At 35.4% G+C, this 66804-nt stretch overlaps 2 protein-coding genes and 1 pseudogene across 3 annotated transcripts in view; 1 reads left to right on the top strand and 2 right to left on the bottom strand.

Moving 5' to 3' along the window:
• Positions 1–6327: 6327 nt before the first annotated feature.
• On the bottom strand, positions 6328–6444 carry LOC145265918 (5S ribosomal RNA; annotated as a pseudogene).
• Positions 6445–19096: 12652 nt separating this feature from the next.
• On the bottom strand, positions 19097–34752 carry LOC145265542 (uncharacterized). The gene is made up of 2 exons (XM_080121504.1): positions 34531–34752; positions 19097–26930 (listed from the first exon to the last, which is right to left on the bottom strand). The coding sequence occupies exon 2, from the start codon at positions 24962–24964 to the stop codon at positions 24098–24100; it is 867 nt and encodes a 288-aa protein (XP_079977630.1). The 5' UTR covers positions 24965–26930; positions 34531–34752; the 3' UTR covers positions 19097–24097.
• Positions 34753–41061: 6309 nt separating this feature from the next.
• The window catches only part of LOC145265541 (vesicle transport protein GOT1B-like), a 104999-nt gene continuing 79256 nt past the window's right edge, over positions 41062–66804 (top strand). For both annotated transcript variants that reach the window (XM_080121502.1, XM_080121503.1), the window contains exons 1-2: positions 41062–41594; positions 52482–52573. In XM_080121502.1, coding sequence (XP_079977628.1) covers positions 41570–41594; positions 52482–52573 — 117 coding nt within the window. In that variant the 5' untranslated portion in view covers positions 41062–41569. The remainder of the gene's footprint in view (positions 41595–52481; positions 52574–66804) is intronic.

Here is a 66804-nt window from a genome sequence, read left to right as displayed (position 1 = left end):
TTAAGGCTTAAGCTTAAGAGGTCTTAAGAAGAAACTGAAACTCATGGAATCTTTGTATTATTTGGATTCTTTGGACTACTGTTCTCATCTTGACTGTCATTTTCACAAAATTTCATCGATGTAACCTCCAACCTTTTTCAGGTGCATCTTGTTGAACACGGGAATGTTTCTGTCAAACTCCAGAATTTTGATGGAATTTTGAACGGAATTCTTTATTTACTTCACAGGGGTAGCATGCTCTTGTTCTGTCAGCCATGACTGGATAGAGGTCATAACCAAAACGTGAAAAAGACACTCTCAAACATTCAGATACGCCATGGAATCTTGTTTAATTAGTGTATAATGATTATGAATAAAATTTAATGTAAATCTGAAATATTGTAATTTTCGAAACGGAAGTTGCGTTCATATTAAAGCAACGTATTTTGTCTTTTAGTCCTCACATTCCATTGATTTTTTCCATTGGTTGTAAATAGAATAGTTAGCGGCAGACATTTTGCTTTTTAGGAAGTAAGATGCCAGAGCAGATCAGAAATGCGCCCCAGTCATATTAAAGAACCCACTATTAACTTGATGGTTTCAATTTAATGAAATGGATTAAAGTTATATCTGGCCCTTATTTCCAGTCAGGTCTGGAACCTTACTTCCTGAAAAAGTCAGGTGTGTTTTTTTTTAACTAGGGAGTCACCACTTATCAAGGCCTAGAGGCCACTCGAGTTAATGGCTGGACAACAGCACAGTAATTGTTCGAGATGGAAATTGGGTATAACTTTATTGTTTAAGCGGGTGGCTCAACAGAAACTTGTTCACATTGGATTTGAAGACGACTATGTTCTAGTCAACTGGAAAGCAGGCCAGTGGAACAGAGTTCCGCAGGCGGGAAATTTTAAGAAAGAAGCTTTGTTCATGCATTTAGATTTAGGCACAGATAGAGAGTGGGGGAAATTATTGATAGTGATTGTAGTTAGACGAGTGTTTTTTGTAAAAGTTTGGCCAGGCGCTCAGATGAATACTTGACATGGAAATAATGTCTGCCACTATTTACTTAACTCGCAACAAATATTTACAGCAAATAAACATTTTTTTTTTTTTTTTTTAATTCAATTTTCACCCCAAACAAGGCACAGTGCCACTTTGAAGCAGGGGGCTACTATCAGGGACTTAATTAGAGGGGTCATTATGAAGGGAGATGAGTAGAAAGATGTTTGTTGACATTACACTTGAACTTCTGCATATCGTTGCAGTTGGGAAAGCAGAATCCCGGAAGGGAGTTCCAAAGACCCGCAGTTCTGGGGAAGAAACTATTGGAGTAAAAGGCTTTCTTGCACCTAGGGATCTCTACTGTAAAGGGATGAGACTTAGTAGCTTGTCGGGTTTGTCGGGGGTAGTTACGTCGGGGAGGTACAAGTGTTTGCAGTTCGTCAGAGCATTCACCATTGAAATATTTGTAGAACAGGCAGAAGGATGCAACATCTCGTCGATGGGACAGAGGCTGAAGCCTAGATGACAGTTCAGGACCTATCAGGTTGGCGACTCTCTTTTGAACCCTGTCCAGGAGCGAGAGACAAGAAGCAGATGCACCAGCCCAGATGTGACAACAGTACTCCATACATGGGCGAATGGTTGCCTTATAGAGGTATAGGATACTGTCAGGCGTAAGTAGTTTTCTAGCACGGTAGAGGGAGCCAACCTTCCTTGCAGCAGCCTTGGCAATGCTCTCAATGTATCTATTCCAGTTCATATTCCCTGTAAACGTTAGGCCGAGGAGTTTAAAAGAAGTACTTTCAGGTAATGTGTTCTTGGCCATTGCTATTGATGGTAGAGAAGGTTTCTTGTAGTTATTGAAGGAAACAAGCTTAGTCTTAGCAGCATTGAATGTGACCAACCATTTTTGTCCCTATTCCACTACGGATTGGAGGTCATCCTCTAGTGTTTCTGCCATTTCCTTGGATATGTGTTCATTTGTTTTCCCCTCATATCTGTTATAGAGAGTGGTGTCATCGGCAAATATACCCATCTCCGAAACAATTTTATCAGGGAGGTCGTTTATGAATATCAGGAATAATAGAGGTCCAAGGATAGACCCCTGAGGTACTCCCGCATTTATGTCATATTGTTTGGATGTACGACCGTCAAGGACAACTTGGATTTTTCTATTACTTAAGAAGGATTTAATTACATTATGAATTCTTCCAGTGATTCCATATGATCTAATTTTCCTTTGAAGACCATCGTGCCATACCCTGTCAAAAGCCTTAGATATATCGAGGGCCACCGCTCTACCCTCCCCTGTTTTATCCAATGAACGGTATATACGTTCAGAAACTACAGTTAAGATATCTGCTGTTGAACGGGCTTGCCTGAATCCATATTGTTTGTCAGTCAGGAGTTTAGCAGCTGTTAGGTGCTGGACTAGGGCTTGATTAACTAAGGACTCAAATATTTTGGCGAAAAGCGGGAGGAGGCTAATGGGGCGATAATTTAGTGGGTCAGTTCTTTCACCAGAATTCTTGAAGACTGGTACCACAGAGGCAGTTTTCCAGCAGTCGGGAAAACATGCTTATATTTTATATTAAACTTATAATGCACGTTGCCCGGGTGTTTGGAGGTGTGTGTGGTTTTGGGTAAATCAAAACTCCGAAGGGGGAGGGGGGGTAAAATAAAAAAAAAGTTTTGGTAGGTGAGTATGAGGATCGAACCCAAGCCCTTGAGGCGAAGTTGGAAATTAAAGTGTGAAAAAAAAAATGTGTGATTTTAACCATTGCCCCACCGCGAGATACTAACGGAAACACGTTTGAATTTATTTAATTACTTAGATTTGGCAGGTGCACGTTTTAATGACTTAATGAGGTCAACTTTGACTGCGGGATAGTATTTTATTTACTGCGGCAACGCTTTTTTTATGTTTGTTTCCCCAAGATGTTGGGGGGGGGACTAGCTCCCCTTGTCCAATTTGAATAGCAATTGTTTGATATAAGGAAAATATTTCCACATTGATCAAGGAAAATACCGCCAGAATTAGTGTCGCTTTTATTATAGGAAAAAGACTAACCCACATGCGGCGAGCGACAAATGTTGAATATTTATCTTCCTGAAGTCGAGCAAATTAAATAGACAGGCGAGCTCCGTTGTTAACTCGGAGATATTATAATTTCTATGTGATATAAAACGTTTTAAGAAGTTGTGAGCCGACTGACCGCTTCTCTGAAAAAAGCCTTTCTTGGGCATACACAAAAAGCGAACATACATACACACATTTTCACTTTTATATATTTAGACTAGCAGGGGGGTACCCGGCGTTGCTCGGGTGTTTGGAGGTGTGTGTGGTTTTGGGTAAATAAAAAGAAAAATCGTTGGTTGTTTAAAAAAAAAAAACTAAGCCTTGACGCGCAGTTGGAAAATAGTAAAGTGTGAAAAAAAACAACAGGTGCCCGTTTTTGACGAGTTATTGACGTGAACTTTGAGTGCAGGACAGTGTTTTATTTAACGTGAGTCTGTTCGCTTCTTTTTTTATATGAAAAGGCTTAATGCACATGCAGCGATCGTAAGCAATAGCTATTCAGCAGTTAACGTTTTGTGCGGGACAGTTTTTAATGAGGTTAATAAAGTGGTTTGTTTGTTTTTAACTAACTTTGGGGAAAACCAGCTCCCTGTTTATTAGGGGGGAGTGTCTGGTCTCAAAATTAAAGCAACCGTCTGATATGACGAAGTCGACATTGACCAAACATTACCTAGCTTTCTAGAGATCACTGGCCATGGGCCCGTAATTCGAATCAAGTTTCACTTTTTTTTATACCGAAAAACGATCCGATCCGAAAATGTCGAATAATTAACGTTTCAAACTCAGGCAAATTAAATAGGGAGGCGACCACCATTGTTAAGTCGTAGATATTACCATTTAGACATGATATAAAAAGTTTTAAAAATGAGCGACGGCCTTGAGAATCCACCAGAAAAAAGCCTTTTGAAGACATACGCAAAAAGCGAACATACATACACACATTTTCGCTTTTATATATATAGAAGATGTTTTTAATACTAGTGTAGATATGGTCAATTGGGTTTATTTTTAGCAGCCTTGTTACATTTGCTTCCATTGTGTTGTCCTTTAGTCCTCACATTCCATGAGTGATGTTTCTGATAAAGGGGGAAGAATTGCTGTTTTCTGGGTCAGAATCTATTCCATCTAACAATTGTCGCTTTTACATCAAGTGACTTCATGCCTTGCCTGGTGTGATTTCCATAAAAATAAAGAAAGAAATTATTCATTTTTATTTATTGCGGACTATTATTCTCATCTTTATTAGTTGTTGTTTCATGACGTTTCAGCCAACTATTCCTCTGGCCTTCGTCAGGTGGTAACGTGGTGAGACAACGGATGGCAGTGATTGCTGAGAATGCAGTTAGGAGATTCGAAATTCCTAGCCGTCGCAGTTACCACCTGACGAAGGCCAGAGGAATAGTTGGCCAAAACGTCATGAAACAACATCTAATGAAGATGAGAATAATAGTCTGCAATAAATGAAAATTAATATAAATAATACTCATCTCAATAATGAATTCCAATTAAAATAAAGAAATTATTTTTGACAAATTTCTCAACTATATTTTCTTTAAAACATTTTTTTATCAAAATCGCTCCAGACAAGCCATGAAGCCATTTGATGTAAAGAGTGTAGGAAATATTCTGAAGAAGACTTTTTATGCAATTTGCCCACTATTGCTTGAAGAGAGGCTATATATAATCCTAAAAAAAAATAAAAAAAGGACCTTGGACGAGCAGAGTTCAAAAAAAGGAATTTACTGGAAGGACAAGAAGAGCTCCAAAAAGAATTCCCAAAAGAACGAGAAAAGCTCAAAAAGAATTTACTGAAAAGAATAAAAACACTTCTCCTCACCTCTGTTACCTAATTTTCTTAAAAAAAAAAAAAAGAACACTGTGTAAGAGAGAGGGACTAGCGATGGATGCATCAGCCCATGTGTATCAACAATACTGCATGCATTGGGCGAATGGTGACTTTGTAGAGGTACAGCATACTCTCAGATGTGAGTAATTTTCTAGCACGGTAGAGGGAGCCCAATTATTTTGCGAGGAGAATGTAACAAGCAATTTTGTTCTATTTCTGCTGTGTTTAAAAGAACGACGATACGTTGATGTATGAAAATATAACAATATATCTTTATTTTTTGGTGACGATGATAGATGGTTGGTTGTTGATGTGGTGGGGGATTCACGGGGATTCGATGAGTTGATTTTTTTCATGCCCAAATCGTCAACTAACAACGATATTCTTTTCGGTTGTTACTATATAATGTTGGAAATATTCTAAACACGACTTTTTAGGGCAATTTGCATAAGTGACTTTATGCAAATTGCCCACTATTACTTGAGGAGAGGCTACATGAACACTAAAAAAAACAACAACAAAAATAAAACAAAAAAAACATTTGACGAGAAAAACTAAAAAAGAATTTACTGAAAAGAATGAACACTTCTCACCTCTGTTGACTAATTTTCTTAAAAAAAAAAAAAAAAAAAAACATTCTCCAGAATAACCGTTTTTTGGAACATATCAAACTTCAAACTAACATAAATATTACCTTTTATTGTATTTGTAATTATAATTGAATACAATTCGTTTTTGAATGTGTGTTTTTAATTGGCTTCGTCCAAAACAACGGAAGGTTGTTCTGCTACAAAAGATCGTTCTTTTCTATAAACAAAAAAAAATGTGTTAGAAATAAATAACTCAAGAAAATTTCAAACAAAAATTTTAAAAATAAAGAAATAAATTATTTTTGACAAATTTTTCAACTACATTTTCTTTTAAAAAATTTTATGGAAATCGCTCCAGACAAGTTATAATGTAAAGAGCTAAAAAAAAAATTACTACTTCAAAGTCAAAAACTAACAAACAATATATGTCTGCTACGTACATCGACAGCAAATAAACATGCTTTGTAATTCTTGCTTTCCTTATTTTGTCCTTTAGTCCTCACATTCCATGAGCAGCGATATTTCTGACAAAGGGGGAAGAATTGCTGTTTTCTTGGTCAGAATCTATCCATCTAACACTTATAATTGGCTACTTCTGATCTTGAAGTAATTTTTTTTAGCTCCTTACATCAAGTCGTTTCATGTTTTACCTGGAGCAATTTCTATAAAAAAAAAAAAGATGAGTGCCCATTCGGAAATATCCCTCCCATAGCCCTTGAGCCCCTGGGGGAGGGGCATAGGCCATCTACAACTTTTGTAGATGTTTTTGTAGTGAGGAGTTCTTTTTACAGGGTGAGTGTGCTGACTCCATGCCCAACCTTCCCAGAAGGTACATACAGCACCTAGCCTTCCCAAATGGTCACCCATCTGGTACTGGCCAGGCTCAACGTTGCTTAACTTCGGTGATCTGGCAAGAACCGGTGTGTCAACGTGATTGTGCCGTACATATTCGGAAATATTGGGCGTTGTTTATTGGAGGACGGTGACACTTTTCTGCAAAAAAAAAATGTCCCCTGACCGTGATATGCATGCAACTGGAGACCGTTTTTTAATTTAAATTCCTTAGAAACTTCCTCTTTGTTCAACCTACCCAACATGGATGCTGTATTAGGTATTAGGTACAAAACTATGGAATCAAATGGACCTTCTATCACAACCAAACTAATCAATATCTCATATTACCATACCCAGGTCGATCATAACGCTCTGACTGGAATGATTATTTACTTCTTTCATATATATATATATATATATATATATATATATATATATAGCAGGGAGGCCCGACGTTGCCCGGGATCAAACGACGGTTTCACACTCCCATGTTTTTATTACCTTCAAAATCAGTGAAATCGGCCATTTTTCAATCAAATCAATTGTCTGCTCCAGTTGGAGATCAATCACATTCCTCCTCGCAGTAACTTAGTCCACAATACGTGGTAATTTACATTGCACTGTAGAGAACCTAATATTGATTTTATAAAATTATTTTTACACAGGCGGCAAAAAGAAAGCCCGCACTTCTAATTTTTTCAAAAACTGCAAATTTAAGCTAAATTTAATGTAACTGTTTAAACAAACTATACGTCATTTGATTCGCCTTTTATTCTTCTATAATTTTACCTGTTCATATTTGACATTTAATGGAAATATTATAGTGTTCACGTCAATTTAAAAAAATAACTTTAAATTAAAGAGGCAAAAAGAAAGTCCGCACAATGGAAAATTGTTATTTAAATGCAACACAAATACAACAGGAACACATAGAACTAGTTAATATTTAGTAGCATAGCTCTTCTGTAATTTGACAGCCTGCAATCTTTTGGGAATTCTTTGAATTAGACTACAGCAATACTCCGGGGAAAGGGCATCCCACTTTTCTTTAATTTTTGTCCCAAGTTCTCGCAAATTTGAAATTTTATTATTGCATAGCTGTTGCTTGATGTAATGTCATAACGTTTTCGATAGGATTGAGGTCTGGAGATTTTGCAGCCTAATCCAAACATGGAATATTATGCTCTTCCAGGAACCTCTGGACATTGCCAGCTCTGTGAATGGGAGCATTATCCTGCATAAAGATGGGATTATCATCCAAATTCCAACCAAAATAGGGTAGAAAATGGTCAGTCAACATATTAATGTACTTGGTCGAATTAATTCGACCTTGCAAGCGAACTATAGGCCCTGGACCATTGGTACTAATAATGCCCCGCACCAAAACTGAATCTCCACCACCTTGCAGCATTGAAACTGAGCACCTAGGATTAAATTCTTCGTCTTTCCTCCGACGGATGTACTGCCTACCATCACTGACTAGCCTATTGAACTTGCTTTCATCGCTAAAAAGAACTTTTACTAATATGAAAAGTCATGATCTTCATTGAATCTGACGAAATCCAGACGGCGCTTTCTGTTCTTTGCAGAAATCATTGGCTTGCTTGTTGCAACATATCCTCGCAAATTAAATTCCTTTAATCTGTTCTTGACAGAAGAAAGAGAGCACTTTTTAACAAGATTGCACTGTTGTTGGATTTGGGGAGGCGTTTCAAATCTGTTTCTTAGGCTACGGATTTTGATAGCATTGTCTTCCCTGTTAGAAGTAACTATACTACAACCAGATTTAAGGGCATCACAAACACTGCCGGTGTTTTGGTGCTTTTGCACAGTCTTTCGTACTGTTTTCTCATCACATTTCAATCTGCGTCCGATTTCTCAATTCGATAAACCAGAAAGGTGGAGATTAATGAGCTCCTGACGATCACTAAGAGAAAGTCGTGGCATATGGACTAAATGTTATGTTATATAACCTGGAACAACACCAATTATGGTTAGAGATGCTATATTACCTGTTGGTGGATATTTTTAACTGATTTAGGGGCGATAATTTAAGCTAGTTTTAAGCGAATTTGTTGCTGCGGACTTTCTTTTTGCCTCCTTAATTTGAAGTTATTCTTTTAAATTGACATGAACACTATAATATTTCAATTAAAAGTCAAATATGAACAGGTGAAATTACAGAGGAATAAAAGGTGAATCAAATGAGGTATAGGTTGTTTAAACAGTTACATTAAATTTAGCTTAAATTTGCAGTTTTTAAAAAAATTACAAGTGCGGACTTTCTTTTTGCCGGCACTGTATATAACGGCTAGAATTAAAGTTTAAAATGCAGAAGTCAACTGTCATGGTTCCATTGTGCTCTAAACAAAGACATTCATTCCAAACACGGCCCTGTCACATCAAAGAACCTACTGTTGATTTTATATGGCTGGATTTCCTGCTTGTGCAGGGATAATGGCTTGAATTTAAGTTTAAAATGAGAGAGTTAAGTATCATGGTTCAATTGTGCTAAAACAGAAACATTCATTTTGAACGCACCCCTGTCATATCAAAGAACTGATCGTTGATTTTATATGCCGGGGCCTTTCTGCTGGTGAGATAATGAAACTTCTCAAATGCACTTGTCATGTTAGGCGGCATAAGGTGTTAATTTTGGTCAAAAATCGCCTGTTTCTTTTTTTCATTGGATTTTTCCGACTTTCAATACTTATCGAAGACATTCTGATACAGAACCTATTTAAGAACACTGCCAGATACGTAAAGTCCATTTTTGTGAAATTTCATAAAACTCAGCGCAGCCGTTTCTGAGTCCATAGGGAATGAACTCACACATACGCACACAAAGATAAAGTTCCTTTTTGTATAATAGTGAAGAAAGAGATTTTGTAACTGATAGGCTTAAATCTAAACACTGGACCCTAATTTTCGAACCAATTAATTAATTTTTTTTTTAATTGTATTTAGTTTTTATTAAACTGCTAATAAACAAATGTGAGAAATATGGTATAAATAAGAATAAATAAATAAATGGCTGAAAACTATTCCATATAGATTATTCACCCTTGTCCGTTCGTCTGTCCTCAGTTTTCTCAATAACTACGCCTTGGAATTTTTTGAAATTTTGCACAAACATTAAACATGATATGAGAAAAAAGTAACAGAACGGATTTTCTGGGAAAACTCCAGTTGCCCCCCACCCCCCAGGGTGCCTTTCGGGTTAAAATGGCTAAAGAGTTAACAAGAGTCGTGCATTCCATTCTTCTTTTGCAGTCTAGTAAAACCAAGGGCAGATAATTCGTGCTTCTAAATGATTTTATGTATTTTGTTTCTTAAAATCTACGATCACAAAGAAGGTTTGAAATAAAGATGAAACATTGATAGAAATAATTTTGGCTTTTCTATTTTCATTTTTCCATAACCATTTAAATATGACATGACATAAAAAAAATTTTTAAAAATTAGCATACTCAAAGTAAACAACACTACAGCTTTATCTTAAAACTTTTATTAAAAAAATAAATTCAGGTAACTTGATTATGTAGTAGAGCCGACATCTATTCAATGTAGCCGCCTTCACCCTCAATCACAGCCTCGATACGGGCCAGGAACTGGGAGTATGCCTTTTCCACAAGCGCCGAGAGCTCGCCGAATTCTCAGCAGATGGTGGCAATCAGGCTGGCTTTGGTGTTATGGGAGATCATGTTAGTGATGTTCATAATGTATGACCAAACAAAGCAGTTCAACAGGTTCAAGTTGGGGTAGGAGGGGGCTAGTGAGAGATTGGTACAAAGTCATAGCACTCCTTCTGAAGGCTGGGTATCTTTGGACGTGTGCTGGTGCGGAGTCCTGCTGCCACACCCAGGATCTGCCAACGGCCAATAGATTGCACCAGGGGATCACCGCATTCTTCAGCATGTGCAGGTACACTTTGGTGTTGCCTTCCAAGCCAACTTTGAAGATGTGAGGTGACATAACGTGACCTTCACTTGCAGCGAAACCAAATATCATAACCGTAGCCGGAAACTTGTTTTCATCACCCTGGGCATGTCCCTGTTATTTGTGGCAATCCAGCGATACATTTTGAGAGTGATGGCAATGGTCCCGTTGTCATAACTTTGATTGGTAGGGAGCATGAGTTGTAAAGTGGCGCATCTCCGATCATTGTTGTCACTTTCAGACATGGTAGAAGGCTTCTATCACTGTTGGGATTTGTACACAACTGGCCAACTAGTCGATGATTTGCAACAAAAAAAGAAAATCAGTTTTCATCAAACGGAAATGGAATCATGTCGTCTTTTCTGGGGCGACAATTTTATCGTTCCATCCTGTAGTTGAGGCACGCCACATGTGTCACCCAGAACTCTTGATTTCATTGATTAGGTCACTATGTTTTTGTAAATTTCTCCTTCTCAAGTACATGATATCATAAAAAGCCTAGACACCCCAAAAGCATGTGGACCTGATCTTGTCCAGGTTGTACTATTTAAAAAAAATGCTCCGCTGAGGTTGCTCCAGTTCTCTCCAAACTTTTGAACAAATGCCATAATGAATCTTGCTTTCCTTACTCCTGGAAAACTGCTTCTGTGGTACCAGTTTACAAGAATTTTGGTGAAAGAACTGACCTATCAAATTATCATCCTCATTAGCCTCCTCCCTCTTTTCTCTAAAATATTTGAGTTTATAATTAATCAAACTCTAGTCCACAACCTCACAGCTGCTAAACTTCTCTCCAACCAACAGTATGGATTTAGGCAAGCCTGGTCTATTGCAGATATATACGGCATAATCGCGTTGACACACTGGTTCTTGTCAGATCACCAAAGTTAAGCAGTATTGAGCCTGGTTAATACCAGATGGGTGACCATTTGGTATTAACCAGGCTCAATACTGCTTAATCGCGTTGACACACCGGTTCTTGTCAGATCACCAAAGTTAAGCAGTATTGAGCCTGGTTAATACCAGATGGGTGACCATTTGGTATTAACCAGGCTCAATACTGCTTAATCGCGTTGACACACCGGTTCTTGTCAGATCACCGAAGTTAAGCAGTATTGAGCCTGGTTAATACCAGATGGGTGACCATTTGGGAATTCTAGGCGCTGTATCTCAGCATTTGTTTCCAGTCGTCTTGTACATACACTTCACTTGCCACTGGTATTTAACAATGTCAACTCAGGAGATGTGTGGTTGTGGATTGTGCACCTCCTGCCACAAAAATTTCACATGCAGACACCCCTTCGTGGGTATCTATAGTTTGTTAAAGACTGGAGGAGTCCTTCTTCTACTGCAGATATCCTAACTATAATCTATGAATGTATATACCATGCACTGGATAAAGCAGGAGAGGCTAGGGCAGTAGTACTAGATATATCTAAGGCTTTGGACAGAGTACTAATTGTATCCTCAGTAATTACTGCCTTCCATAGTTGTTGTTGTTGTCTCACCATGTTTTGGCCAACTCATCCTCTGGCCGGCTTTTGGGTAGGATTACCGCTATCTTCAGACAGTGCTCATCTGGAAGTGTAGAGATTCAATCCGCCATGGGCCCTGAAAGGCGATCATGGTTCGAGTTTTTGGTCTTATAAATCCAAGTTTTCATTCTTATCTGGTCTTCAATTGTCGGGTCTGCACTGAATGGTAATATATATATATATATATATATATATATATATATTTTTTTTTTTTTTTTTGGTCCCCGACAAAAATAGGGTGGACCTGTAAATTCATCCTAGTCCGTTTGTCCTTTCATCCGTCCACACTTTTCTCAATAACTACGTCTTGGAATTTGTTTGAAATTTTGCACAAACATTAAACATGTGTAAAAAAAAGTAACAGAACGGATTTTCTGAGAAAACTCTGGTTACTTCCCTAGGGGTGCCTTTCGGGTTAAAATGGCTAAGCTTGACACCTTTGTGCTTATTAAAAAAATTGATAGCTTGGATTTTTATAAAACTTTTTGAAAAAGTTGTAACTAACTGATTTCTATATAATTTGGTTGTCTATACTTTTCAATAACTCTTGGGTGTGCCCCAGGGGCTCTTTTAGGGCTAATAAAAACACTCCATTTTTAGGACTATTTCAGCATATTTGTCCAAAATTTTGAGTGTATGTCTATTTAGCAGTTTTGCATGGTGCTGAACTCAAATTTAAATATGTTAAGACCTTGGGGGACTTTTGGGGTTAAATGGACGGGAGGGGCAATGATGGATTAGTCATTTCTTTTTTTTGCGTGGTGCAGAACATAAAGTTAGATATGTTAAGGCCTAAAACTGCACTGTTTTTCATTTTCACCAGGATTTGACGTCCCCTGGGGACCTTTTGGGGCTAAATGGGGGGGGGGCTGAACTTAGTCATTTTTTATACCTCGTTCACTGTGCACTCACAGGGGATTATGAATGCTTCACTTGTTTAATTAGAATCTTTTGAGATGAGTAATTAGTATCTAAGAAAAAATACTAATTACTCATCTCAAAGGATGCCAATAGAAAAAAAAAGTTGTAGTGGGCAGGCAGGCTTGAACCCGTGATGCAAAGGTGGAAAAGAGTTGTGTGTAAGGGTGTTGGTTGTAAAAAAAAAAAAAAAAAAAAAAAAAAGGAAAATTGTGAGTGCAAAAAGAAAAAAAAGGAAAATTGTGAGTGCAAAAAAAAAAAGAAGGAAAATTGTGAGTGCAAAAAAAAAAAGGAAAATTGTGAGTGCAAAAAAAAAAAAGGAAAATTGTGAGTGCAAAAAAAAAAAAAGGAAAATTGTGAGTGCAAAAAAAAAAAAAAGGAAAATTGTGAGTGCAAAAAAAAAAAAAAGGAAAATTGTGAGTGCAAAAAAAAAAAAAGGAAAATTGTGAGTGCAAAAAAAAAAGAAGGAAAATTGTGAGTGCAAAAAAAAAAAGGAAAATTGTGAGTGCAAAAAAAAAAGAAGGAAAATTGTGAGTGCAAAAAAAAAAAGGAAAATTGTGAGTGCAAAAAAAAAAGGAAAATTGTGAGTGCAAAAAAAAAAAAGGAAAATTGTGAGTGCAAAAAAAAAAAAAGGAAAATTGTGAGTGCAAAAAAAAAAAAAGGAAAATTGTGAGTGCAAAAAAAAAAAAAAGGAAAATTGTGAGTGCAAAAAAAAAAAAAAGGAAAATTGTGAGTGCAAAAAAAAAAAGGAAAATTGTGAGTGCAAAAAAAAAAGAAGGAAAATTGTGAGTGCAAAAAAAAAAGGAAAATTGTGAGTGCAAAAAAAAAAAGGAAAATTGTGAGTGCAAAAAAAAAAAAAGGAAAATTGTGAATGCAAAAAAAAAAAGGAAAATTGTGAGTGCAAAAAAAAAAAAAGGAAAATTGTGAGTGCAAAAAAAAAAAGGAAAATTGTGAGTGCAAAAAAAAAAAAGGAAAATTGTGAGTGCAAAAAAAAAAAAGGAAAATTGTGAGTGCAAAAAAAAAAAAAAGGAAAATTGTGAGTGCAAAAAAAAAAAAGGAAAATTGTGAGTGCAAAAAAAAAAAAAGGAAAATTGTGAGTGCAAAAAAAAAAAAAAGGAAAATTGTGAGTGCAAAAAAAAAAAAAAGGAAAATTGTGAGTGCAAAAAAAAAAAGGAAAATTGTGAGTGCAAAAAAAAAAAAGGAAAATTGTGAGTGCAAAAAAAAAAAAGGAAAATTGTGAGTGCAAAAAAAAAAAAAAGGAAAATTGTGAGTGCAAAAAAAAAAAGGAAAATTGTGAGTGCAAAAAAAATAAAAAAAGGAAAATTGTGAGTGCAAAAAAAAAAAAAAGGAAAATTGTGAGTGCAAAAAAAAAAAAGGAAAATTGTGAGTGCAAAAAAAAAAAAAGAAGGAAAATTGTGAGTGCAAAAAAAAAAAAAAGGAAAATTGTGAGTGCAAAAAAAAAAAAAAAAAAATAGGAGTAGTAAGCAGATAAGCAGACTTGAAATCGTAACGTGCCAGAAGAAAAAGAAGTGAAAAAAACAAACGATCTTACCGATGTGCCTACCGTGGTTGTGATGTCACAAGAGATCAAAATAAACCCCTTTTATGCGACGTCGAGGGTTGAATGACTTGCAAAAAAAATGCCAGTGAAAAACCGACATTCCCTGTAGAAAAGTGCCCAGTCGAAGGTGAATGAATTAATGTTTCTCGCCAATTTTTCAATATTTGTCATCTGAAGGGTCGAGTTTCGAAATGATACTGATCTCGTGAAAATCTGTTGCGTCTGTCGAAAGTTTTAGGCATACATACATACATACATACATTTAAACGGACATTTGAGATTTATATTATAGACTAGCAGGGGTGCTCAGCATTGCCCGGTGTGTCTGTGTGTAGGGAAAAAAAAAAGTTTTGGTAGATAGGTAGGCTCGAACCCAAAGCCTTAAGGCGAAGGCGGAAAAGAAAGTGATAGCCTAATAACTTACCGCAACGCTACAAGGGCAGGGGAAGTGATATTGGTTGAAATTAGATGATTAAAAAGTTAAGTGAATGAGTTCACACAGGTGCATAAATTTAATGAGGTCAAACATCACGCCATAGGGAAATGAAATCCTGCACTTAACTTTGGCTGTGAGCCAGATTTTGGTTTTGTTTTCCCAAGATGTTGGGGGAAAGCCAGCTCCCCATAAAAAGGGGAGTGTCCAAATGAATAGCAATTATCTGATATGACGGGTTTTCCCCATATTGATCAAAGCTGATTGCTTTCTGGACATCCCTAGCGGGAAAGCCAAGGAACTGACTTCGTCTCAATTTCACTTTATTTATACTAAAAACCAAACAAACGTGCGGGACCACGGGATAGCATGAATTTTATAAAATAAAAGTCGCTCAAATAAAAGATAGAGACGACTTCCTTTCATAAATTGTAGATATTATAATCTACGGAGTATATAAAAAGTTGTAAGAATTAGTGACCCCCCCCCCTCCGAGCGCCCCTCCCCCTTGAAAAAGCGTTTGCCGGACATACAAAAAAAGCGCACACACAAACATTTTCGCTTTTATATAATAGATTATAAAGTCAATTTTCTCTCGATTCTTATCTATATATATATAAAAGCGAAAATGTATGTGTGTATGTATGTACGCTTTTCCTCGATGTCCACGAAAGGCTTCTTTCAAAGAAGCGCTTGCTCGGTTCACAACTTCTTAAAACTTTTTATATCATCTATAAATTGTAATATCTCAGAGTTATCCACGGAGCTCGCCTGTCTATTTAATTTTATTGACTTTCAAATGTTAATTATTCCACATTTCCCGCATCGGCACGCGTTACATTCGGTTTTCGGTATAAAAAAAAGTGAAACTCGACTCTAATCACAGGCCGAAAGTCAGTTGTCAACGTTTATTCAATGTCGACTTCATCATATCAGACTATAGCTTTCATTTCGCTCCTCCTAATAAACAAGGAGTGGATTTTCAAAAACAAACAAACCTATTTATTCACCTCATTCAAAACTGTCCCACACAAAATAACTGCTGAATACCTATCGCCGTCACGTCAATCAAAAACGCGTACATGTTTTTTGTTAACCACTTTACTATTTTCCAACTGTGCGTCATGAAGGCTTCGGTTTTTTTTTTTCACATTTTCGGGGTTTTTTTACATACCCCGAAAAACACCCGGGCAACGCCGGGTACCCCTCGCTAGTATATTATAAAGTTGCGATTTCAAAAATAAAAAAAATATATCCATATGACTTGTGTGCATCAGCTTGAATCGAAACCGAAACCAAAACTTATGAAGAAAAATATATGTGTCTATATAATTTGAGTTTCTTCAGCTATAATCAAAACTGACACCAAAACTTATAAAAATTCTTGGTAAAATTATTTATTACAAAAAAATGGAAGGTCATAACAATTAAACAACAGTCACTCGGAAGAAAAAAAGGTAAGCGTGACACACAAAATAACACACACACTGTCCTATTAATATATAGATAATAAGATAGGTCGAAACACCATAATCATATTGACACATCAGTTCGTATCAGATCATCAAAGTTAAGCAATGTTGAGCCTTATTACTATCAGATGGGTGACTAGACACTGTATCTAGGAAGACATTGACACTTCTCTGCAAAACACAACTTTATCATCTTCCTTGACTAGGGATCACTTGTGTTTTTAATATTCCCTAGAAACTAACCTATTTAGGGTAAATGCTGCTTCAGTTTGTTTGTTTTTTTATACCTGGATGCTAGCGGGTAACCTTACTAGTGTTAAATATTTATTTTAACTACTTGTTTGTTTTTGCTACATGTTTAAAATAACAAATGTATCAGTGTTGGGACGATTAATCGGAATTGGAATCAGGAATCAGAAAAAATCGGAACTTTTAGGAGTATCGGAATCGATATCGGAAAAAAAGGTACAAATTTTTCCAATGCCGAAAATTCTTCTTTTCAGTGTCCTTTTTTATGTGATTTTGTTTAAAACAAAATCTTCCACTGGTAGTAATAATAAAATCATAAATATTTATTTATTTCAAACTACTAATAATAAAATCATAAATATTTATTTATTTCAAACTACTAATAATAAAATCATAAAATATTTATTTATTTCAAACTACTAATAATAAAATCATAAAATATTTATTTATTTCAAACTACTAATAATAAAATCATAAAATATTTATTTATTTCAAACTACTAATAATAAAATCATAAAATATTTATTTATTTCAAACTACTAATAATAAAATCATAAAATATTTATTTATTTCAAACTACTAATAATAAAATCATAAATATTTATTTATTTCAAACTACTAATAATAAAATCATAAATATTTATTTATTTCAAACTACTAATAATAAAATCATAAAATATTTATTTATTTCAAACTACTAATAATAAAATCATAAAATATTTATTTATTTCAAACTACTAATAATAAAATCATAAAATATTTATTTATTTCAAACTACTAATAATAAAATCATAAAATATTTATTTATTTCAAACTACTAATAATAAAATCATAAATATTTATTTATTTCAAACTACTAATAATAAAATCATAAATATTTATTTATTTCAAACTACTAATAATAAAATCATAAATATTTATTTATTTCAAACTACTAATAATAAAATCATAAATATTTATTTATTTCAAACTACTAATAATAAAATCATAAAATATTTATTTATTTCAAACTACTAATAATAAAATCATAAAGATTTATTTATTTCAAACTACTCATAAAACTAAAATCCATATATCATTCCCTACAAGTGTGTTTTTCCCGTTTGAGAGAAAAGACGCACATTTAACATTTTTTTTGTTTTTTTTTTACAATAATCGAGTAAAAATAACAACTCTATGGTTAAATACTTAGAGATTTATAAAGAATCGGAATCGGTAATTGTATCGGAATCGAGAAAAATATTGGAATCGTCCCATCACTAAAATGTATCTAATATTAAACAGATTTCTTTGCCAAAAATTTACAAACAATTAAAGGGAAATAACTCTGTAAAGAAAACATGGGCGTAAGTGATAAATAAATTCTTACGGAATTAAATTGTCGCTCCATCTAGCCATCTTTTTTTTTTTTTTTTTTTTTTTTTACAAAGGCATCACCACATTATCAAGGCCCAGAGGCCACTCAAGGATAAGGGTTAAAGAGTGTACAGTAGAAATTGGACAATATAGTAATCATTAGTAATGAAAATTTGGTAAATTTGATAACTTATATGGAACGGCTCATCAAGAACTTATTTACTTTAGACTTGAACACAACCATATTGTAGTCAGCCGGAAAGCAGGAAAACGGAAGACAATTCCACAGGCGTGCAGTTCTAAGAAAGAAGCTTTGTTCATGGAATCTACGTTTAGGTTTAGGCACAGATAAAGAGTGGGGGGAATTATTGATAGTGTTTACAGCTAGACGAGTGTTTCTTGTGAAAGTTTGGCGAAGGGGGACCATAGATTGAAGCTCAGTCGAACACTTTCCATGAAAATAACGATACATCAGAGACAAACTCGCAACATCTCTTCTGTGAGATAGAGGTTGCAAGGAGGAGAAAAGGACATCTCCTACGAGGCTACGAAGTCTATTTTGAACTCTATCAAGGCAGGACAAGTCCTTTCTAGCAGCTCCTGCCCAGATGTGGCAACAGTATTCCATCCTTGGACGTACCTGGCTCTTATATAGATAGAGAATAGCATCAGCAGTGAGATATTTACCGGATCGATAGAAAGATCCCACCATTTTCCCACCGGCCTTGGCAACAGATTTGATGTACGTGTTCCATTTAAGATCAGGAGTAATGGTCAAGCCCAGAAGCTTGTCAAAACTTGAGGCCTCCAGAAGACGAGAGCCATTCATTTCAATTGATGCCAAATGTGGATTAGAATGTTGATGATGTAAGGAGAGAAGCTTGGTTTTAGATGCATTAAAAGTAACCAGCCACTCCTTTCCCCATTGTACTACGTGCTCAAGATCAGAGGAGAGAGAATTGGAGAGAACTTGGTCGTTTACTGTCTTAGATGTGCTACCATAAATGGTAGTGTCGTCAGCATAGATGTCTACAAATGATGTAAGGATGTGATTTGGAAGATCATTAATGTAGATCAGGAAAAGAGTTGGGCCCAGGATGGACCCCTGAGGGACACCGGCATTAATACTGTGAGCTTCTGATTTTTGCCCCTCAACTACCACTCTTATGAACCTATCAGAAAGAAATGATTTAAAACTAAAACAATACAATTTTAAATAAATATTTTTCAAAAAGCTTGATTCGTTTTATTGACGGATATTTAATTGACAGTTATTTTAACATTAAGAAAACAAACAAAATATTTATTGTTTCAAAAGAATTTAATGGTTACAATTTTAAATAAAATAAAACATTAACTTTATTTAAAGAATATTTAGTTGACAATGACCATTATTTTTACTGAAAAGTTTGTTTTTTTGGGGGGTTTTTTGTTAACAGTATTGATATTGACAGACGTTATTGTCAAAAGAAATATTATTACCAGTTCATATATTAGATCCATTGCTAGTTCTGATGAGGCTATTCTCTATCTCTACAAATCTGTTATCAGACCATGTATGGAGTAATGTTGTCATGTTTGGACTGGTGAATCTCATCCCCATTTGAAGGTTCTTGATAAGATGCAGGGACGTGATGTTCCTATTTACTTGCCTACCCACGAGGGCAGAGTTAGACAAAAGATCGATTTTTAATGTAGGAAAAGTCCAGCTCCTTAAAAAGGGGCACTCTGGATAAAAAATAAAAATTTTCTCAGTCTTTTTTTTTTTTTTTTTTTTTTTTAACGTGATGCTGCTAGTCTCAATCTTTTCTAAAAATAATATTATGACATGTGTTTTTCAGAATTGTCTGATCTATTCCCTGCTTCGTTTGTTCCAGCTCGTTTGACTTGTTGGTTTAGTGGTCTTCATCAATTTGCTGTTTTGATACCTCATAGTAATACAGTTTCCTATTCCAGTAGCTTCTTTCCAAACACTTTCTCATGTCTGAAGCTATTCACTATCGCTACAAGTCTATTATCAGATCATGTATGGAATGCTGTTCTTGTCATATTTGGACTGATGAATCTCATTCCCATATGAGGGTTCTTGCAGGAATGTGATTGGCCCTTACCCTTATTCTCTGCAACCTCTCTTTCACCGATGTGATGTTGCTAGGCTCAGTCTTTTCTAAAAATAATGTTGTGTTCTTCAGAATTGTCTGATGTATTTTCTGCTTCCTTTGTTCCAGCTCATTTGACTCGTTGGTTTAGTGATCTTCATCAATTTGCTGTTTTGATCTTTTTCTTGTATTATGGTATGTTCATGCCGTAGATGAAATCATGGTTAGTGTTCTCCATAGGCTTCGGTCCATTGTTGGTCCAATTCCTCTGAAGACATCACATAATTTTGAACTTGGCAGAATACATGAAGTGAGTTGCCATTACCTTCTCCAGCGCAGTGGTATCTGACTCGCATGTTCGCACCTATCCGTTGTCCTTAGATCATCCACATAGCTGCAGTCGAATAATGTAACTCTTAATACTATAGAACCGTTGATCTGCTAGAGATTCATCCTCCTCCATGGCCATCCAACATCCTGCTGCTAACGTCATCAGTTACCTTATTATTATCACTACAAACACTTTCTCATATCTGAGGCTATTTTCTATCTCTACAAATCTACTATCAGACCATGTATGGAGTATTGTTGTCATGTTTGGACTGGTGAATCTCATTCCCATATGAGTGTTCTTTATAAGATTCAGGGATGTGATGTTCCTATTTACTTGCCTCCCCACGAGGGCAGAGTTAGACACAAGGTCAGTTTTTAATGTGGGAAAAAATCCAGCTCTTTAAAAAGGGGCACTCTGGATAGGAACAAAAAATAAAAATTTTCTCAGTCTTTTTTTTTTTTTTTTTTTTTAACGTGATGCTGCTAGTCTCTGTCTTTTCTAAAAATAATATTATGACATGTGTTTTTCAGAATTGTCTGATCTATTCCCTGCTTCCTTTGTTCTAGCTCGTTTGACTCGTTGGTTTAGTGGTCTTCATCAATTTGCTGTTTTGATACCTCATAGTAATACAGTTTCCTATTCCAGTAGCTTCTTTCCAGGAAGTGCAAGCTTGTGAAACTCTCTTCCTGCTGTCTGTTTACCTCCTTATAGTCTAGCTTTTTACATAGTGGCTTCATGCCTTGTCTGGAGTGATTTAAAAAAAGAAGAGTAAAACACATATTTTACCAATGCTGATGATGATGATGATGATGATGATGATGATGTTTTGTGTTACCTATAGCTTTCCCACAGAAGTGATATTACTAGTCTTTCTCTGCTGCATCGTTATTTCCATGGAAGATGTTCAACTAAGCTTCAATTGCAGGTTCTTCCTTACAAAGCTTTCACGGCAAGAATTCATTTCTGCAAAGAATATTCCTTTCTTCCATCAAATGGGATTTCTATAAACAGAGTTTCTTTCCAAAAAAATTCCCATCTGTGGGACACATTTCCACAAGATTGATTCTCTATTGACTACAACATGATAGTCTTCAAATACTGTTTGTAAATCGTCCTCAAAATAATCAAATTTTATTCATTCCATCTATCATTTTAAATCCTTTCATAATATTCTTCATCACTCATTAACTAGGAGAGTGTTATCACTCTCACACAAAGCAAGAATTTACCAAACATGTGTATGGTGTGATGATGTATGGAAGTGAAATCTGGCCAGTGATGGTTGAGGACATGTGTTGCATGGAGAGAAATTATATGAGAGCCAGCCTGGATGCCCGGCGTTGCCTGGGTGTTTGGAGATGTGTGTTGAGCAAAAAAAGAAAAAAAATAAGGAAAGAAAATGTAATCGTAGGCAGGCAGATTCGAACTTGTACCGCGAAGGAGGAAAAGAATGTGAAAAAAAAAAAAAACCGTGACGTCTTTGCCGTTGCGTCCATCACCAAATTGGAAGTGGTGAAGGTTTAAATTAAGGCTAGTCAATCGAAAAGAGGGGATGACTTTCGAAGATATCAGCAAAGAAAACGACGACTCCTTGTAGAAAAGTGTCCAGTTGAGGGTGAAGGAATTAATGTTTTTGGCCAATTTTTCGATATTTGTCGTCCGAAGGTTTGAACTTCAAAACAATACCAATCTCGTGAAAATCTGTCGCCTCTGTCGAAAGTTTTAGGCAGCCATACAAACATATATACATACATACATTTAAACAGACAAGTGAGATTTATTATATGAGAATGATACAATGGATGTGTAATACGAGTCTGAAAAAACATGCTTAGAGCTGATGGCTTCAGCGGAAGATTAAATCTGGACAGTAGAGAAAGATGTGTGCTGAACAGGAGATTGCATTTCTGAATTTTTGAGATGAGGATTGGTTATTTGGATTATCTGGATTGGTTATTTGGATTATCTGGATTCTTCACATCTTTTCACTCCAACCTTCTTCAGGTGTATTTTGTCGAATGCAGGATTCTGTACAGAACTCTTTATTTAAATCACTAATCACCTTGTCATATTGGCTCATATGATTAAAGCAATGATTGAAAGTTCCAGTTTCTTTCATTTTCATATCATACATAAGACTTTGACATTTAGTACTTTTTTTTTTTTTTTTTTTTTTTACATAGGCATCACCACATTATCAAGGCCCAGAGGCCACTCAAGGATAAGGGTTAAAGAGTGTACAGTAGAAATTGGACAATATAGTAATCATTAGTAATGAAAATTTGGTAAATTTGATAACTTATATGGAACGGCTCATCAAGAACTTATTTACTTTAGACTTGAACACAACCATATTGTAGTCAGCCGGAAAGCAGGAAAACGGAAGACAATTCCACAGGCGTGCAGTTCTAAGAAAGAAGCTTTGTTCATGGAATCTACGTTTAGGTTTAGGCACAGATAAAGAGTGGGGGGAATTATTGATAGTGTTTACAGCTAGACGAGTGTTTCTTGTGAAAGTTTGGCGAGGAGGGACCATAGATTGAAGCTCAGTCGAACACTTTCCATGAAAATAACGATACATCAGAGACAAACTCGCAACATCTCTTCTGTGAGATAGAGGATGCAAGGAGGAGAAAAGGACATCTCCTACGAGGCTACGAAGTCTATTTTGAACTCTATCAAGGCAGGACAAGTCCTTTCTAGCAGCTCCTGCCCAGATGTGGCAACAGTATTCCATCCTTGTTTCCCTCTCAGCTCTGTTTAGGGATACTGACTTCTACTAAGGTTGCTCCTTTCTCCTTTTCATATATCACTGTGTCAGGTTTAAAGCTTCATTTTTATTAAGGGGCCCAGCGTTCTTTGGGTGTTTGGAGGTATGCCTTGAGCAAAAAAAAAAAAAAAAAGTGGTAGTAGGCAGGCAGGCTCGAACCCGTACCGCAAAGGAGGAAAAGAATGTGAAAAAAAATAAAAATAACAAACAGAAGTGGCGAAGGTTTAAATTAAGGCTAGTCAATCGAAAACTGGGGATGACTTTTGAAAATATCAGCGTAAATAGCGACCCCTTCTTATAGAAAAGTATCTAGTTGAGGGTAAAGGAATCAATGATTTTAGCCAATTTTTCTATATTTGTTGTCCGAAGGGACAGCTTCAAACCGATACTGATCTTGTGAAAATCCGTCGCCTCTGTCAAAAGTTTTAGGCAGACATCCCTACATACATGCATACATATATACATACATACATACATTTAAACAGACAGGTGAGATTTATATTATAGATGTAGCAGTTTGGATTGCATAGTCATAGTAGATGGTGTATGACTTGTTTTCAACTGTTTTTTCTGGTAAACATGTTCCCAGGACTTGTTACTACACTTGATATTCAACAATTATCTGTAATTAAATGCATATTTCAATGTCTGTTAAATTGTCAAATAACAAAATCCTTTTTGGCAAAAAATGAATTTCAATGCAACCAAGGTTAGCCAATTAAAAAACAACCTGCTGCCACTCCCACATAACCCCCTGGGGCATTTCCTGACACCCTGTACTTTAGACCTGTGGATCAACTCAGGGCTTTAGGTTTCAATTGAAACCGTCTCATTTGCGAGTGATTTTTATTTTTCAAGTGTCGACTAAAAATAATAAAACGCTTAACTTTTGGCGACTGTTTTTACACCGACAATCTCCCAAAGCTCATTGCTGAGTGAATTCCACGGACTTGCTGCTTTCTCCCTATTATTCCATGTCTCTATGCAAGGTTTAAAAGTCTAAATATGTAACTGTATGGATTGCATAGTCATATTGGATTTCAAACAGTTCTTGCTGCTTTCTTCCTCCTGTTCCATGTCAGGTTTAAAAGCTGTGTTTTCTAAGTATGTAGCGGTAGGGTTTGCATAGTCATATTGGATGCTGTACAACTCATTTCAAACAGTTCTCTCGCGTGAACTTTCATGTGTTTCTTCAGATTCGATTTTTGTATGAACCTCGAATCACAAACCGGGCAAGGATGTGGCTTTTCGCCAATGTGTATCCTCACGTGTTGCGTTAGGCTGGAATTTTGTGAAAATCTAGCACCACACATTTCGCACTCGTGTTGCTTTTCACCAGTGTGTGTTACCATGTGCGTCTTTAGATAATCACGACGTGAAAATGCCGATCCACAAATCTGACAACGAAACGGTCGATCTCCGCTGTGGATCTGTATGTGTTTTCTCAGCGTCGACTTGTCGGAAAATTTCGACCCGCAAGTATTGCATCCGAATGGCTTTTCCCCAGTATGTGTCCGGAGATGCGTTTTCAAGTTGGCCTTCACCGTGAAAGTTGCTCCGCAAGTGACACATCTGAATGGTCTCTCTCCGCTGTGCGTTCGCATATGTTTTCGCAGATTGGAATTTTCCGAAAACTTGGACCCGCAAATGGAACAACTAAATGGCTGTTCGCCCGTGTGTGTTTTGACGTGGCTCTTGAGAATTCCGCGGCGGGAAAATCTTGACCCACAAACCTCACACGGAAACGGTCTGTCGCCCGTATGTGTTTGCATGTGCGTTCGCAAGTTTGAGGCAATCGCAAATTTCGCGCCACAGATTTCGCATCCGTACGGTTTTTCTCCGCTGTGAGTTCTTCCATGTCGGATCAAATCTGAATTGGATAAAAACGGTTTCTTGCAGACTTTACAAGCAAAACATCTTTTTATCGTCTGAGTTGCATCATCGGAAGTTTCACAATTGTATTCCATTCTTGAGAGGAGGGATTTGCATTAAAATAATAATAAAGGGACATAGGTTTTCTCCGTTTTTTTTTTTTATTTTTTACTTCAGTTAAAGAGATCAAGGGAGCTAACCCCTCCTAAAGCTAACAATTGGTTATATTACGATGTACATTGATATATATTGCATACTTTACAAGCAAAACATCTTTTTACCGTCTGAGTTTCATCATTGGAATTTTCATAAATATATTGCATGGAGGGGGGTGCATTAACAAAAAATAATTAAAATAATAATAATAAAAATAAATAATAATAATAATAAATAATAATAAAAATAATAATAATAATAATAATAAATAATAATAATAATAATAAATAATAATAATAATAATAAAAAAATAATAATAAATAATAATAATAATAATAATATATATCAAAGGACTCTTTTAAATACAGATGTTACTCCCTTTATGGCTGCTGATGAATTTAGCCTTAATTAAATTATTAAAAAATGTTTTGTTTTATGTTTATATTAAAATAATAATAAAAGGTACATAGGTTTTCTCATTTTTTTTATTTTACTTGATTTAGTTTATAGATATCAAGGAAGCTAAATGATTTCATTAAGATTAATACATTAATATCCGAGGGCTGTTTTAATGACAGATATTATCCTCTTTGTGGCTGCTGGTGAATTTAGTTTTATAATTAAATTATAAAAAAACAAAACTTTTGTTTTTTGGAGGGAATTTGCAGTAAAATAATAATAAAGAGGCATGGGTTTTCTCTTTTTTATTTTACTCTAGTTATTATAAAGAGATGAAGGGAGCTAACTCTTCCTGGAGCTAACACTTGATTTCATTCTGATTTCAATTTATATCAAAGACGTGATTCCCTTTTATGGTTACTGGTGAATTTAGTTTTGTAATTTAATTATTAAAATAAATATTTTTATGTTCGTTTTTTTTTTTTGGGGGGGGGGGTCTGCATCAAAATAAATTAATAAAGGGTCACGGGTTTCTTTTTTACTCAGTTTCAAGAGGTCAAGGGAGCTAACTCCTCCTGGAGTTAACAATTGATTTCATTACGATCTGAATTAATATCAAAGGATAGATGTTATTCCCTTTATGGCTGCTATCTGTATTTTGAAATTGACTACCTACTGTAACTTTGGTGTGTGAATGGAGGAAAAGGGAAGAAACCGAAAGGCATTCTGATGAATTTAGTTTTGTAATGAAATTATTAAAAAAAAATTTTTTTTATAATTTCGTTTTGTATTTTTGATTTCAATCTGATTAATCTATTATTTTAAAGAGCAGTTGTTTGTGTGTTTGGATGCCCAGCTAAAAGTCTAAAACTACCAAACAAACACCCTCAAAGTTGGTATATTTTTTTTGGATCAGTGTCAACATTGTCCTGCTTTTTATTGAAACCAGCCAAGAGCTCTTTTTAGTATCCTCGTTGTTTCCTTAAGTGCAAGTGTCTGGATCTCTTTTGCACTTAGTTCACCAGGAATATTAGTTAGGTAGGATTTCAGGTTCTTCTTCGTAAGCCCTGTGGCACTTATAATAACTGGTATGATTCTTCTCTTTTTTTTTTTCATTTTTCTTCATCTTTTTCTTCTATGGGGGGGGGGGGGACATCCAACCAGATGTCTAACATTTACCCCTATTTTAGTGAGTCCAACCAAGAGATCTTTTCAGGATTCTAGCCGTCCCTTTCAGTGCAATCGTTTGTAGTGTGAGTTCTTATGTGCTGAGTTAAGTCAGAGTTTCATCTAAACAGTTTCTTGCAGACTGCACAAGTAAAACATCTTTTTCTCGAGTTGCATCATGGGAATTTTCAGGATTAGATTCTATTCTCTTTCAGATTTGCATGAAAATAATAATAAACGGACGTTGGTTCTTACTTGAACATGTGAGGTGTTAAACTGAACAACAGGTTAGAAATCCAGTCAATTATTCAGGGTTGTCAAATGCCCAAATGTCAAAATCTGGCAATAAAGAAAAAAAAAAAAACAATCAAATTTATAATTTTAAACATTGTTGTTTTTTTTTTTTATAAATTTACAATGATAAAATTTCTACACTTTTTAAATTTAAATCACCTTTCCTGTCAACCCTCCCTTCCTTCTGTAAACAGAATCTCTTAGCATTGTTTACTAACGACTATCTTTATAACAGGAACTCCGAGCAAAGACACCGCCTCTGTTAATGTTGTTTTTCTCTGTTTAGTTTCCATTTGTTTTTTCAACGACACTGATGAACTGTATTGATTTCATATTAGCCACAGATGGCTGATTCAATACAATGAAACCACTGGTTCGTCTTTCGAATATGTATTTGTATTTTCAGCTCTCACGTTCGCGATCAAGCACTTTATTTGATTTTGTTTCATCGCTCCTGACACGCTTTATATATATATATATATATATATATATATATATACTATAATAATTATTAAATACCTTCAGACACTCGTGTTTCATCCTTTTGAGAATCATCAGTGCAGAGTGTTGTGATTAACATCAGTCGATAGATTCAAACCTGGCAAAAGAAGCCATCTCTGGCCTTATTAATCCATTCGGCTACCGTTAACCACGAGAAATACTGTTGAATTTTAAACATTTATTTTTTAAATGTTTTTTAACATCTGTCAAAGTGATCTAATCATTATATGATGATCTGCACACACACACACACACACACACATATATATATTATATATATATATATATACTAGCTGTACCCTGCCACGCATTGCCGTGGCTCAATTTGGTGAAATGGAAAATTCTAATAAAAAGAGAAAATGCATGTCTCTTATATTCTTAGTACAGCAATCCACTCCAAAAATTGAAAAAAAAAAAAAAAGGCAAAAATGTAAAAAAAAAAATGGTACTCTTGCAGAATTGGATCCGGATCCTCGGGAGTTTCCGTCAATCATGGCTTGGACTCGACCAACAATCAGTGGATTAAGCCTAACGTTGCTAAGAGTTTGTTTTTGTATTAAAAAAATGTGAGTTTTTAATTAGTATTTGGGTGAGGGGGCGTTACAATACACAGATTCAAAAAAGTTGTCCAAAAACAAATAAATGAAAGCAAAGTTAAGGTAAGTTACGTTTCTACCTAATTGGATGATTTTTTTAATGTTTTTAATTAATGTAAAATGTTTAATCAGCTCGAAAAACATTGTTTATCGATGTACTTGAAAAAGACAAATGGTCGCGGACTCTGTTGAATATGTTAATGAAGCAAAATGTAGTAGGCACACAAAAATCAGGAACACGGATAGGAGATAGTCAGTATCGCCCACCTCTAGAAGAGAGGGATTTCTTGGCTATAATAACCGTAGAGAAAGAAGAAGGAGACACAAACAAGTAAAAAAAAAAAAAAAAAAAAAAAAAAATCGCTTCTCGCAGACACGTGGTTCGTCACAAAGAACAATCCAATCGCCAGAACCACCTACACACAATCTGCAGGACAATGCCTGACTGCTTTCCAGCGTCGTGCCTTTATAGCGGCTGGGAATTATACATTTGCATAATCGCGCGAGAGCAGACGCGATTCTATGAGAATGGCATGAGGTCAACGCTAATAAAAACCCATGGACGCCATCTTGGAGCTCTCTCTTCCGCTCAGCCCGAAACACAACAGGCGTATCCGAGGTAAGCTCTCTATTTCCCCTCATTTCAGTTATTGCTAATTCTGCTACAGTTAGTTTGGGAAAATAAGTTAAAAACTATGCAAAACAGTGTAAGAAACCCACTGAATATATGTTACCATGGCATAGGCTGACATATTCAGTGGGTTTCTGACAGTATTTTGTATAGTTTTTTTGTTTGAACTCATTTTCCAAAACTTGACGTAATCAACAGTGTCCACCACCATTTGTATTTTTCAAATATACTGATAAACACTGTTTTTTGAGCCGACTAAATATTACATTAAATAAAAAATGTTTGTATTACTAAACACAGATATGAAAAAGTTGTCGAAAAATAAATATATAATAAATAAATGCTATCAAAGGCAAGATAAGTTACTTTTCTACCTAACTGGATAAGATTTTAGTGTTTTTATTTAATGTAAAATGTTTAATCGGTTCGAAAACATGCAGTGTTTATCAGTATATTTGAAAAATACAAATGGCGGTAGACAGTGTTAAACAGGTTAAGTGTGAGAAAATGAGTTAAAACTAAAAAACAATACAAAATACTATTAGGAACTCACTTAATATATGTTACATGTTACATATATTCGGTGGTTATTTAACAGTAATTTGTACAGTTTTTTTTAGTTTTAATTCATTTTCCCAAACTTAACGTGTTTAACACAATCTGCCACCATTTGTAATTTTCAAATATAGCGGTAAACCCTGTGTTTTTCGCGCCAAATAAACATTTTACATTAAATAAAAACACTAAAAAATTATCCAGTTTGGTAGAAAAGTAACTTATCTTGCCTTTGATAATATTTGTTATAAATTTATTTTTTGACAACTTTTTCGAATCTATGTGTACAGTAATACAAACCCAATAAAAACATTAAAAAGTATCCAGTTAGGTAGAAAACAATATCTTTTTTTTTTTTTTTACATTAGGTCCACCTCCACATTTCATTTAAAATTTGCAGAGACAAGTAGTTTTCGAGATATAAAGACCTGTACTATGCACTATAATTCACTGGTGGCCATGAATAAACACCCCCCCAACCTCCCCATATTAAGAACGGCTTTTGGAATAAACACCCCTAACCTCGCCATGTTAAAAACGGCTTTTGGAATAAATACCACAATTCTCCCGATGTTAAGAACGGCTTTCGGAATAAACACCCCCAACCTACCCATGTTAAAAATTGTGGAGGTGGACCTAATGTGAAAGTTTACCTTTTGTTTTGTTTTTTTAATAAATTGTTAGTTGAAAGCACAAAAGGCAGATTTGCCATTTAGTTATACAAATATCCTCAAACTAGGTAACCACTAAAAGGGACTCTAAAGGTCGACACCGGTATCGAGCAAAAATTTGTTTACATGTTTTACAAACTTTAAATGGGTAAAATATAAGCACATTATTGAAAATGTGATCATGTGATTAAAATTTAATTGAAATTAACCATGCTGTTTAACCAATTAAAAAATATAATGCAAGATGATGTTTTAAAAGGATTAAATGTTTTATTTTATTTAAAATTGAAATTTGGGGTACTTATGCATTTTTCGTGCCGTGCTGAAATAATAACATTATTATTTGGAAAACCATTCTTAATGAAGAGCTGAGGGTGTTTTATAACTATTCTGTGCTTCCACCTTACAATTTAAAAAAAAAAAAAAAGATATCATGAAACTTGAATTTAAACTGAAAAAAAAAAACATAAAAATAGCACGGTAGCATCTGCCATCGTATATGTCCAAGAACAATATCTACTGTAAGATTAAACCAAAATTTGGTGCTTATGCGTTTTTGATACCACGCTATTTTTAAATAGTTTTTCGGGTTAAATTAAAGTTTCAAGATATCTTCTTTTTTTTTTAAGGTGTAAGCACAGAATAGTTACAAAACATCCTCCCATGTTAAGAATGGCTTTCAAAATAACATTATTATTTCAGCACAGTAACAAAAACACATAAGTACCCGAAATTTTATTTTATTGTTCAATGTTTTTAATGTTAAATTATAAAAGAAAACATATTTAATCATTGTAATACTTCATCTTGCATTGTTTTTTTAATTTGTTAAACAACGTGGTTAATTGAAATTAAATTTTAATCACATGATCACATTTTCAATAATTATGTGATTATATTTTACCCATTTAAAGTTTGTAAAGCAGGTAAAAAAACCTTCTGCTCGATACCGGTGTTGACTTTTAAGAGTCCCTTTTAGTGATTACCAAATTGGAAGGATCTTTATTTCAGCATCTTCAAGTCAAGTGCCAACCGCCGGTGAACTGAGGAAGATTTAACCATTGAAGAACTATTTGAGTAATGTTTATTTATCCTGTTCATTGAATTTTTAATTTAAAAACTGACAAATATAAACCTTATATGAAGGAAAATGCTAACCCTATATATATTCACCCACCGTCAAACCACCTACCTTCCATAATTAAGCATATACCTATATCTATCGAAAGCAGAAGTAACAACTCCTCTGATATTAAATATAAAAATAATGATGCTAACACAAATAAATCCAGGAATCGTAGTAGGAAGATAATCTGGTTTACTCCCCAGCCTTTCCACCAGATGCTAAAAACAAAATTAGGAAATAAATTTCAACACTTCATAAGCAAACATTTGCCACCAGAAAATATATTTATTACTGTTTATTGAACTTGTTTATTAGTCCCCCGACAAAAAGAGGGTGGACCTGTAAATTCACCCTTGTCAGTCCACACTTTTCTCAATAATTACGCCTTGGAATTTTTGGAAATTTTGCACAAACATTAAACATGATATGAGTAAAAAAGGAACAGAACGGATTTTCCGGGGAAACTCCAGTTACCCCTTTAAGGGTGCCTTTCAGGTTAAAATAGCTAAAATTGACACTTTTGTGCTTATTAAAAAAAAATGATGCCTTGGATTTCTATAAAACTTTCTGAAAAGTTGTAACTAACTGATTTCTATATAATTTTGTTTGTCTATACTTTGCGATAACTCTTGGGTGTGCCCCAGGTGCTCTTTTAGGGCTAATAAAAACGCTCCATTTTTGGGACTATTTTACTATATTTATCCAAAATTTTCTGTGTATGTCTATTTAGTAGTTTTTCATTCAAGGTGCTGAACTCAAATTTAAATATGTTAAGGCTTTGAGGACATTTGGGGGCTAAATGAGGGGGGGCAAATAATGGACTTAGTTATTTCTTTTTTTGCGTGGTGTAGAACTGAAGGCCTAAAATTGCACCATTTGTTCATTTTCACCAGGATTTGACGTCCCCTGGGGACTTTTGGGGCTAAATGGGGAGGGGGGTGCTGAACTTAGTAATTTTTTATGCCTTGTTTACTGTGCACTCATGAGGGAGGCCATGTATACCTCACTTGTTGTATATGTTTATACATCGTACCCACCTATGTGCAGATACATTGATATGCAGTATGTTACATAGACGTTACATACATGTTACACCCCAATTGTGAAATTGCCCATGAAGTAGACCAGTCATTTGCCATTTTATGAAGTAGGCAGTTTGGTGTATGAATCTCATAAATTTATGTATAACTACTTGACTCTTGTAACACTTTTCAGATTCTTTTCAGCGCAAGGTTTAGCCATGGATGAACTGTGCTTCTTTGTGGGTTGCTGAATATCAGCAGATGGTGATTACAGTTTTGGGAGAAAAGAAAAACTGAAAACACACTTAAAAGAGAAGATTACTACATTTTGAAAACTTTTCGGATTACTTCTTTCAATGGAAAAGAAAAAGTTAAAAAGAACAATGGAAAATAGATGGTAACTAAAGACTCAGTCAAAGAAATTATCCAAGAAGCCCATTTAGATACACCATGGTGGTGTGAAGAAAACTTATTTACAGATTAGTGAACTATATGGCAATATTCTGTAATCAATTATTTAGACTTAGTTTATTTTACTGCTTTGTATCTATGGCTGATCTGGAAATAAATGGATACATGAAGATAGTTAAAAAAAAAAAAAAAGAAGCTCTACAAGACCCTCTTTTGTTTGTCCATACATTGCATCATTTTAATACTGCATTGCTATAGCCTTCTTATACTCTCCAACTTATATATGTGTGTGTGTGTGTAAATACAGAAGAGTATAAGAAGGCTACAGCAATGCAGGGAGCCGGGTATTAAAATGATGTGATGTATGGACAAACGAAAGAGGGTCTTGTAGAGCTTGTCTTATATCTTTATTTATTTTCCAGATTTTTCACAAACGCAAAACAGTAAAATAGACTTACTGTTTGAGACTTCCGCCATCCCAGTTATCTCCAACAGTGAGTCTATTTTACTGTTTTATGTCTATGGTTGATCTGGAAAATAAATAGATATATAAAGATATATAAAAAAAAAAAACTCTACAAGACCTTCTTTCGTTTGTTCATACATCACATCATTTTAAAACCCAGCTCTCTGCATTGCTAGGTGTGTCAGAAATTTCGTGAAAAATAGTGAATAATTCCACCCCGTCTTTCCAAGCTTATAACTCATCGAAAAATGTAATTCAAGCCCTATTTTTTTTTTCAATTAAAGGAGCAAGGACCAAGGTTTCATTAAAAAAAAACAAAAAAACAACGTGTTTTTTTAAAAAAAAAAGATTTTTTTAAACTTCGAACTTTACAGGTAAATTTCTAAAAAAACACTACTTTTTTTTTAATTTGAATATATTATTTATTGACCTTTTTTCTTCAATTTGTGATATATAAAACTTTGGTGAGTAAATTAATTATTTACTTTTTAATAGACATTTGAAAAGGGGGCGCGTGAATTTAAAAAAAAAACGTTTGTCTAAAATATTATATTCGGTTTATTGTAAAGAGCATAAAATTTAACATTGACACGGAAAATATCGTAAAAATAGAATCAATAGAAAAATTTTGATAGATTTTTAAAGTTTAAAAATTGAAAAATACTGAACTCGTAAAATTCAATTAATTTCATTACTGTTTTTTAAAAATTAAAGAAAATAATATTTCTATTACTTTTTATACAACTTTAATAGTTTATTTTGGAAGTATAATCCATAAAGAAAATAAACAACCCACCTTTAAAAGAGAAATTACGAGTTTCTTATATTTTATTCGCAGTTTCGTGTTAGGGGTGTCAAAAATTCCTACAAAAAAATCTGATACACCTATAATAGCACATATTAGTAGTTACAAACACCCTCCCCTTCCCATGTTAAGAATAGCTTTCAAAATAACGTTATTATTTCAGCACGATACCAAAAATACATAAGTACCCAAAATGTTATTTTTATTGTTCAAGGTTTTTAATTTTGAATTATAAATCTTTTAAATCTGGATATAAACACCCCAAACCTCCCTATGTTAAGAACGGCTTTCGAGGTTGGGGGTATTCCGAAAGCCGTTCTTAACATGAGGGATTGGGGTATTATACTCTAGGGCCACGTAGTAATTAGTTTTTTTCTGGGAGTAATCATTATCTAGTTTAATTTTTTTTTTTTTTTTTTTCATGCTTATTGCTTTGCGGAAATCAGTATTTTAAACTATGACCGAAGCAATAAAATACTGATTTCGCCTTCTGATTTCGACGACAGGTGCCCGAAAAAAATGGCGTCTCCATTTTCGGCGATAAACTGTAGTAGTACCAAGTTTTAAGAATCTTTTCTTGCGAATTTTGCTCCTATTACTAATAATATATATATATATATATATATATATATATATATATATATATATATATATATATATATATATATAACTTATTCGGTTTTAAACTCGTAAACTGCTCCGTGCTCCGGCCATTCCCAGGACTGAGACCTGATTTTCTATCAATACTTGGAACTACTGACTCTGTAAAAACTGAAATCCTCTAAGTACCCATTTTTATAAATATCCTATTTATTTATTTCAAATACGAATAAAACAAAATAAAAAAGGAGTTCTTCTTACCTTATTCCAACTTCTATTTTTTTTTCTTTTTTCTTAACACCTACTAAAGCTCAGATTGTGAAAAAACATAAATTTATAGTCAAATTTTAAAGAAATTTCACAAATAAATTCACTAGAAAATTAATAATATTATACACATAAAGAATCAAATAAATGGAATGTGTGTAATAAATTCACATGATTTGTTTATCTTTTGTCGGAAATTAAAAAAGCGTTACTACAACAAAGAATAAATTAAAACCGGTGAATAGAAAAAAAACAGTCCCTTCTAAAATAATGACCCAAACATTCAAATTAGCATTAAGTTGAAATTAAAATATATTTACATAAATACTACCAATAGATCTGGCCTTCGGGCTAAGATCACAATGTAGTATCTGTTCTGGTGCTATACTTAAGTTAATTTTTCCTTAGTCAGTGCAGGGGGGGGGTGAACCTTGCTATATTACTAACACATTTTTATTTTTTCCTACTTCTAGAATGGCCCTTTTTGGAGAGCTGGTTCCCCCCCCCTCATAAAAAATGACCTTGTGTCCCATTTTGTTTTCGTGAGGGAAGCAAATAAATACCAATATGTTTAAATGCAAAGAAACGTTCGTTTCTTATCTCGGTACTTATGCAGAATCTATATATTAATACCGTAGTACCTTTAACGTATGTACATGTGTCATCACTGTTTCCAGATTATAAATTATTTGATCGGGAGATCCTATTTATTAAAAAGGGAGCATAGAAAGTGATAACATACTATGAAAATCAAATTAGTATATAGATATGCTAGGTTGATGTTTGTAGTATTTTATCACCTTCTGTCCTCCTTTTTAATAAATAGGATCTCCCGATCACCGAAGACGTAATGTAAACTATATAAATATATAAATTTAAAATTTAAAAACAAAAAATAATATCGCTTTTGAAGAGTACGTGAAACTAAAATATATCTTCTTGGCCTTCTGGCTAGGATTCAAAGGTAGTATCTGTTCTGTCTAAAAATGGTATAATGATATTTAAGAGGACAGTTCAACAAGAACTTGTTTATATTGGACTTGAAGACGACAATATTGTAGTCAGCTAGAAAGCAGACGAGTGGAACAGAGTTCTATAAGCGGGAAGTTCTAGGAAAGAAACTTTGTTCATGGAATCCACGTTTATGTTTAGGCACCGATAGAGTGTGGGGGAAATTTTTGATAGTGGTTTTGGCTAGATGAGTGTTTTTGTGAAAGATAGGCAAGGGGGAATCATAGATTGGAGCTCAGTCGAACACTTGCCATGAAACCCTTTAAACTTTAAACTTACATTTCAGATTTTTTCTAGAATCAAAATCATAGAATGGATTTTGATAAAAATTGGAAGAAGAATTCTAGACATAAAGTTTAGCAGCGTTATATCTTGATTTTATATTTTTATTCATGTCATATGAATCAGATGATTCTATTGTTAACATTGTTTTCCCCGATACCTTCATAATAAAAATTGTTTCTAGAAAGACATCGAGTACTTAGAAAAGGGACCATGTGAAGGTTGCCAACATCCCTAAGTGAATGTGTTTCTGTGGAATCAACTTGATTTAGATTTGGTGTACACAGGTTGTCAGCCTGTGTTATTAACCACTTAGCCACCGTCATTTCCCTTATTCATTGTAAAAATACATAAAAGTAGTGCAAAACTGTTCTGACATTGGGGGTAATTAATTTTACTCCTCTCAGAACGAGTATTCCTATACTTGTATATTTGAAGAAAAAAAAACGTCCAAAATCAAAGTAAAAACTGTAAAATTATATTATTTCCTTCCATTTTGTTGTAAAAGTGATGGTCCTCTGGTAGCAGCACAGTACCAGATTGAAAGTTGCATTTGAGACATTAAAACCTACACAATTCAAAAATGGTCTCACACTCTAACTTACATAATCCAAAAATGGTCTCAAACCCTAATCTACATAATCAAAAAATGATCTCAAACTCTAACCTACACAATCAAAAACTGATCTCAAACTCTAACCTACACAATCAAAAAATGGTCTCAAACACTAACCTACACAATCAAAAAATGGTCTCAAACCGCAACCTACACAATCAAAAAATGGTCTCAAACCCTAACCTACATAATCAAAAAATGGTCTCAAACTCTACCATACACAATCCAAAAATGGTTTCAAAGCATAACCTACACTATTCCAAAATGGTTTCAAACCCTAACCTACACAATCAAAAAATGGTCTCAAACCTTAACCTATTCCAAAATGGTCTTAAACCCTAACCTACACTATTCAAAAATAGTCTAAAACCCTAATCTAAATAATCAAAAAATGTTCTCAAACCCTAACCTACATAATTCAAAAATGGTCCCAAACCTTAACCTACACAACCAAAAAATCGTTTCAAACCCTAACCTACATAATCCAAAAATAGTCTCAAACCCTAACCTACACAATTAAAAATATGGCCTTAAACCCTAACTTGCACAATCCAAAAATGGTCTCAAACCCTAACCTACACAATCCAAAATTGGTCTCAAACTAGTGGTGGGACGATTAATCGGAATCGGAATCGTTAATCGTAAGAATCGTGTATTTTGGGAGGTATCGGAATCGGAATCGCATCGTTAAAAAATACCTTAATTTTCCGATTCCTTCATTACGATTCTTTTAGTCTGATGTTGAAAAAAGAAAAAAATTCCTGATATTTCTAACCGCAAGAGAGAAATAAAAAGAAACCAAAGAAATTCATTATTAACAGGGCAATGCTTAGTGCCCCTCCCTTACAAGGTTCATTCATTCAGATCTATTGTAATCAAAACTACAAAAGAGTTAACTTGAAAAGAAGTATGCAGGGCTCTACATTGCGAGTAAAAAAAAAAAAAACGCTTATCTTTTTGGCGATTGTTATTTTTACTGACAAATCTTCTAATACTGAATGAAAATTCTTTTTGAACTTATATTTTCTTAAAATAAAACGAGCAAAGTCAAATTATTTAAACAGTAAAAGGTTTAATAGAACAATGTACTTTTTTTTTCTTTTTTTAAAAGAAGGCTTTTGAAAGAAATATCTCTAAAATGAAATTGATCACGTTGTATCATTTCGCAAAGTTTTGACAGTAGTCGGTTTCTTTTGAAGTTTCAAAAAAATCGACCCCATACCTATCTCTTCCAAACCTAAAGTTATTAAATAACCCCTTCGTTAATTTAAGGGTAATTAATTCAATTCAGTCAAGTTTTTTTTTTTTTAATTTCATTGAAATAAAATCCATTTTTCTTTTTTTCTCCAGAAAGATAAAACCCTGAATTTGATTATATTAAAAGCAGAATAGGGTTTGTATTACTGTACACATAGATTCGAAAAAGTTGTCAAAAAACAAATATATAACAAACAAATATTATCAAAGGCAAGATAAGTTACTTTTCTACCAAACTGAATACATTTTTTTTGTTTTTATTCAATGTAACATGTTTATTCAGCTCGAAAAACATGCAGTGTTTACCGATGTATTGGAAAATTCAAAATGGCGCCCGACACTCTCTTTAACATGGTAAGTTCGGGAAAAGGTGTTATAAATAATAAACTAATAATAATAAACTCCAGTAAAGAACCACTGCCAGTTAATATCGCTACAAGTTCCTTTCTCACACCATTGCAACAATAATCATATATTACTATCATAATGATATTTGAAAACGAGGCTATATCATAGGGAGGTTACTTTTATATTTTTGTGAACGATGCCAGATTCGCCTTTTTAAAGTCAAATTTTGCAGATATGGCCTTTTTGAGGTGTTTTCAAAATGTGACGTACGGACTAACTAAGGAAGGAACAAGCAGAATATTATACAGATTAGTGAGAGGGGAAAACAATTGTTAGATATTGACCGGACAACACTGGGTTAGGGTTAGCGTAACCTAGTTGATTACTATATGATTAGTAGAAAAATAAAACAATTAAATTTTGGAAAACGTGGATTCACAGCTTGGAATATTTAGACAGAAATTTAACTCAGAAATAAAATAAACAATGTCAATTTGGGAATTTTAAAATAGATCGGAATTTGGTTAGTTAACTAAACAAGGTTTTAGCTTATGTGAACGACACGTGATTTGGTCTGCTTTCCTGATGTAATAGTTAGTTAGCAGAGATCAAGCTAATGTTGCCGAGAAACGTATTAGTGAACAGATGTGAGGACGATCCCATTAGAAGTAAAACGGGGAACGAGTGAAAAAGTAGAAAGAGACTCAGCGTGCCAAACGCCAACAAGAGAATCCATTAGACAAATAAAGCCTGTGTACAATATAACTTGATGTTATGGTGTTCTTTTGGAGTTTGGACAAATAAGAAGGTATGTTGTTCTTTTGACCTGAGACAAGCAGACATATTGTTATCGCTTGATTGTAAAAAAAACTATCTATGAAAGATTACGTGTCATGTTTGTATTTGTGAAGAAGCGGTCGCACACACAATCAACATCTATATATATAAAAGGCAAAATATGTGTGCACATGTTTTGTATGTCCGGCAAAGGCTTTTTTGAGGGGGAGGGGGTTCTCGGGGGAGGGGGGGTACTATTTCTTAAAACTGTTTATATACCGTCTAAATCGTAATATCTAGGATTTGCGAACACACGTTGCGTCGAGATTTATTTACAGAACTCTTACAAAATTCTTACTATTTTGGCTCCCCTCATGCGTGTTTGGCTTTTTCGTATAAATAAAGTGAAACTAAGTTGAGATGGCAATTGTTCCTCGGCTTTCTTGCTGGGAACGTCCAGAAAGCAATAAGCTTTTGATCAATGCGGGCGAAACCTCTTATATCAGACGATTGCTATTCAATTTGTACAATCCCCTTTTTATGGGGAGCTGGGTTTTCCCCCCCAACATCTTGGAGAAACAAAACCAGCCAAAGTTGGGTAAGCAAACCCAAAAAAACTGCCTCGCAGTAAAAGTTAACTGCGGGATTTCTATTTGACCTCATTAAATTCACGCATCTGTCAATTGAGATTTTAATCCTTAAATTCAAACGTTTTTCTGTTATTCTCCCTTGCTGGCCTAGTGGTAACATGTCAGACTTTTTTTTAACCTTTATTTTTCCCCTTCGCCTCAATCCTACCTACTTACCGAAAAAATTTTTTTTTTTTTGCCAACATGTTTCCCGTTTTTTTTGTCATCGTTTTTTTTATTTTATCATATTTGTTTCATTTACCCCCCCCCCAACACACACACACCTCCAAACACCCAGGCAACGCCGGGCACCCCCGCCAGTTTTATATACATGCAACAAGAGAAGAACGATGAAAATTTTTAGTTATTGCTTAACTCTTTCACATTTAACGACTTAAATGTGATTATATTATTACAATGAAATGATATTAATTACTACAATTTTTTTTTACTTGGAAGTCACCACTCATCAAGGCCTGAAGGCCACTCGAGGATAAGAATTCATGAATGTAAGGTGCTAGTTTAGCAATTATCAATGGTGTAAGTCGGGTAGAATTGGATTATTCATGGAGACCGCTCAACAAGAACTTGTTTACATTTGATTTGAAGGCTGCCATGTTGTATTCAACTTGGAAGCAAGCCAGCGGAACAGTGTTCCACAAGCAGGCAGTTCTGGGGAAGAAGCTTTGTTCATGGAATCTGCATTTAGATTTAGGCACAAATAGAGAGTGGGAGAAATCATATATAGTGGTTGTAGCTAGTCGGGTGTTTTTGTGACAGTTTGGTTCTATTGTTATTTTCATGGCAAGTGCTCGACTGAACTCTAATCATGGTTCCCCCCCCCTTGCCAAACGTTCACTAAAAAAACACTTGACTAACTACAACCAATATTGTAACGTAATATTGTTTTTACTACCTAAGAAGCACCTAACTTGTAAACAGCAAAAGCGGTAAACAATTTATTAGTCATTGTTTAACCCCTTAATATTCAAATACCTAAGTTAATTATTATTACAGTGAAATGATATTCATTACTACAATGCAGAATCTTTAAAAAAAAAAAAAAAAAAAAAGATAAGATTAGTCTAGTTGCATTTTATTGTTAACGAATTTAATGGTCTCAAATCGACAATCGTCTTTTTCTTTCTTCGTGTATTAATCATCAATTATAATAAATTTTTAAGACGACAATTTTTGTTTTAATTTCCATTTATTTAAAGCAAGAGTGGAAAACGAACCAAACAACTTGTATCTATTCTTTCAATGTGGCCATACCATCAAAGTCTCCTGTTCTTACATACTTCTCTCTATACTGTTCAGATTTTTTCTTTCTTTGAGATCATCCACCCCACCCCGCCTTTCAGACTCGCATTATACATGTTAGACATGAGGTCAGTTTAACAAACCAGACCCTAGAATACGAATGTAAAATATTTAACAAAGATCTATGTGAAAGAATGGAAAGCGTCGAGCTTTATACTGGTTATTTTTTTCCCACGAAACAAAATGTGACACAAGGTCGGTTTAATGTGGTCGAGCCATCTACCGATAAGGGAGATAATTACGATCTTGACCGAAAGTAATTGCATTCGCTCTTCAACGTTTATTGCCAAGGGGGATAATTACGTATTGACCGGAAGTGAATTACTTCCCTTGCCACGTGCCATTTTCCACGTCGTCAGAAATAAAGAAAAGAAATTCTTTCGAAGCCCTAAAAAGCATAAAGACTAATAATAATATATAAAAAAAAAATTTTTGTTATGTTTTGGAGTTTAAAACGAAGTTTCTTTTTAAAGTATAATCCAATATAATTCTCCGTGGTGTATTGGGAGTCCGTGTTAAAACAAAAACCAGGAGATTTGTAGTGAAATCAGATACTTATTTACGCTATAAATAATATATCAGCTGGTGTGTGTTATTTAAAAAGAAAGACAAAATCCCGACTCGACACTTTTTTTTTTTAAAGAAGAGAGAAAAAATATTTAATTTAATATAAATTATTTTTTATATTTAAAATTTTGATTTTTATAGCAAAAGTTTAATCGACTTTCCATTTAAAGTTTGAGTGAAAACAAAACTTTTCGAAGCTGTTTTCAAGAAGACCGGCTTCAAGATGATGGAAATTACCGATTGCCAGAGTAAGTAAAATAATTTTTGGTACTTGTGCAGTTTATGAACCGTGCTGAAATGATAATGTTATTATTTAGAAAGCCAGAAGTTTACAATTCACAGAGATTCGAAACGTATTCAAATAATCAAGTATATAAGAAATAAGTGTTACCAAAGGCAAGATTAGTTGCTCTGGGTAGGTTCTTAGGATTTTTACTTAATGGAAAATGTTTATTCGGCTCGAAAAACAAACAGTGTCAACTGGTACGCGACCACAAGAAAAAATGACGGCGTAACAAATACATTGCGGCTATTATTTTCTTGTGGTCGCGTACAGGTTGACATCGCTATTTTATCGAGTCGAATAAACATTTTACATTAAGTAAAAACACTAAAAACCTAGTCAGCTAAGTAGAAGAGTAACTTAGCTTGCCTTTGGTAACATTTATTTGTTATATATTTGCTTTTTTTGAACCACTTTTTCGAATCTCTGTAGATTGTAAAACAAACCCGAAAGCTATTCTTAACATGGGAGGGGTGGTTAAAACTAGCCTGCACTTTCACCTAACAAGTTATTAAACAAAAGATACTGTTTAAAAATTGAATTTAACTTTGAAATCCTATCTAAAAAAATAAATAAAAATTAGCGTGCGTCCGTAAACTGCACAAATACCTAATTTTTAATTCATTTGCAAAAAAGAAAAACGAATGAAATATTTTTAATTTAATGATAGATGTAATCTCATAAGTATTCAAATACTTAAATTATTAATTGAACCAAATTGTTATTGCCCTAATTTCTTTAATCTAAAATTGTATCAATGACAGTTATATTAAAGCTGAAAAGCTCAAGATAACAGCTTGCGCTTGATCATATTAAGATTATTAATACGTCTTTATCTTAACGAAATTAGTTCTAGTTTTAACAATTTGATTCAATTTGTATGTTTTACAAATGCAAAAAAGGGTGTGTGAACAAATAAAAACACAAAGGCAAAATAAGTTACTCTTTTACCTCCCTAAATGTGTTCGTGTGTGTGTGTGTGTGTTTTTTTACTTATTTTAAAGTGTTTATTTACTTTGAAACGCAAGTATTGTCAAGTCTGAGTTAGAACGTAACGAAAACAAATGGCGATCTCGTTAGTCATTTAGACATTTGATAATTGCTCAAAAATCGAAACTTAAACGAAATACTCGTAGAACATTACATTTCCGTACGATTGGTAACATTTATTGGATGGGTTTCTCCGAGTATTTTGTTTCATTTTTGATTTGTGGGCGATTATCGAGGCTTCATTACGGATCCAACGAGATCAATTTGCTTTTCCTTCTAACTCGACAGCTTTTACAATACCTTCATTTTTAAGTTAAAATAAGTTTAAAAAAAAAAAAAAAAAAAAAAAAAAAACTTGTTTTTTGTAACATTTATTTGTTGTGTCTTTAGTTTTTTTAACACCTTTTATTTTGCTTTGTTGTTGGCTATGCTGGAAAATCAAGCTATCTTCCAAATCTTTTTTGATAAAATTCTAATTTACTTTCGAAAGTCGGTACTTGTGCAATTTATGGACTTTGCTAGAATAATGTTCCTATTTACTTGCCTTCCCACGAGGGCAGAGTTAGACACAAGGTCAGTTTTTAATGTGGGGGAAAATCCAGCTTCTTAAAAAGGGGCACTCTGGATAGGAACAAAAATTAAAATTGTCTCAGTCATGAAGGATTTCTTCCCCACTGACCGAGGGCAGAGAAGAAGAGGAAGTGTGGCATCAGAATAGATACTACACTGTGATTTGGGCCCAAAGACCACAGGATAGAAAGCCATTCTTGATATGGAGGGAGTGGGGGCTTTGTTTACTGTTCCATATTTTCACCTAACAATTAAATAAATTCAGCTTTTATGTTTGCTTAACTTGAAAAACTTGTCTAAAAAAAAAAAATGGTCTGTAAACCCGAAAGTTTCTAAATTTTAATTTATTCGCTGGCGGCCCAGTTAAACTTTAAAAAAAAAAAAAAAAAAAAAAAAAAACGCCTTTCGGAATAAACACCCCCTCCCACCTCGAAAGCCGTTCTTAACATGAGGAGGTTGGAGATGTTTATACTACGCTGGGGGTGGTAACACAGTAATTTGTTCTTTAATTTGTTTATTTATTTATTTCATGTTTCGGTCATAATTCAAAATACTGATTTCTCCCTCTGATTCTAACCACAAGTGCCCGAAAAAATGGTGTCTTTATTTTCGGCGATAAACTGTAGTAGTACCAAACAATCTTTGATACTTACGCAATTATTGTACCGTGTTAAAATAACATTATTTTTTAGAAAGTCATTCTTTACATGGGGGGGTTGTAACTATTCTGTACTTTCACTTAACAATCTTATAATAAAAAGATATTTTGTAAAACTTGAATTTAACTTATAAATACTATTAAAAATGAGCGCGGTACAATAAGTGCATAAGCACCAACTAAATCATCTTTACTAGTTTAATAGTAAACCTTAGCCATAACTAGACTGATTTTGATCTCGGAAGTTCGATTGGGTTTTCTCCCTATATTAAACACTAGCCTGGGTGCCCGGATGTTTGGAGGAGTGTGTTAAGCAAAAAAAAAAAAAAAAAAGTTGTAGTAGGCAGGCAGGCTCGAACCCGTGACGCGAAGGCGGAAAAGAAAGTGAAAGTGTATGTAAAGCTTTTGTTGAGCAAAAAAAAAAAAAAAAATACGAGTAAGCAGGCTCGAACCCATATGACGCCAGAGGAAAAAGAGGTGAAAAAAAAACTATCTTACCGATGTGGCACATAGTTTGGTGGTTGACTTCTGTCGCATTGACGAGATAGTGCATACAAATATTTTAATGGAAAGTGTTCTGACGAACTCCAAGTATTTTTACCCCCTCAGCATAAATACCCCTGATTAACCCGACAAGCAGATCCCTATGCCAGAAAGTCTCCTACTCAAAATAGTTTCTTCTCTCAAACTGCTAAACTTTGGAATTCCCTCCCAGGCCCCTCCTTCCCCGGACTGTACTGAATTCAAGTGTGATGTGAATAGAGATCTCGCTGCTCAACTCCCTACATAGTACCTCTTCAAATTTTGTCCCAAATAGTAGCCCCTTATATCTGTGTCTTGGTTTGGGATAAAAACACAGTAAAAAAAAAAATTTTTTTTTTTTTAAGTTCCTTTCACATTTTTTAGTACGAGCTTTTTTCAAAAAAATGAAACAAGTTTTCTTTTTCTTCCTTTTTTTCAAATTGTATTTCATTTACTGTTGCATCTTATAAGAATATATGGGTTTGTATTACTGTACACATAGATTCGAAAAAGTTGTCAAAAAACAAATATATAACAAATAAATGTTATCAAAGGCAAGATAAGTTACTTTTCTACCAAACTGGATATATTTTTCGTGTTTTTATTCAATGTAACATGTTTATTCAGCTCGAAAAGCATACAGTGTTTACCGATGTATTGGAAAATTCAAGATGGCGTCTGATTCTCTCTTTAACACGGTAAGTTTGGGAAAAGGTGTTATAAATAAAAAAACTATACAAAATACTATTAAAAACCCGCCGAATATATGTCAACCTATGTCACGGTAACATATATTGAGCAAGGTTTTAACAGTATTTTATCCGGTTTTTTATTTATAACACCTTTTCCCACACTTACCGTGTTAAAGAGAGAATCAGACGCCATCTTGAATTTTCCAATACATCGCTAAACACTGTATGCTTTTCGAGCTGAATAAACATGTTAAATTGAATAAAAACACGAAAATTATATCTAGTTTGGTAGAAAAGTAATTTATCTTGCCTTTGATAACATTTATTTGTTATATATTTGTTTTTTGACAACTTTTTCGAATCTATGTGTACAGTAATACAAACCCGCAGCCATGTTTTTTCTCAACTGAACAAGGACTAATGTGCATGCGTGTTACGAAACACCCCCGTCTTCCTCATGTTAAGAATGGCAACCGGTACTGACATTAATTAATACATTGGAAAAAATAGTTAAAACACAAATATTATCCGGGTAGGGAGAAGAGTAATTTATCTTGCCTTTGGTAACATTTATTTGTTATATATTTGTTCTTTTGACCACTTTTTCGCTTAGTTGGCTATACTACAAAATGTCATTGCTATTATGTTAGCATGAGCGCATTTTTGTTTTTTGAAAGAGGGTGGAAAGAAATATCATTTTGATATCTGATTAAAGAATTCACAAGCTAAAAAGAAAAAGGTTTTGAAACTCTGGCATAAATAAATAAAACTCTCACAGTCGTTGCGTCTGACTCAACATGATGAAGTTATATGCAAAGGTCGTCGTTGTCTTGACCTGGCAAGTTGGACAAAATTTGAAGTAGGACTGACTAAATAAGAATAACTGAAGACATCCGTTCTGAACCGACTCATCTGAAAAGAGGCTCTTTAGATTCTTAAATTGTGCGTCGCAAAAATTATTGCTTCTTAGAAAGAGCTATCTAGAGATTTTCAATAGTAATCAGGGTCCGGAAAAACATTGTATTCCACATCGTAACCTGAAAAAAACGTATTCTAGGACCACCGTATCCTGGAGTTTTACTGCATACAAATAAGGTTTCTGTCGTTCTGACTGAGTGTTTGATGGATAAGTTCTTTGACGTTCAACACGTTTTTTACAGGATTCTCATTCTATAGTTCACAATTGGTAAAGAATCTCTGTACCTTCTTCTCTGTGAATTTGGTCTCCATGAAATTGTAAAAGAATGTTTCTACAACTAGCTGCAAAGCATTATCTCTAAAATTCCAGCTCCTGAAACTTGCCCTAGTGAGTGACTGGAATGGTCATGTTGGTGCTGTTGATGGTACTTTCAGCAAGATTGATGGTGGCGCTGGCTTCATGTTGGATATGAAGCCAGGGCGACACCAATAAAAGCGGAGGTGTACACACGCACATTTCAAATGAATTTTCGATCTACGAGGCTCTTTCAATAAGTTTATTAGGCTATTTTATGCAAGCATTTAAAATTGTCACATACTCTTGAAAATTATGTTATTGCTATACATCTGAGATGACTGACCAATTTTTATGATTTCAAGTTCAAATGAACAGCTACAGCAGGAATTGGAATACACCCTACTAAAGCCTGATTGTCACAGGTGGTGAATTTCCAAAATGCAATCTGAATGTGAAGACACTTTAGAAGAACAATATGTAATAAAATTCTGTTTTAAAATCGAAAAAAAATGCCACAGAAACATATAGAATGCTTCAGACTGCTTTTGGACCATCTTGCATGAATCAAGCATCAGTTTTTGAGTGGTATAAGAGATTCAAGAAAGGCAGGGAGTCTATGAGGGATGATGAGAGGTGTAGGAGGAGTAAGGAAGTCAGAAAACCAGAGTTGATTGGCCAAATAAAGAATTTCATGGATAAGGACAGTTGTGTGTCTATAAAGACAATAAGTGCACAGTTTGATGTCAGTGTGGGAACTGTACACACAATTATTTGCGTGAAGTTGATGATGCGGAAGATTTGCCCAAAGTCTTTTCCAAGGGTGCTCAGAGAAGATCCTTGTCACAGGGTATTTGACCAAGATGGGCATCAAGACAGTTCCTCACCCTCCCTATAGCCCAAACCTCGTACCCTGTGACTTTTGTTATTCCCTAAGCTCAAGGCAAACCTTAGAGGCTGTCATTATGAGACAAGATGAAAGGGGCTGTGACATGCTTACACAAGAAGACTTCCATGGGGCCTTCCAGAAGTTATTAGAATGCTACAGCCGGTGGAGATTACTTCAAAGGGGATTAGAGTTTCATGTGTGTACTGTCAATAAAAGGGTCCATACGGAAAAAGTCTGGAAACTTATTGAAGGTATCTTGTACATTCTTATGTCCCATAAAGTGACCAGAATTGTAATTATTGCTGAAAACAAATGTTTACATTCCAGGTCGGGAGGTTATGAATTGTGCAACGCCAAATCAAAAGAACAATGTGATACGTTAATATTTACATTTCAGGAATGTCGGTTGATGCCTATATGAGACAAAACAAAAACAAGAGAGAGAGAAGACATTTCTCTGCATCGCTAACCCTTACACAAATCAACTCCTACAACTAAATCTCTCTCTCTCTCTGTCGATGGGCAAAAGTTTAATCTATATATATAAAAGCGAAAATGTGTGTAAGTATGTTCGCTTTTTGTGTATATTTACAAAAGACTTTTTTCCGGCGGATTCTTGAGGCCGTCGCTCATTTTTAAAACTTTTTATATCACATCTAAATGATAATATCTACGACTTAACAAGGAGGGTCGCCTCTCTATTTAATTTGCCCAACTTTGAAACGTTAAATATTCAACATTTTCGGATCGGCACGTGTTGCTTTCGTTTTTCGGTATAAAAAAAGTGAAACTGGATGCAAATCACTGGTCCATGGTCAGTGGTCCCTAGAAAGCGATGTAATGTTTAGTCAATGTCGGCTTCGTTATATTAGATAGTTGCTTTCATTTCTAATAAACAGGGAGCTGGTTTTCCCCAAAGTTAGGCAAAAAAAAACAAACCTGGTTATTGATCTCATTAAAAACTGTCCTGCAGAAAATGTTAACTGCTGGCTGAATAGCTGTTGCTTACGGTGCATTATTAAGCTTTTTCGTATAAAAAAAAAGAAGCCAACAGACTCACGGTAAATAAAACACTGTCCCGCACTTAAAGTTCACGTCATTAACTTGTCAAAAACGGGCACCTGCCAGGTCGCACATTTTTTTTTTTTCGCACTTTACTATTTTCCAACTGCGCGTCAAGGCTTCGTTTTTTTGTTGTTTTTTTAAACAACTAACGATTTTTCTTTTTATTTACCCAAAAACACACACCTAAAAACACCCAGGCAACGCCGGGTACCCCCCGCTAGTTGTAAATAAAACTTATATGTTGATAGATTCATCTCCGTGTTGATTTTGAGAAGAACGACAAAAAATTGTCAGATATATCTAAATGTTAATTTATTTGTCCGTAAGCCCAGTATCACAAGAAAAAAAAAACATCATTGCAAACATTAATTAATGAGAATAGAATTACCTCCCTTATAGTCACTCTTTATCAGTTAAAAATCATTAAAACCATTTCCTCTCCACAAATTTTCAAAAAAAAAACATGGCTGTCTGTTTACGGTTTCAAATTGGCTTAGTGGGGGTACCTGGCGTGTGTGTGTGTGTGTGTGTGTGTGTGTGTGTAGGGGGAGGGGAGTAAAGAATGAGCAAATTAATAACCCTGTTTCAATAATAATAATAATAAAAACGATGTTAAACTTCCCCCAAAAAATCAGAAAAACAAAAACAGAAAAAAAACATTGAACAAACGTAAAACTTCTTTAAAAAAGAAATCGGAAAAGCAAAAATAAGGGAAAAAAATGATAAACTTGGTTGGAAAAACAAAAACAAAGGAAGACAGCGAAAAAGAAAAGTAATGTGGGATGAGAATTAATGTTTGTGGGAATGTCACTATCGGTTAATTCCGTGGTGCATTTCACCCAATAGGAAGCATTGAACGGAAAGGCACGGTGAAATTCCATTCCAGTTTTTTTAAGCAACTACGAAGTACAGAAAACCGAAACCGGCAATCATTTGCAACTGTCCATTGTGAACGATTACGCAACGGTGTATATGGGTGGCAGGGGGAAGGAGGAATTAATCAGAGAGAAAAAATTTTACTACCACCAGTGATTTTTAACCGAATTTGGCAGAAAACCCTCAGCAGAAAAAATATAGGAATCTATGATTATCGAGGAAGTGGAGAGGTAATGTGTCTATAACACACCTCAGATATTGTACTGCAGTTTGTGCATTTGCATGAAATGTCTTGATTTTTAATCCTATTATGGTCAAAATGAGTTCATTTCATATATATAGGGATTAAAAAACAGTGTCATGTTGAAAGAAGACTGTTAGTTTTTATTATTATTATTATTATTATTATAGTTCCTTTTTAAAATAAAAATAAAAAATGTGCAAGTGAATTGACATCTGTTTCTTTATAATTTATATAAAAAAGTTATTCAGAAAAAAAAAATGTGTTCCATGTTGAATTTATTGGAAAAAATCTAAATTTTTTAAACTCAATTCTTTTTAGCTTTACAAGGTTAAAAAAGAATTTGCTAAAATAAATTTTTAAATTTGTCGTTTTTTTGTTTTATTTTATTTTTTATTCATTTTATTTATAATGTGGTTAAAAAAAATTACAACTACCGTGGAATTTTTACGGGTTTTATATATTTTTGGCAAGTGCAAGCTAGAAAATTATCTCAATAACCACACCTTGGATTTTTGGAAATTTTGCAAACATTAGTCATGATGAAAGTAAATTTTTGCCAGAACGTATTTTCCTGGCTAACTGGTTGCCCCCTTAGGAGCCATTATAGGGGTAAAACTGTCCCCAAATTGTTCATCCGTTCATTTGTTTGCACTTTCTCAATAACCATGCCTTTTTTTTGTTTTGTTTTTTAATTTTGCACAAACATAAGTCATGGTGAAAGTAAATTTTTCATTCGTGGAGGCGGACCTTACATGCTCAACTTGTTTCTTATACTGCACAAGCACTCTTTTTATTTTTAAAAGATGCTCCAAACTACAAGCCCTTGTACTACCTCAACGTAAATACTCCCGACAAACCCAACAGGCAGCAAAATCCCACTCCTACATAGTAAAGTTCCTCAGTTGCCTGAAAGCCTTCTACTCTAATAGTTTCTTCCTTAGGGCTGCTAAACTTTGGAATTCCCTTTCGGGTTCCTGTTTCCCTGACTGTACTGATATATAGAAGTTCAAGTATAATGTAAACAGACATCTTGCTGCTCAACTCCCTATATAGAATCTCTGCAAATTATGTCCCAGATAGTGCCCCCCCCCACATCAACGTGGCACTGTGTCTTGTTTGGGGTGAAAATGCAATTAAAAAAAAAATTAAAAACAAAAAAGCAGTTTGGTTTGTATTGTGCAGACTTGTGGCAGCATTAATCATCAAGTTGAATTCGTTTTGCAACTATGGCAGTTGATTAACACACGTCGAACTTCTAAAGCTTGAATTCGTTTCACAACTACGGCAGTTGATTAACACACACGTCGAACTTCTAATCACACTGATGCAGTTGATACACACTGTCCTCGATCTTCTGAACATACTCCTTTTATTGTCCAAGCATTCGTCATCAGCCAATCGGCGACCAGAAAAAGTCACGTGAGGCCTGACGTCATCGCTCAATAATCTTACAAAAACCACAGCCGCCATTTTTTAATTTCTGCCCTCCCTGTGATCCTCCCAGCAGGTAAGACAACACGCGCAGATACGTGGTCGCTTTCTTCCTTCATTCTGTTCGACTTTACACAAGTGATTTCTGAATGCTAAAAAGCAAATAGCTATAATTGCTGCATCCTTTCTTTTTCTACTTTGTTGGGATTTGGCATGCGAACTTAAAAATCTGGTCAAGAAAATCAGTTTTAGACAGACATCACCAGCTGGATGAATGAAAGGAACCCAAGAGCATATTCTTTACAAACCTTTCACTTTACAACCCATGTCCTTTGGGGTGGTAAGGTGAAAAGACTCAATGACTTGCATATCGCTTTGTTAACTTGTACACATGTATACATGCACTAACAAAAACAAAAGTGAATGCACAGACATATACATTGCCAGATGCTAAAGAGTGCTTATATCAGTTATAAACATATTGACTTGTAACAACAATTTATTAAACTTCTTTACCTAAACATGTGTTTCCTATGAAAATTTATATCATAGAAAATAACTAATTTCTTTCTCCCCTCTTATCTCTTTCTATTCCCCTCCTCACCCTGATCTCCCGTTTTCGCTTCCTCCCCCTCAATCCTAATCTCTTCATCTCTTCCTCTCTCCAATCCCCAATCTCTTGCTTTCCTAAAACCCCATCCTAATCTCTCCCAATCTCTTTCTCTCCCTAATCCCTATCCCAATCTCTCCCCAACCCTCAATCTCTCCACAATCCCCAATCTCTCCTCACCTCTTGCTCTTCCCAACCCCCAGTCTCTCGACAAGCCCCTAACCTCTCCCCATCTTTCTCTCCTAAAACCCCCCTATCTCTTTCTCTCCTAAAACCGCCCTATCTCTTTCTCAGGTTTGTATTACTGTACACATAGATTCGAAAAAATTGTCAAAAAACAAATATATAACAAATAAATGTTATCAAAGGCAAGATAAGTTACTTTTCTACCTAACTGGATATGTTTTCAGTGTTTTTATTTAATGTAACATGTTTATGTAGCATGAAAAAACATACTGTGTTTACCGATGTATTGGAAAATTCAAAATGACGCCTGACTCTCTCTTTAACACGTTAAGTGTGGGAAAAGGTGCTATAAATATAAAACTAGACAAAATACTGTTAGAAACTCGCTCAATATATATTACTGTGACATGGGTTGACATATATTCAGTGGTCTTTTAATAGTATTTTGTCTAGTTTATTATTTATAACACCTTTTCCCAAACTTACCGTGTTAAAGAGAGAGTCGGGCACCATTTTGAATTTTCCAATACATCGGTAAACAATGTATATTTTTCGAGCTGAATAAACATGTTACATTGAATAAACACACGGAGAAAAGTAACTTATCTTGCCTTTGATAACATTTATTTGTTATATATTTGTTTTTTGACAACTTTTTCGAATCTGTGTACAGTAATACAAACCCTCTTTCTCTCCTAAAACCCCCCTATCTCTTTCTCTCCTAAAACCCCCTATCTCTTTCTCTCCTACAACCCCCCTATCTCTTTCTCTCCTAAAACCCCCTATGTCTTTCTCTCCCTAATCACTTTTTCTCTTGCTCTTTTTAACCAATATGAGTACAGTGTTCCTATCCTATTTTTGGGAATAACCTTTTTTATTTTCATTTTTTTTTTTTTTCACTTATAGAAATCGGTGTCGGCCTCGCAGGATTTGGCGTCATGTTTCTTTTCCTTGGAGTACTCTTCTTCTTTGACAAAGGACTCCTGGCTTTCGGAAACGTAAGTTTAAAATTACCAACTCCTCTTTCCTACACTATTTTTCCTTTTTTTTTCCAATATTACCATCAACTGGGTCAGACATCTGGAGAGAATGATACTTCATAATTGTATAAAAGAAGGAATAATGTGGAAGGTCCTGACTAATGTTCAAAGATATAGTGAAGGATAACTTGAAAATAAAGGAATATCAGAACTGGCAATTGCCAAGATTACAGATGGAACAAAATGAAGAAATATGATTATGACTTTGTGACCTTCATGGAATAATTATCATCATTTCACATATGATGATGGTAACTGAATATATATATATATATATATATATATATATATATATATATATATATATATGAAGCCTGGCTATTGACTGATGAAAACATAGTCGAAAATAACAAAGAATCTGATTAGTTAGTTAGTAAACTGAATCCAATGTGTATATATAAAAACATGCGATAATACATCGCCTCCATGTATTAACCTGACAAGGATGAAACACAAAAAATTCTTGATTACCATATATATTTTCATAACACCTGAATTGAGGTGCGGAAGTTTTATAGCAATCCCCACTCTCCCCAATGGTTTACTTCTACTTGTGCAGCCGCCATCACGCCAAAGGCAGCATGCGTACCGCAGATTTAACTGACATAAATCGAGTTCAAACAAACAGAAGTATATAGAAGCCAGAAATGACTGTAAGAAAGAAATAGCGACAGCTAAGAGAGAATTTACTGAAACCACCAAAAAACGCATCAAAGCACAGAAATTAGGAACCCGTGACTTCTGGAAAATCTACAACAGTGTAGTAAATAATGGGCAATCAACAATTCCCGCACTATCCAACAATCATGAGGTTGTTTGCTCAGCAACCAAGAAGGCTAACATGTTTGCCAGTTGGTTTGCCTCCAACTCCACACTGGACCCTGCTAACCACCTCTCCCTGACTTTCCTTTGCGGACAGATGCCACACTAGACGATCTGAAAATCACCCCTTCTCAGGTGCATGCCATCATAAAAAATCTTGACACTTCAAAAGCATGTGGACCTCATCTCATCCCGGCTGTGCTATTAAAAAAGTGCTCTGCTAAAGTAGCTCCAGTTCTCTTCAAACTTTACAACAAATGCCTTAATGAATCTGCTGGAAAACTGCTTCTGTGGTACCAATTTTCAAGAATTCTGGCAAAAGAACTGACCCAGTAAATTACCGCCCCATTAGCCTCTTCCCACTTTTCGCTAAAATATTTGAATCCATAATTAACCAAGCTCTAGTCCATCACCTTACAAATGCTAAACTTCTGACCGACCAACAATATGGATTTAGGCAAGCCCGTTCCACGGCAGACATCCTGACTGTAATTTCTGAGCATATATACCATTCACTTGACAAAGCAGGGGAGGGTAGAGTGGTAGCTTTAGATATATCTAAGGCTTTTGACAGGGTATGGCATGAAGGTCTTCATACAGTATCACTGGAAGAATACTTAACATAATTAAATCCTTCTTAGATAAGAGAAAAATCCAGGTTGTCCTCAATGGTCGTACATCTAAACAATATGATATAAATGCGGGAGTGCCTCGGGGGTCTATCATTAGACCTTTATTATTCATAAATGACCTCCCTCACAAAATTGTCTGTGAGATGGTATTGGATTGTGTAGTGGACTTTCGGTCAGCGTTCAAGTTGTGGATAACTTGACAAAGACTAAAGTTACCTCTCATGAAAGAGGAGAACTATTTATGGCACAATGGGAGATTCCATTGTGCACACATGGACCAGTCTATTCTTTGGATTGTGATTGGCTGAATCACCTGATTGGATATGCTTGTACATGAATACAAGCCCTCAGTCCAGCTCAATCTGGTGTCTGTCTTGTGCATAAGCTGGACCCTTGGTAAGTGTTGCTGCTATTATTATTATTATTGTTGTTGTTGTGTGTTATTGACTAACACAGTTCTTTTGATTATTCTACATCTCCCCTCTTCCCCCCCCCCACAAGTAGGCTGGGTTGTATGAGAGGTGTATCTCTCTTTTAGGCCTAGTTTGTTGTGTGGTAGTAACCTAGAAAGAGCTCGGGGAATCCTTGATCGAAAGCGTGGGGATATATGTGTGGTTTGTTGTTGGGGTTTGGTTGCTGTGTATGTGCTATTACAGGGAGACAGTGGGAGATGCAAGAATGTAGTATCGCTTGAGGGAATTGTTGGTCCTAGTGCTGCACTTGGTATTGGGGTTGGTGCAGGCTTGAGTTCGCATTTTCTGAGGAAACGGCGGTTCCTAAGTGTGATCCTTCTGGATCCGTTAACCCTGATTCGGTATTGTCGATCTGGTAGGGAACTGATGATTTTGCCCGTTGTGTTCCATCTGCGATTGACTGGATTTTGGATGGCTACGGTGTCACCAGCTTGTAACAGTGGAAGGTTGTGGGTATATTTATTGTATCTTTCTACTATTTTTGCATTGCGGTAGTGGAGCATTTCCTCGTGGTGTTGTGCCGCTGACACCCATTCAGGATGAGGCTTGTAGAGGATTGGCTGTGAAGGGTCACGTAGTCGACGGTGAAGTAATAATTGAGCCGGTGATAGGCCAATGCTTTGGATTGGGGTATTCTGATACTGCAAGATGGCCCGGGCAACACTGTCATTGTCCAAGGAACCCTGGGGGCCTGTGTTTCCTTTCACAATCATCTTTGCAGTTTTTACTGCGAGCTCTGCCCTGCCATTGGATTGGGGATACGCAACAGAAGATAATCTGTGCCTAACACACCATGTTTTCAGAAATTCTTGAAACGTGCTGGAAGTGAAAGGTGGGCCGCCATCGGTGCTGAGTTCTTCTGGGGCACCATATGTTTGGAACAGTTGTCGGCATATGGACATCAATTTGGTTGTAGTAGTGTGACCTGATTCTAGGTGATATAAAATTAGCCAACCAGTTAGCCTATCTGCGCAGGCAAGGTATGTGTGATCTCCAATATAAAAAATATCCATGACGATTTGCTGGAATGGCCACTCTGGAGATCGTGTTAGAATGATAGGCTCCCTTAGTTGACTAGGTGCGATGGTTGAGCATACCATGCAATTCGCCCTAATACTGCGGATTGATGCATCCATCCCTGGCCAGTACACTGATTCGTTGGCACGTGCTTTCATGCCGACTACTCCTTGGTGTGCAGAATGCAGGCAGTGTAGGACCTTTTTTCGTTGTGTTTTGGGGATGACGATCCTTCGATCCAACAATACTAGACCATTGTCAGTGCTAAGGCGGTGCCTCACCTCCCAATACTCACGGACTTCGGGCGCAGTGAGATTACGTGTTTATGGGAAGCCTTGCTGTATTGTGTCTATTAATTTGTTATATTGTTGATCGCCACGACCTGCTGAACGAATTAGGTCTGGTGATATCATGGCTATATTACTGCTGTCTGCAAATGTTGCTATTAAGGCTGTTGACTCTGTTATGTTGCTTATGTTGTTCGACTCCAGTATATCCATTTGAGAGGGTTTTGTTGAAAATACATTGAGGAGGGTTTGCACCATCGCCACTGGGTGGCGGGAGACTGCATCAGGGCCTCTGTGCCACTTCCCGGGGCAATGCTGTATGGTAAATCTATATCTCAGGGTCTTTTCCTTTAGTCTAAAGAGCCGGGGGTTTTGGATCTTGCTCAGATCACGATCACCAAATATCCCCTTCAGAGGTTCATGGTCTGTGACCACTATGATGTTTGGAGAACCCATGACGAACATACGGCATTTCTCCAATGCCCATGCTATTGCTGCTGCCTCACCCTCTATTGGTGCGTATCTGCGTTCAGCATCCGTGCAAAATCTGCTGCCGGCATATATCAGATGCCAACCTTCGGAACAGCAGATTGGGGCTTTTTCCATGGTACATTGGCAATGTTTTTGTAAGAGTAGGAAACCCATTCCTTCTTTGCTCCAATCTGGAGCAAGGCAAGTTGCTCTGTCTTTGTCAAATGTTGCTACCCCCTTCTGGACTAGGTGAATTATAACTCACTTGGAATCTTTGAATGCGTCTTCAAGGTTTTGATTCCAAGCAAATTTGGAGTTTCATTTGACGAGGTCCCGAAAAGGCACCATAACTGGACCCAGTGAATATGCCCAGGCTACTTGGTTGACAAGCCCAAACCATGATCTGGCGTCAGTAATTGTCCTTGGGACTGGAAAATCCTGTATCGCTTGTATCATGGACTCAGTAGGGGTCACTCCTGAAGAAGTTATCTGGAGGCCTCCAAATTGTACGACATCCTGACAGAATTGGAATTTGTCGGTGTTGAACACAATTCCATTCTTAGCACATTGGAGCAGGAAATCGAAGGTATGATAAAAGGCTCCCTCAATGCTAGAGTCATATAGCAGGGTATCGTCTACTATCTTCACCTTGCGTGGGATATCTTTTATTATCTCATCGTATCTGCGAGTGTAAGCATCCCCAGATGCGACATATCCTTGAGGCATCCTAAGATACATGTATCTTCCCCACTCGGTTATGAAGGTGGTTAATGGTTGAGATTCTTTGTCTAAGAGAATCGAGTGGTATCTATCAACAGCGTCTAGGACTGTTTTCTTTGTTCTAGGTGGCACTTGCAGTGCCAACTGGAATGGCGACCCAGTATGGTGGGTTTCTCGCTTGCATTGAGAGTTAAGGTGTTGGTAATCTATTGTTCTCCGTGGATTACCATTCTTTTTGGCAGTTATTACCATAGTACTGCACCAATCAGTAGGCATACCCACGGGTACTGGAGCTATGATACCTTATTCTACATCTCCCCTCTTCCCTACTACAGTTCTTTTGATTATTCTACAGATGGGTATATATGCTGACGACACCACACTCTATAATAGACACAACAGGAAAACAAATGAACACATATCTAAAGAAATGGCAGAAACACTAGAGGATGATCTCCAATCTATAGTGGAATGGGGACAAAAATGGATGGTCACATTCAATGATGCCAAGAGTAAACTTGTTTCCTTCAATAACTACAAGAAATGTTCTCTACCACCAATAGCAATGGCTCTTTATCTGAAAGTACATCTTTTAAACTCCTTGGCCTAACGTTCACAGAAACATGAGTTGGAAAAATTACATTGAGAGCATTGCCAGGACCACTGCAAAAAAGGTAGGTTCTCTCTACCGTGCTAGAAAGCTACTAACGCCCGAAAGTATCCTGTACCTCTATAACACCACCATTCGTCCATGTATGGAGTATTGTCATATTTGGGCTGGTGTATCTGCTACTAGTCTCTCATTCTTAGACAAGGTTCAAAAGAGAGTCGCCAACCTGATAGGCCCTGGACTGGCATCTAAGCTTCAGCCTCTGTCCCATTGACGAAATGTTGCATCCCTCTGCCTGTTCTACAGGTACCTTAACGGTGAATGCTCCGACGAACTACAAGGACTTATACCACCTCGATGTAAATATCATCGACAAACCCGGCAAGCAGCAAAATCCCACCCCTTCACAGTTGAGATCCCTAGATGTAAGAGAGCCTTCTACTCCAGTAGTTTTTTCCCAAGAACCGTTGGACTTTGGGATTCCCTTCTGGGTTCCTGCTTCCCCAACTGTACTGACATGCAGAAGTTCAAGTGTAATGTGAACCGACATCTTGCTGCCCAACTTCCCACATAGTACCCCTGTAGCTTATGTCCCTGATAGTATCCCCCTACATCAAAGTGGCAATGTGCCTTGTTTGGGGTGAAAATGTGAAAAAAAAAAAAAAAATGTATCACTGTTATGCAAGATGGTGGTGCAAACATCAGGCAAAAAGAGTCTTGAAACAAATACGCCAGTTTCCAAGACTTTTCCTAATCAAAAAAAAAAAAAAAATTGGAAATGGAGGTGTGATATTATAATTGACCCCCGTCAAATGCTAGAAAGCAAGAGAAAAGGGACAAAAGGAAGTAGGTTTAACAAGATAGACAAAAGAGGGAGTAGCGTTTAAATTAGAGTGCGACAAATGATGATAGCAAAAGGATTGAACAATGGATAGCGATATATTTAGTTTCGTAACATGATATGTCCATGATCAAAGTTTCTTTCCTAAAACTATCTGTTCGTGGAACACAATACCATGGGGTTGTTTCCCAGCTAACTCCATATTCTCACCAATACCAAGTTTTTGATGAAGCAAAGTTGAAGAGACCTTGCCTCTGGTTTGTAGACACGCATCCACCTATAAGCAATAATAGAAATGATTAACGAATGACAAAGCTGGACTTAACGACAGTCGTGAGTTGGGACTTTACAATAGTACACTGGATGAAAACAGTTAGAGCTTGGACTCAGAGATTCAGTTGAGAGCTGAATACAGCCTAGAGCTGTTGGTTATTCAGAGGTTTTCGAGGGAGATCGAAATAAACTGACAGAAATGGCCTCTACAGTAAAGATAGATGTGAATCTTAGAATGTAGGCACTCAGAGTTCAACCGATATATTTGTGAAGCATTGGAGTTTGTGCTTTCTTTTTGTTCCAGTGTTTTTTTTCTACCTGTGGACCTTTGCGCTCATTCGACAGCCATCTGTGAGAAAATGACGATATGACCATAAGAGGATAAGACGATGGAGAACAAAACCATGGCACACGACGTTTGGGGTCGATGAGTTGTCGTAGTGTCACAGAGGAATATCAGTATCAACAATTGGGGTAGCGTACACGATGTTGCTAGGTGTAATGTGATGGATTTATATTTTTTTAACCACTGTCGTCAACAATAACAATGCCTTCATTCATAAAATCTTCTTAGACGAAATAAGTATTTTTGGAGAAAACCAGAAGTTAATTACACAAAATTTTATTTTCATTTTAAAACAAAGATTTCTCTCTCTGGTTTGTCTGTGACTGTCCTTTTCTTCTTAATAAATAATAAACTTGTGTCTGAGTGGTTGAGTCCAGATAGAATCAAGAACCTGGGTTCCCAATGAGTGTGTTTTGGTTTGTCGTAGGGATATTTCTGGAATGGTTTTTACGTCCTGGGCAATAATGACACCTAACAACACCAAGAAGACCCGATAATAAGATCTGTCAAGCAGACGGATCACCCTTGGTCTATTTGTGATCTACAAAGGATATGTGTATAGTTTCAGTGTGGTTAATACCCGGAGAGCTGGTTGTTGTGCCCTTACTTGTTGCGGCTGTCATCCTCGTCAGGGTTTGCTTCCTCTGGAGCATGAACTGCATCTCAAACCTTCACAGTTCAGTTTCATCAATTCTTTTCTGAAACCTGGCCCCAAATCGAAATTGTTCATGCTCAGGAAGAAGCTGACCAGGACGAAAACCCCTACAAGTACAAGCAGCCATGGCAATTCCCTAAATATATCTGTTCCAATTCATGTTCCCTGTGAATGTCAAGCTGAGGAGTTTGAACACAGGCATAAATAACTTTCTAGCATGGTAGAGAGAGCCCACCTTCCTTACAGCAGCCCTGGCAATGCTCTCAATGTATCTGTTCCAACTCTTGTTCCCTGTGAATGTCAAGCAGAGGAGTTTGAACAAAGTCCTTTCAGGTATGTATCGTTAGCCATGGCTATTGGTGGTTGAGAAGGTTTCTTGTAATTATTAAAAGAAAGAAGCTTAGTCTTGGCAGCATTGAATGTCGGCATCCATTTTTGTCCCCATTTCACTACAGACTTGGGGTCTTCCTCTAGGGTTTCCTCCATTGCCTTGGATCTATGTTCATTCGTTTTTCCCATCATGTTTGTTAGCAAACATACCCATCTCAAAGATTATTTTACCAGGAAGGTCATTTATGAGTATTAAGAATAATAAAGATTCAAGGCACATCCGCATTTATATCGTGTTGTCTGGACATACAACAATTGAGGGTAACCTGGATTTTTCTCTTAAGGATTTGATTATGTTAAATATTCATCCAGTAATACCATAGGATCTGATTTTCCTGAGAAGACCATCATGCCATACTCTGTCGAAGGCCTTAGATATATCTAGGGCTACTGCCCTAGCCTCCTCTGCCTTATCCAGTGCATGGTATATACTTCAGAGATTACAGTTAGGATATCAACAGTAGAATGGGCTTGTCTAAATCCATACTGTTGGTTGGACAGAAGTCTAGCAGCTGTGAGGTGGTGGACTAAAGCTTGATTGATTATGAACTCAAATATTTTGTTGAAAAGAATGAGAAGGTTAATGGGACGATAATTTAATGAGTCAGTTCTTTCACCAGAATTCTTGTAAACTGATACCACTGAAGCAGTTTTCCAGCAGTCAGGGAAGCAAGATTCGTTAAAGCATTTGTTGAAAAGTTTGGAGAGAACTGTGGCAACCTCAGAAGAGAATTTTTTTTAATAGTACAGCCAGGATGAGATCAGGTCCACATGCTTTTGAAATGTCTAGATTTTTTTATGATATCATGTACAATATAACTCCTATAATTTGAACATCCGCTTCGTTCAAATTAGAGGATACTGTTCAAGTTTCGTGCTAAAAAAATGTGCTGCAGTTAACTTTAATTTTCTAAGAATTAAGAAATAGTAAATGAAATTTATTGCTATATGATACTTCAAGTATTTATTAAGTTGAGTTTACGATATATTGCAAGTAAGAATTGTTAAATATTATTACCAGGAACAAAAACATTGAAAATAAATTAAATCTACTCTTACTTGTTAGATATTTATTACCCAAGTTATCATCTACAGAAATCATACATTTATGTCAAATACAGTTTTTTTAGTTATTCATTGAATGAGTCTCATTGCAGTTTCTATTTTCATCGATTGAGCTCTCGGGCACTGCCATTGTATTCTGTAAGCGATCACGAAAATCTACAATTTCTTGGTTCTGTAGCTTCTTTATAATTATATCTCTTCCGAGTGGCATTGCTTGCAAAACATAGTTGTCACTAAGTAAGGACTTTTTTCTAGAAATTTTATAACCATCTCCATAGACTTTTCTGCATCATCCCATGATATTGCTTCATCAGTGTTCTTGATTATTTACATTAGGGGCAAGAGAATGAGAGCTGTCGCTATTTTCATCACCATTACTGCCTTCAGGATATTGATCAGTAGTTTCCTTATCTTGTTGCACCCACATTTCAACATCATCTGCATTAAGTGATTTAAGAACAGCATGGTTGGTCGGTAACCGTTTGGTTTCAAGAATTTTTTCTAGACCAGATGTATTCTCTGATTCTTTCAGCCTTTGGCGCCGGACATAATTCACCCCATGCTTTTGTTAATGTGCTTGCTCGAACTTGATCCCATGCACTTGTGAGAGAAAATATGACATCTTTGATAGTAAAATGGCACTGAAAATTGCTTATACTCACGATACTATTTATCATATTCATCATGGAATCATTTCTTTTGAACCATTTTAAGTTCCAAATAATCCCTTGATTCATAGGTTGGATGAGAGAAGTTACATTAGGTAGTATGTAGCACACAAAAATATTCCTGCAAGATGACACTAGTTCTGACTCAGGAGGATGTGCTCTACAATTGTCCAACAGAAGCAAGCACTTTGAATCAGGTTTACCTAATTCAAGAAAACGCCTCTGGACAACTGGCACAAATTCTTGCAAAAACCATTTTTTAAACAGCTGTTGATTCATCCATCCATTTCGTGAAGAATAATAGGATACTGGCAAAGGCAAAACTCCTTTCAATGCTCAGGGACACTTTGATTTGCCGATGACAAGAAGCTTAAGTTTATGAGTTCCAGAAGCATTAGCGCATACCATCACTGTTAGTCTTTCTTTATTTAATTTGAATCCTTTTATTTTCTGCTCCTCGGATCCGGCTAATGTTTTTGTAGGTAAGCACTTCCAATTTACGCCACTTTCATCAGCGTTGTAAACATCCTCTGGTGTTAAACCATAATCGGCAATTATCATCTTGAATTTGTCACAATAATTTGATGCTGCATGTATATCAGCAGACCGTTGTTCGCCTGACATTGTTAATTGTCTTATACCATGTCTACTCTTAAAGCTCCTAAGCCAGCCTTCACTGAATTTCATATCTTCTGCGATATTCAACTCTTCCTTAAGAGATTTTGCTTTAGCAATTAAAATGGGCCCAGATATTGCTACACCTTCATTCCATTTTTGACATGTCTTTTATTTGGAGAGAAAGGAGCAGCCTTATTTCCTCCTTTTTCTTTTTGATGTAAAACAGTGTACTTCTTCCAATCTTCCAATATAACACTATTTTCAACTCCAGCATCTAATTTTTCTATAATTTGACGTTTTTCGAGTAAAGTCAATGTCACTTGTTTTTTTTTTTTTTTTTTTTTTTTTAGAGTTGCAAGCCATTGTGATGGGATGTTTTACACTATTTTAAATATAGCAATCTGTAAAAAATAAAATTTACAGTTAGTGTAAATTAATTATCAATAAGTAATCTACATTAATTACATAGTACCAATATTAACTGAGGAGCAAGCATGAATTGGTGAGTGATGTATTGCTATGGACTCCACGACACGGACGCGCAAACAGAGGACGACCTAGATTCACGTACATCCAACAAATAGCACACAACGCCAACTGTGAACCTGAAGATCTGAGGAAGACAGGAAACTCTAGAGAGGAAGAGTCACATTGGTCCGGGCAAGGAGCCCGTCATGATGATGACTAATATTAACATTTCTGTGCAATATCTGACTAAACCATATAAACAGTTTTACTGCAACTCCGCATCAAATATGCTAATACAATTTCAATGACGAGACAGTTCAAGTTTAGAGAAAGTCCAGGTTTAGAAGAAGTCCAAATGAGAGTAAGTCCAACTTTAGAGGAAGTTCAAATTTAAAGGAGTTTTACTGTACTTGAGAAGGGGTGATTTTCAAATTATCTAGTGTGGTTTCTGTCCGTGGAAGAAAATCTGGGAGAGAGTGGTTTGCTGAGTTAAAGAGTTGGAAGCAAACCAAGGGGCAAGCAGGTTAGCCTTCCCAGTTGCCGTGCAAACAACTTAAGATTGTTGGATAGTGGAAGAATTATTGATTGTCCATTATTTACTACACTGTTATAGATTTTCCAGAAATCACAAGTTGCTAATTTCTGTGCTCCAGTGCATTTTCTGGTGGTTTTGGTATATTCTCTTAGCTTCTGTAAACTTTTGTCTATTTGTATGGAACTTGTGTTAGATACATCTGCAGCATGCATGCTGCCTTTGAGCAATGGCAGCTGTGCAAGTAGAAGTAAACCAGTGGGGAGAGTGGAATTTGCTATAGAACTTGGGAGAACATATGCTTCAGTCGCTGGTCTCAATTGCACACTCTTCTGCAGGAAGAGAAAGGATATTTCCCCATGGAGCATCTCTAATTGCATCCCAGTCAGCCTTATTGTAGTATCTTGATGTTTTCAGCAATGGCTCTTCAACTTGGGATCAAGAGTTTAGGGTGATGTCTATCATTATCACGGCATGGTCAGCATTTCAGAGAGGGCAATGGTCATTTGTTGGACAATCTTCAGGAACTGTGCTCAGGAATAGGTCCAGAAGTGAGCTTTGCTGGTCCTGATGATCTGGGGGATGGGTCGGGAACGTTAGTATTTGTGTCAAAGAATGGGATATAGAAAAGTTATGTGTGATGTTACCAGCTGTGACTGTGTAGTTAGAAAAGCCAAGCCAGTTTCTGTGGTGGACATTAAAATCACCAAATACATGTACTTGGGCACTAGTGTCTAGGGAGAGTGCTACATCTATGCTGTCAGACATGATTGATTAGAACACAGTCCTGGGTTGAGGGAGAGCGATAAAGGAAATATAAGAAGTTCAAGTTGTAAATTTAGTCTAAAGCACATGAAGGTCTGGTCGTCTGATTTATGGTTTAAAAGAAAGAAAAATATCCAAACGAGGCACAGTTTCGAAATGTAAAAGATTCTTAAATCATCAAGCTCTTTCTATGTACACAATTTTACAAATATTTTAAGCAATTTAAATTTTTTTTGTGTTCACCTATTATATAAATCTCACCTGTCTATTTAAATGTATGTATGTATGTTTGAATATCTGCCTAAAACTTTTCTCAGCGGCATCAGACCAGGTCGAAACTGGTACCGTCTGAAAGGGCATGTCTTGGTCAAATAATGTGTGAAAATTAGAAAAAAATGGTCAATTATTTCCTAAAGAAATAGACGTCCGCAATGAGGGAGGGTAGCAAGAAATCATTCCTTCATGACAATTTAACCAAACACGCATGTGCGAGAAATGTTCTTTTTTGAATTAGTTTGAATAGAAAAAAAAAGGACGTTACTTCGCTCACGCAATCGTAGAGTAGTGGTTATAGTGACAGTGTTGTTGTCTTAAGGTTGCACATTTGTGCCGACATATCGGACATTTTTTTTTTTTTTTTTCGTTTTTAAAGTTTTAATATTTAAAAGGTTATTTATGTCATTTTTTCGTTCGTTTATTCTTTATTCTCCCTTTTTTATTTTTCCATTACATTCACTGCTTTTTTGTTTTTGTTTTTCCGATTTTTTTAAGAAGTTTTAACATTTAAACAGGGTTATTTATGCCATTTTTTTTATTTCGTTCGCTTATTTTTAATTTTCCATGTTCGCTGTTTTTTTTTTTGTTTTTTTTTTTTGTTTTTTCAACCAATTTTTTAAAAAGTTTTAACATTTAAACATGGTTATTTCTAGTGTTGGAACAGTTAATCAGGTATTGAAAAATACTCGAAAGTTTTTGGGCATCAGAAAAATTTTCCTATTTTCCGATCCCAAAGACTATTCTTTTAATTGGCTTTTTTTATTTGGTTTTCTATAAAGAAAAATATTCTACCGCTGATAGTAATACTAAAATAATGAATCTCTAAAATCGATAGATCATCCCTCATGTGTATTTTTATTTTCGAGAAAAGATCTGCATATTTAACATGTGTTTTTACAGTAATCGAGAAACAATAACAACTTTATAGTTTAATATTTAGAGATTTATAAAGAATCGGAATCGGTAATTTGATACAGAATCAGTAATTGTACCGGAATTGGAAAAAATATCGGAATCGTCCCATCCCTAGTTATTTCGTTCGCTTATTTATTTTCCATTTTTTCCTTGTTTTGATTTACCCCCCCCACACACACACATACACACATGGGTAACGCCGGGTATCCCTGCTAAATAAAGGTTAATGAGATAGCGCTATGGATAATTAAATTAGATTTAGAACAGTTTGAGGTAACAGGGTCAGTTGACAGGAAAAGGCCAAAGAAAATTTGAGGGGAAATGATAAGTATGAATTATAGAAAAAGAGTGATAGAGATATGGCCAGAGATAGGTTAGTTTGAAATTCAATTTCTAAATACCGGCCAACATACGTCTCATATTAATAATTTGTACGCAACTTTCACAGTGCACAGCTAGGTGTGTCAGAAATTTCGTGAAAAATATTGAATAATTCCACCCCGTCTTTCCAAGCTTATAACTCCTCGAAAAATGTAATTCAAGGCCTAATTTTTTTTTCAATTAAAGGAGCAAGGACCAAGGTTTCATTAAAAAAGAAAAAACAAACAACGTGTTTTTAGAAAAAAAATGGTTTTAAACTTCGGACTTTACGGGTAAATTTCTAAAAAAACACTACTTTTTTTGTTTTAAATTTGAATATATTATTTATTGATCTTTTATCTTCAATTTATGATATATAAAACTTTGGTGAGTAAATTAATTATTTACTTTTTAATAGACACTTGAAAATGGGGTTGGGGGCGTGAATTAAAAAAAAAACGTTTGTCTAAAATATTATATTCGGTTTATTGGAAAGAGCATAAAATTTCACATTGACCCTGAAAATATCGTAAAAACTGAATCTATAGAAAAATTTTGATAGATTTTTAAAGTTTAAAAATTGAAAAATACTGAGCTCATAAAATTCAATTAATTTCATTACTGTTTTTTAAAAAATAAAAAAAAATATTTCTATTACTTTTAAAACAATTTTAATAGTTTATTTTGGAAGTATAATCCATAAAGAAAATAAACAACCCACTTTTAAAAGAGAAATTACGAGTTTTTTATATTTTATTCGCAGTTTCGTGTTAGGGGTGTCAAAAATTCCTACAAAAATTCTGATACACCTAGTGCACAGCAGCTGACAGCTCTGCAATTGGATCCAGTACCATGATCATCAGTTTCGGCCCCTACTCCTCTACTGCATCTCTGAAGTGGCAGCCCCCCCCCTCCCCTCAACAGGAGGTCGTATTGGTACTGGTGTCAGTTACTTTCCTGACAAACATTCATCATTTATTTTTAA

Source organism: Euprymna scolopes, chromosome 40 (assembly GCF_053919585.1).
Source record: "Euprymna scolopes isolate OS-2025 chromosome 40, ASM5391958v1, whole genome shotgun sequence".
Lineage (NCBI taxonomy): Eukaryota > Metazoa > Mollusca > Cephalopoda > Sepiida > Sepiolidae > Euprymna > Euprymna scolopes.
Note: the sequence above shows the minus strand (reverse complement) of the source record. Positions and strands in the feature narration are given on the sequence as shown.

Coding starts and splice junctions, on each gene's coding strand:
- LOC145265542 (XM_080121504.1), bottom strand. CDS start 24,964: ATGGAATACAATTGTGAAACTTCCGATGATGCAACTCAGACGATAAAA.